At 47.7% G+C, this 71,041-nt stretch overlaps 1 protein-coding gene across 1 annotated transcript; it reads right to left on the bottom strand.

Annotated features, from left to right (window-relative positions):
• Window positions 1–11,112: 11,112 nt before the first annotated feature.
• On the bottom strand, window positions 11,113–49,315 carry LOXL1 (lysyl oxidase like 1). Its single transcript, XM_055002959.1, has 7 exons — window positions 47,762–49,315; window positions 36,272–36,380; window positions 31,736–31,873; window positions 29,462–29,618; window positions 16,077–16,172; window positions 13,981–14,096; window positions 11,113–11,341 (listed from the first exon to the last, which is right to left on the bottom strand). Exons 1-7 carry the CDS (start codon window positions 48,951–48,953, stop codon window positions 11,335–11,337), a joined length of 1,815 nt encoding a protein of 604 aa, XP_054858934.1. The 5' UTR covers window positions 48,954–49,315; the 3' UTR covers window positions 11,113–11,334.
• Window positions 49,316–71,041: the final 21,726 nt, after the last annotated feature.

The raw sequence follows: 71,041 nt of genomic DNA, 5'->3' as shown, positions 1-71,041 counted from the left end.
AATGGATTTCAGACCCTGACTTCGTTTGCCATCCGAAATTGAGACTTTTGCTGAGATTGGACCAGTCTGGTCATTGGCGTCTGCCTCGCCAGGGGCAGTAGCTGGGCATTCTTCCCTTGCGGCTGAACTGCTTCCAGTTGGCAGCTTACCACTGCTGAGAATAAGGCAGTGCCCTTTATCTTTCCTGGCTGCTGCTCCAACGGTTGAGAGCTTTCCTTCCTTTCTGCTGCCTTGACTGAGGCTAGAGGAAGAAAAGGCGGCAGCTGGACATCCTTCCCAGACAGGTGGAAATAAAAGTGTGGTGGGCTTGCCACTTCCAAGCAGCAAAGAGTTCTGGGGGCAGTCTGTTAGAGGAAGGAGAAAATGCTGTAAACTTGTGTTTAAAAAATTGCCTTGGAAATTTGTCAACAATAAAGAGCACAATCAAAGGCAGAGATCCACTACAGGAGATCTTTCCATGGTTATAGATCCAGAGGAGTTAGCCGTATTAGTCTGTAGTCGCCAAATAGTAAAGAGTCCAGTAGCACCTTTAAGACTAACCAACTTTATTGTAGCATAAGCCTTCGAGAACCACAGCTCTCTTTGTCAGATGCGTGGAGGCATCTGACAAAGAGTGCTGTGGCTCTCGAAAGCTTATGCTACAATAAAGTTGGTTAGTCTTAAAGGTGCTACTGGACTCTTTACTATATAGCAGATCTGCTTCTCCCCCCCCCCTCAAACGTCCAGAGAGATCTCCAAGCTCTGAGGGCTTTTAATGAATCTCCCTGCCTCGCTAATTGAGGAAACCTTGGCAGTACTTAAGGAATATTATCTTTCTTTTGTTATGGGGCCTGGTTCCTGTCCCCTGAGGCCAAACCCATCACAATGGTTTAACTCTGGTGAAATTTGTATTGGGCTATTGCTGGGAGCAGTTGGTTGGAAGGGGAAGCCTACCTTTGCTGTTGGAAAGCAGGGTCAAAATGTATGAGCCGGCCTAGAGTTTTATGGGGGGGGGGGCTTTGTGCCCTGGCATATATATGCAGTTCAGATGGTAAACGAGGCCTTTACAGGCCTGAAGCCAGGTAATACTGTTAAGTGAATTGCAAATCTCCACTTGCATTAAATGCAGGGCTGTTTCTTTTAACCTCCTTATCTTTCCACCTCTCCCCTTTTTAAAGAGACTTTTGAATCATCATAGACAGAGAAATGATGACATCGGTCCAGAGCCTATTGTTGTACTTATTTTTAATTTATTTACTTTGCCATCTATCTCCCTTCTTGGGACTCAGGGCAGGTTGCAAAAAAAGTAATAAAGACCAAGATAGCACATACGATGAACAATGCAAAAAGAAACAAACAAAAAGAGCAGAATACATCCGATAAACTGGATTGCACAATTAGAGAAGAATGAACAACAACAACAACAACATTTGATCTATACACCGCCCTTCAGGATGATGTAACGCCCACTCAGAGCTGTTTACAAAGGATGTCGACAATATAATGTCACTATTATCCCCACAACAAAACACCCTGTGAGGTGGGTAGGGCTGAGAGAGCTCTGAGATAGCTGTGACTGATCCAAGGTGGCTTCAAGCTAGGGTTGCCAGCTCCAAGTTGGGAAATTCCTGGTGATCGGGGGGGGGGGGTGAAACCTGGAGAAAGTGGGGTTTGGGGAGGGAAAGGACCTTGGAATGGCATAATTCCATAGTGTCCACCCCCCAAAGTAGCCATTTTCTCCAGGTGAACTGATCTCTGTGGCCTGGAGACCAGTTGTAATTCCGGGAGATCTCCAGCCACTACCTGGAGGCTGGCAACCCTACTTCAAGTGGAGGAGTAGGGAATGAAACCTGGTTCTCCAGATTAGAGTCCCACGCTCTTAACCGCTACACCAAACCGACAGCATAGCGTTCCCCATAAACACTGTGGTGTTTGTCTTCTCCAAGATGCTCAAACAGTGTATGTAGTTCTCCTCTGACATAAGATCTCCCAATGCCCTAGCACTATGTAAAAGAATAGTTCAGGAAGACTCTTGATTAAAAAGAAAGGGACTGTGGATTATAGCACTGCACCTAGGACATGCCATCCGTTTGGTGTATGTGTTAGCCTGTTGTTGATGCACCCTTTTCGACTGACGTGCTGCCATTTTTCTTCATTATATCCACACTGCATCACGCCTAGTCGGCTATGTTCATTCAGTTGTCTCACCAGAGGTATCCTTGTACTGATTGTAGATCTATGTTGGGCTTATTATTCCATTTTTTAATGGAACGCTGCCTGCTTACACTGGAGTAGGGGGACAAGAAATAGGGTCAATAAGAAATTAGTTTTGTGGCAGTGCAGGGATTTGAACTTAGGCTTTCCAAGTCCAACACACTAACATCTACCTGGACTCTTGTACCGCTGAACGTGACTGCCTGCAACTGGAGGAGAGGACCGATTAGTCTGTTGCAGTGCAAATAAACAGGACCATGTGAGAGAAGCAGTAGCAGCAGCCTTTATTGGCATTACATCCATGTTAACAAAAACACTCGACGCAACCTGAACTCAGTCTACAAATACACAACTCGCCTCATAGATGCAAGATACAAAAATTTAGCTGCAGTTTCGATAACTTTTGATTCTGAGTAGCCAATAGGAAGAGAACTTTACATTTATCAAAATCAAAAAGAGTCCAGTAGCACCTTTAAGACTAACCAACTTTATTGTAGCATAAGCTTTCGAGAATCACAGTTCTCTTTGTCAGATGCATTCTGACGCATTACATTTATCAGATTTTCCAATTTGCTCTCTCAACAGCGGGTCAATGAGTGTGGGATGTATAAGTACAATACAAAAAAACATGTTCCAGGGTTTCTATGTCTCGCTGAGCACAAGTGCATAACCTGTTAGCACATGGCGTTTTATACAAGACCATGTGAAAACTAACACTTTATTCTAGCACTGGTTTTTGTGAACTGCAGCTCAGATAGAAGGGGGCTCGAGTCCATGCAAGCTTTAAGATAGCCCAGGGCTTCTTTGTTTCCAGTTTCTTCTCCCAGATGTCCCTTTAAGCTGTCCTTGGTCCTCTTCTGTACTGTTATCTACTGCTGAAGAGAACATTTCCACCAGCAGCGTTTAAGCCAAGAAGCAGCTTAAGAGACCAACAAGATTTTCAAGGAATAAACTTTCGAGAGTCACAGCTCCCTTCTTCAGATTATCTTGTTGGTCTCTAAAGTACCACTGGACTCAAATCCTGTTTGCTGTTCCTCCGCAAACCAGCACAGCTGCCCACTTAAAATTGTTCCCACTGGCAGAGCTCCTTAAAACGGATGTTTTGTGGTTGCTTGTTCTCTACTGCCACCTCGTGGTAACAATGTGTTTCAGATGGCTCGCTGCTGGTTTAGGAGTTCAGATTTCTGAAAGGCAATTTACCTTTAAAAATGAATGCCTCTTTTAAGAAAAGGCCGCTTCCGACAGGATAATTTGAAATGGATGGTGCTATTAGCAGAGTCTCATTATTTGCACTGAATGAGTAGGATCGCTGGTCAAACTTCATTAAGGCGCTTTCCCTTAAAACTGATGCTTTGCGATGGCTTGTTCACTACTGCCGCCTAGTGGTAACAATGTGTTCAACAAGTTCAGAATGAAATGCAATTAGTTTACCATTAAAAAATTGATGCTCCTTTTAAAAAGTGCTACTTTCAACAGGAGAATAAGACACTGGGAAGGGTGTGTGTGTGTCAGCAGAGATTCTAATTATTTGCCGGGAGTGAATTGCTCCTGTAAAAGCCACTATTGCGATGTCTTTTCCAAATCTTATAGCATTTTTTTAAAAAACAAATGAAACCTCTGGAGATTAAATAACTTGAGAGAGATATTGATGGTTGCAATCCTAGCTTTTAAAGATTAGGTAAATTCAGGATGGTAGGTCTATGTAGCCCTGACCTGGATAATATAGGTAATCCTGATCTTGTTGGATCTCAGCAGGGTCGGCCTTGGTTAGGAACGAGATGGGAGACCTCCAATGAAGGCCAGGGCTTCTACGCAGAGGCAGGCAATGGCAAACCACCTCTGTTAGTCTCTTGCCTGGAAAACCTTAGCAGGGTTCACCGTAAGCCTGCTATGACTTGAAAGCACTTTCTACCACTACAAGGTCTATCAATGACTATTAGCCAAGCTAGTTAGTGGAGCCTCCAGATTCAGAGGCAGTATATCTTGAGATGCTATAGGAGAAAAAAAGCCTATCAAGTGCCCCCTTTTGAATCCCTCCTTTCCTCCAAGGAGTTCAGGGTGGTGTATGTTGTTCTCCCTTCCCCTTTTTAGTCCTCGCAATAACCCTATTAGGTAGACTAGACTGGGTGTTACTGGCCCAAGGGCAGCCGACAAGTTTCAAGGCACAATGGAGTTTATGAGGATCTCCCATGTCCTGTTGGGAGCAGCCCCTGTGGGAGACAATGGGATGGTCTATTCCTTCCAAATACCTCTTCCACCAGCCAGGAGAAGGGGCCCCCAGAAAAGGAGGGTAAGCAATCTTTAACAATTAAAGAGCCAAACATCAGAATTCAGAGGCAGAGATCAACAAAAAACCAATATAACAAAGTTGATTGGCGCGACTGACTGTGTCCAAGTTGGCATTACTGATCATTGTCATGCTGATTAATACATGCATAAAGTTTTGGCAACCTAAAGGCTGGTTGTTGTAAGTTTTTTATTGGGAAGCAGCGCACCTGAGGTCTCCCAATACCTTTACGCAGGAGCACTCCATGTGCACGTGCTGGTTTTAGTGCTCTGAAATGAATTTGTGCATGATTTGCACCTGGATTACGGGCAACAGGGCAACTTTAACATTACCCTTTCTGTAAAGAAGTCATCTGGACCCGTACAAATCTTTGCTTGCTATGCCTTTCACGTACCAGTTATTCTAACATCCCTAAAGCAAGGCTTGCTCTTCTTCTTTGTCATCTTCCCCACCCACCCCTTTCTCCTGCAAGAATCAACTGTGTTTTTAGTGAGTATTTCTTCGGGCAAACTTGGAGTCTGGACCTAAGGGCTAGAGTGCTGCTGACTGCAATGCAAGGTACGTGCAAAACCGGAGCTGTGAGTTATGGACTGACCCACAACTCGACGGAAAGGAATTGGTATGTAGGTTGCGATGTGCAGGAAGAGACTCATAATTTTTCCAAGGTCTGCGCAACTCACACCTGGTGCTTTGAGGCTCCGTAGGGGAAACTGTTCTGTTTGCCGTTGCCAAAGGTGCTTTGCCTTGCTTTTGATCTGCCTGGACGCTCTTTCCACAGTCATTTCCGCCGAGGTTTTTCGCTCTCCTTTGCTTCCCCTGTGGCTTCGATGCCCTTTCATGTTCAGCGAAGTGGAATTTCAACCAAAGCTCTTGGTTCAGAGGCAGGCAGAGGGGAGGCTTCCTGTGTTTTGTAGCTCATGCAGGCCAGAACCTAACCGCCTGGCCTCCTCTGTGTGGTGCTGTGAAAGCCGGGGGATCAGGGATGGTCCTAGCGGAGAGGCAAACTAGGCACTCAGCTGGAGTGCTAAAATTCAAGAGGTCCTGAAAATTCCTAGCGAGGAACTGCTGCTGTCTGGCCTTCTGGAGGAGGCGCATGTTCTCTGGATGGAACTTCTTGCATTTTTCTTCTAAGCATTTTGATAAACTACCTGAGTCTCTCTCTCTCTCTCTCTCTCTCTCTCTCTCTCTCTCTCTCTCTCTCTCTCTCTCTCTCTCTCACACACACACACACACACACACACACACACACACACACACACACACACACACCAATCACATTATCACAGGTAACAGATTTCCTTTACAGAGGCGGGGTCTGGGGGAGCCCAGTGGCACCTGGCATGGGCTTTCGGGGACCACAGTTCTCTTTGTCAGATGCATCTGATGGGGAGAGCTGTGGTTATCGAAGGCTTATACTGCATTGGAATTGGATGGTCTAGCAGTTTTGCTGCTACAAACTAACACGGCAAACTCCTTTGAAGCCTCACACAAGCCAACTGATCTCCACACCAAAAGGAGATGTTTACATTTACTAGCAAAGGAATGTTTTGGTTGCACCCTCCCCCTCCCCCCCTAATTGCATCTTCTCTCTCCTCCCCTCCTCCCCGCTCCTCTTCTATATTTGACCAGTTTCTGTACCATGCATCTGACGAAGAGAACTTGATTCTCGAAAGCTTATGCTACAATAAAATTGGTTAGTCTTAAAGGTGTTACTGGACTCTTTTTGATTTTGACACACCAAACAGTTATTGATAGTTGCATATGGGGTGGGGGAATGATTGCTCATGATGGCCTATCAATGTTTGGGGGAAACTGCTTTGCCATCCTCCTGATATACTTCTAAGGAAGGTGAGTGTGTTCTGGAGTAAGTTTGGAAACTGCTCCTGTGGAGTATGGCACAGGTTTCTTGAATCTTGTAAACTGCGGAAGGGGTAACAACAACCTCTGAAGGCACATTTCAGGCAAGGGGTGGGTCCCACTTAGAGGTGGAGCCCTGCCCAGGGACCACCCACCCAGGGGTAGGGCCAGTCAGGGTCAAGGGGTGGAGCTCAGTGAGATCAAAGGGCAGAGGTGATTTAAATTACTAAAATGAGGCAGAAAAAGCAGGCTCAGGGTTTAGGGAAGTTGCTGTTGAAGCATTAAAAAAAAACCTGGGCTGAAAATGCAAGTAGAAGTGGAACCCTAAGCTTTCCACCAAAGGTTTCATAGGCACAGCACAGCCAATTTTTTGCCTTAAAAAGCACAAGAAAAGCCAGTGTTATGTAGTGGGTAGAGCACCTGATAACTATCTGGGAAACCCAGATTTGAAACTCCACTCTGCTACAGTAGCTCAGTAGCTTTGGGCTTCTCTCTTTTCTTCTAGCCTAATCTAGCTCACAGGGTTGCTATGAAGATAAAATACAGTAAGGGAGGATGAGGCTGAAAGGGAAAAACAGGGGTGGAACTATCTAAATAAATAGATACTAAACAATTAGGATATGGACCCATTCCCTTCTTCGTATAATAAAGACCTCTCATTTGGTAACCGGACAGAAAAGAGGGGGTGGCGGGGAATCTGGTTATACCTTATGTATAAGCAGAGAATACACTTGATTTGTGTTTGAGAGCCAGTTTGGTGTAGTGGTTAAGAGCACAGGACTCTAATCTGGGGAACTGGGTTTGATCCCCCACTCCTCCACTTGAAGCCAGCTGGGTGACCTTGGGTCAATCACAGCTCTCTAGAGCTCTCTCAGCCCCACCCACCTCACAGGGTCTTTTGTTGTGGTGAGGATAATAGCATACTTTGTAAACCGCGCAGAGTGGGTGTTAAGTCATCCTGAAGGGCAGTATATAAATTGAATGTTGTAGTAGTTGTTGTTTTTATTTCTAGGCCTTTCTTTGCTAAACTTCTTCCCCTTCTGCAACTTTCTTAAAACAAGGTAAATGATTTCCTTTCCTTTCTTGTGTCTGAGGAAGTGACTGCACTCCTGAAAGCTTATACTGGAATAAATGTTTAGTCTCTAAGGTGTCATTGGACTTTTGTTTTAACATGAAATCAAGCTATATTGTAGCTTACCCTTTGACTTAGGTGGGGAATCTGTCTGAAGAAATTGCCTTTGGAATGACTGAGAACAATGTGTTTTGTTGTAGCTTGGTTATGTTTAACATCAGTGATTTTATTGGCTGTGTTGTGTTTACAAACTCTTTTTATTGTCTGGCTGTTTATTATTCCTATGGGATTTGATTTTGACTGTTTTTGTAACAGCTATCATGTATTTTCATGTATATGTTCCTTCAGGAACCTCACCTGTGAAGTGATATAAAAATGATTCGGTGAAATAGGTGCAGTTCAGTTAACAGAGAACTGTCTTTCTCTACTCAGTTCTCCTTAAAGCTTTACATGTTCATGTCCAGCTATGGGGGAAATTATATTCTAGCATAAAATAAATGCACCCTCTGTATTCGGAGAGAGTGAACCCCTTCAAAATCCTAGAACTTGCTGGCAGCCAAAGAACTGAATGGGTAGTAAATTCAGGATGGTCAAAAAGTTTTTCTTCTCCACAAGCCTATGGAACTCATAGCTTCTGGCTTTAACAGGGTGTTAAACAACAGGCCAATGCCTGTTAGCAAGAATGGTGAAATGGAACCTCCATGTTTGGAGGCAGTGTACCCTTGAATGTTCAGTTTGAGGGGGGAGGCATTGACTTCTGTGCCTCTTCCTGCACCTTTCTAGAACATCTGAGGAACTGGGATGCTGGCTTGGTCTAATGATCCATCAAGGCTGATCTTGCATCCTTGTTGGGGGGAAAAAATGTCTGGTTGATGTCCTTTGCCATGGCTATCGAAGGGTTAACTCCAAAGGGAATGTGTTGAATTGGCCCCCACATTCTGTTCATTCCTGGCTGTCTCTGCCCTGACCTGCTTTCCCAGGCCCAGAAGCTTGGGAACTTGGCTGCTCTCGATGCATCAGGATTACTGCCTAATCTTGGGAACAAGGCCTGGTGAGGCTGGGATCCCTTTCTCCGTCTGGGGTCTTTGCAGAACAGAAGGTGCCTTGAAGATGCTGTCTCCAGGCTGGGTTAAGCAAGGGTATCCTAGCGTGGCGATTGTAGACCTCTCATGGCTATGAAACAGGGAAAGCAGTCGCTGCAGTTAGCACACCTTCTGTTGATAAAAGAGGGTGCCTGGTTTCAGCGATAGTGAAGTTGCCGTCAGTCCATCCAGTTCAGATGTGGTCCAAGCCTGTGTAATGAATGCTGTTTGGTTGGGTTCTAATGAGCTTCTTTATTCATGCATGGAACATCATTGCAAGCAGTGTGTGTTCCTTGCTCTTCTTATTGGATTGCTACACAACCAGGGGGCAAGGTGGGGCAGAACGGGTGGGATGGCAGCAGCCTTCAAAACAGTGTAATCAAAATGGATCCTTTTCACCTTCTGTGTTTTGCTGAATAGTAAGGAGTCCAGTAGCACCTTAAAGACTAACCAAGTTTATTGTAGCATAAGCTTTTAAAAACCACAGCCCTCTTCATCAGATGCATCTGATGCATCTGATGAAGAGAGCTGTGATTCTCAAAAGCTTAAGCTACAATAAAATTGGTTAGTCTTCAAGGTGCTACTGGACTCTTTACTATTTGGCAACCACAGACTAACATGGCGAACTTCTCTGGATCTACGTCGTTTGCTGGTTTCCTTTGCCAGTCCTCGGGGATTAGCTATTTACTGCTGCCTGCCCAATATTGAGGGGGGAAATACCTTCCATTTACAGTTAAAATAAATTACAGCATTTCCAGTTATGTGAAAGCTGACCCAGTTCTTCCTTATAAAATAGACCACTGATTCATGAAAATTAGACATAGAGTTTTGGCATACACCCTTGTTGGATTGCTGTTTGAGAAGGGGCCGTGGCTCAGCAGAACGGCACATGCTCCATGCACAAAAAGACCCAGGAGCAATTCCAGGAGCAATTAAGCATTTCTATTTAACAGGGGTCATTTCGTAGAAAAAGAGCTGGAGGAACTCATTAGCATAACTCATTAGCACATCTCATTAGCATATGCCACGCCCCTTGACATCACTGGAAATGTCATTAGCATGACTGATTTGCATATGCCACACCCCCTGACATCACCTATCCTGGCTGTTTTGGACCCAATCCTGGCCATTCAGGGCTGAAATTAGGCCCAAAATGGCAAAAAGGGGCTGAAAATGGTCAGGATTGGGCCACTGATAAGTGGGAGAGTGATCCACCACCCATCAGAGGCCTGATCCGGGCCGTTTCGGCCTCAATCCAGGCCAAAACGGGCCCAAAACGGCCGAGAGTCAGGTGGGCGGGGCCACCTGATATGTGACCTCTTTGGGGAACTACCGGAACTGCGTTCCTGCGCGTTCCCCCTCAAAATGAGCCCTGCTACTTAATAAAGGAACACACAGAGAGCTGCTGTAGCACAGTAGTTAAATAGTTCAGCCACAAATCAGCACTCTACTGGTTTGAATCCCACTCCTGCCATGAGCTCAGTAGGTGGCCTTGGGTCAGCTGCTCCTCTTAGCTCCAGCTGTATTATGAGGATATTAATGATACTAACTTGTTCACTGCTCCGGGTGAGGCATTAATCTGTCTAGAAGGGTGGTATATAAGTGCAGTTATTATTACATTTCCTCACTTTTTTCATTATTTTCTAGTTGATATTTTCCTGCATATTCACTTAGAGCCAAGCTACAAGAGACGATTGACACGAGGAGGAGCATGTGACTGGACTCGCAATGTTAGCCAGGGAGTTGAGTTTTAAGAGATCGGAAGGCTTTGTCAATTTCCCCTCTCTCCAGAGCCAGGGAAGATCCTTGCTCAGAAGGTTTGTTAATTTCCTCTTCACCTCCTAGAAGGGGAGGTGAAACTGACAGAGCCTTTGGGAAGTGTAGAGGAAAGTAACAAACCCTCTAAGCAGCCATCTCCCTGGCTCTGTAGAGAGGGGAAATTGACAAAGTTTTCCGATCTCTTTTAAAACTCAGCTTCCCAGCTAACATTGCGGCTTCCTTCACGCGTTCATCCTCGTGTAATTTGTCTCTTGTAGTTTGGCTGTATGTCCCTTGGGTTCGCAGAGACACCTTTGTCAGTAGTCCTGTTCTACCGATAACCACTTCATCCAGTTTTCTGTTAGAAGGAACAAGGGGGACGTGTAAGGAAGCCCCTCCCCCATCAGCCTCTTGTTCCCCCTTTCCTCAGCTCAACTCTGTCTCCCACCCCTCTTCTCCTCTGTGTCCACCCAGCTGTCCATCTTCTTGACCTTCCCTCTGCTCTTTCTCTCCTTGCCCCCCACTGCTCAAAAGAGAACTTCCTTCTAACCCCAAAGGGTAGACTATGAATATAACATTGCTTGGAGTTGCCTTGGCAACCCAAAATGGCACCCGAGATCTCTGCAGATCTCCAAAACTTCCAAAAGTATTTGGAAGTGGTTAGAACTGTGATGTCTGTGAAAACTTCATAGAATATGAAGATTACGTTGCTTAGAGTCGCCTCAGCAACGCAAACTGGTGTCTTAGATCTCAGCATCAAAGTATTTGAGAGTAACAAGAATTGTGATGTCTGTGTTTGTGAAGCTCTTAATTTTTTGGTCACAATTTCCACTTGAGAAGGAAACCAAGATTAAAGACAAAGCGAGATTAAAGACAAAGTATTTATAAAAGTATTTAAAGTGACAACTCTTATTCAACTTGTGTTTTCAAACGGAAGTCATGACTTTCATCTCTTGTTGAGGTGGGATGCTGGGAAATAATTTCTTCTCCATATCCTGCCAGCTTGAAATAGTTTGGGATTTGTGGGGCCGGGATGGGGGGGTGGGTTGGTGGGGCTGGTTGCCCTCATATCAACCTAGTTGGAATCAAGATCTGTAAAATAAAACAAAAGGAAAGGAAATATTATGCTCATTTGCAAATGTTTCTTTGGGATTAATACCCCATTGAATTTAAAACCAAACTCAATGAAATGCAAGGAGATCTCTGATCCACTATCCTTGTGGATTTTCATTCGTAAAATATAGCTAAGAGGAGGGAAATCAAATTGAGGACCCAATATGGGGAGAGAAGAAGATCGAACTGTCCTCGCTCCCATACAATTTCCCCAATGCAAGAAGGCAAAGTTTTCCTCCTGATTTTTGGAGCTGATAGTTGCCCTATTTGGAGAAAATGGCTGCTTTGGAGGGTGTATTCTATGGCATTATACCCTGTCTCCCCCAGGCTCCACCATAAATCTCCAGGAATTCCCCAACCTGGAGTTGGCAACTACTTGGCTAGAGATTCCATCTTCCCAATTATAAATTAAAACCCTAAAGGAATTTGCATTGAATATTCATCTCTAGTTGGTTCTGAAAGCATTTCTTGCCTAAATCAAACCCTAAGATTTGGATGCTGAACCTTGGAAATGTTTGCTTTTGGGTTTATGGGGCCTCTTTGTTCCTGCTTGTCCATCCATTCCTAAGATTTGGAGGAGTCAGAGTTTATCTTTGCCCCTTCGGATCATATTGATCCAAGGAGATCTGCTCTGATCTCTTCTTCCTTGAAGTCTCAATATATTCCTGGATCCCACCTTTGGCAATCTTGCTTTTCTGTTTAAAACCTCTTTTTCCCCCCCCTTGCAAGAAGCAAAAAATGCAATTTTTTAAAAAATGACAGATTTTAAAAGGAGCAGCCATACGTCTAATATAATTTTAGGGGAGAACACTCCCTTTCCTCTTTCTTCCCCCCTCTCAGTTCCTTTGTCAAAATCAACAAGCGTTGCAGTGCAGTTCTGGGAAGGCCTGTGTTTATGCTGGCTGCCCACTGAATGTGGTTAAGCACTCACAGGCTCGCTATGGTCAGCCCAGGAAGCAAAAACACTCAAAAGGCTGGGGCTGGGGCTGGGGTGGGGGGGTGGGGGTTGAGGACATCAAAGCTCCAACTTGCGGTTGTAAGTGAAATATGTGGCCTCGGATCCTTGTTAGATTTTTCTCCTTCTGAGCACCTGTGGCAGCATACCACAGGACGAGAACATTCATTGCAGAGCAGAGCCAGTGGTCCACAGAGCTTGTTTTTTTAAAAAAAATCAGTTCTGACTGGCAATGACTTTCCCAGGACTCAAGCAAAGAAGGGTTTCAACACCTCCCCCTAGAGAATTTCCTCTGTGTGGGGCACAAAACCATGGGAGGGGGTGCTGTTTTCCATACCTACCCCCACCCATGAGAGATGGGATTGAAGTTCAGGGCAGAGTTTGGATTCAGAGTATGGGACTGAGCATGCAGACGGAAATACTAGAGTAACACGTCCCTTTTTTTCCATGTTGATTTGGGGAATTAATGTCTCTCTGGGAGGGTTGCCAGCTCCAAGTTGGGAAATTCCTGGAGATCTGGGGGGTGAAACCTGGAGAAACCTGGAGAAAGGGGGGTTTGGGGAGGGAAAGAACCTTGGCATGGCATAATTCCATAGAGTCCACCCCCAAAAGTAGCCATTTTCTCCAGGTGAACTGATCTCTGTGGCCTGGAGACCAGCTGTAATTCCGGGAGATCTCCAGCCACTACCTGGAGGCTGGCAATGCTACTCTCTGGCTGATCTGCCAGCTTAGTGGAGCTGGCCCTGCAGCAGTGGGGGGAGGGAAGCAGTATGACATAGTGGGTGGGGCCAGCCGTGATTGGCGCTTCACACTATAAATGTGGTGATGCCAGGGTGAAGGTACGTCAAATCAGGATCCGAAGCCATGCGTTTGAAGCTGGTTGATTAACTCTGGTTAGTTTCAGCTATAGTTTCAGATGCACATAGGATTTCTCAATGCTGCTTCGGCAAATGCTGGGAGATTTGGGGCATGGTGCCTGGGGAGGGTGGAGTTTGGGGAGGATGTGATGTTACTTTTGAGCGATGCTATAGGCTGCCTTCCCTCGTCTCTCTGGTCTTTACCATAGAGACTAGGAGAAATTCCTAGAGCGTCGCTATGTGGGTACCATTTTTCCTCCTGTTCCTCAGTTCCTCTGAGAGGGTACATTCCCTGCTCTGGATTGGGAAAATGGGAGGCCTAGATGTAGGAACACAGGTATCCTGGCTGGTTTTCTGGAGCCACCCTTGCTGCAAAACAGGCAGATATGCCTGCCTGGTCTTGGTGGGGAAATCAACGAAAACTATGTTGATTGAGACAGACCAAGGGTTGAACGATTGTCTGCCAGTAGAGTCCTGGTTTCACAAGCTAACCATGGTTAAAAAGAACCATGGGCTGGCATTATGTCTCAGCTGAGCCCTTTTTCTTGATGGTACCACAATGTTTTTTCTTTCTGTGTTTCTGCCGTAACAGACTAGCGCCATCCTAAGCAGAGTAGTATGTTTTGAAGTCCATTGAAGACACAGGGCTTAGAAGGGTCTAACTCTGTTAGGAATTGCACAGCAACACAGCATTTAAAATGCCCCCTCTTTCCAACCTAACAACATCATCTCATACCCTAGACAAGAAGCTCAGAGGCCTGGTTGTACATGAGCAACCCTGTAGTGATCTTTGCGCAAGGACTTACTGGGAGATTTTGCAGTTCGTGGTAGCCACATAGCGCCCGGTGTAGTGGATGTTACATCGCACTACGTTGTTGGTGAAGTCTGATTCCATCACGATATATTTGGGGTTCACCTGGACCTGGGAAAACAAATACTGCAAGTCAGCCTCCAGATTGGAGAGGAAAGGCAGCCTGTTGAAATTTGCTAGGGCACCCACCAGGAGATCAAGTGTCAGACTAGGCCTTGGAAACCAGGGTTCAGTTCCCCACTTGGCCATCAAATTCACACAGTTACTATAGGGCAGCTGCTCTTTTTCAGCCTGCCTTATCTGACAGGTAGGTTTGCCAATCCCATGGAGGGGGGGGGGGAGAATTCCCAGCCTCCACCTCTTACCTGGCTGGTGTGTGTAAGAGAGAAGCGGGGGGGAGTATGCCTTTATGCACTCTAGAGTGCCTGCTGGGAATTACATTATTCCAGACACAGTGCAAAAGTGATGGGTTGTTCCCAGGGCCGATTGAGTAAAAACTGGCCCCCAATTTAGTGTTTGGGGCTGATTTTTACTCAATCAGCCCCTGGCATAACCCATTACTTCCTCATTGCACCAGGAATGATGTCTGTAATGTCGTTGTATCAGCTCAGCAGGGTCGGATTGAGGGGGGGCAGGGGGGTTACCCTGCCCCCGGCACCGCCAAAAAGGGGGAGGCAAGATGGCCTTCCCGGAACACAGCGTGCCGTGGAGCTGGCAGTGGCTGCACGGGCGGCTGGATGGAGGGCTGGAAGGCTGCTGCACCATTCATCTGCCCTGCTGACCGGGCGGCTGGCAGCAGCGCAGGGTGCCCCCTGGAAGTGTGCTGCCTTCGCTACCTACTGCTGGAGGGAAGGGAGTGCATAGCAAGCCTGACGCCCCATCACCAGGGAAGGGGAACGGCGCGGGTGGCTTTCCAGCCCTTCACTCAGCCGCCTGCGCGGCCGCCACCACCTCTGCAGCGCGCCGTGTTCCGGGGCAGCTGGCTTGCCGTGCGCTCCCTTCCCTCCAGTGGCAGCGGGGTGGCATGCTTTTCCTGGCGGCCCCCGGGTGATGACGTAATGAAAGTGACGTCATCACGCAGTGCCGGGAGTGTGCTCAGGGGATCGTGGGGCTTGGGTTGACCCAGGCGCGGGCAACCCTAGATCCGGCCCTGAAGCTCAGATCACAAAAGACACTCGTGAAGTCACTCAGACGTCCCACACAGTAGATAAGTCAGATTATTGGAACCCCACAAAAGGTTCCAAACAAACTACTTCTCCCAGACTCCAACTAACAGGAGAATACGAAAACTCCAAATAACGAAGCTGAAGTTAGTTCCCAGTTCCTTATTCGCAGTTCCTAGTTTCTTATTCGCAGAGCAAAAAACAAATATTGGAGTTAATTGAAAAGCTTCGTAACCCAGCATAAAGACTGTAGGAGCACATATACACCTCCATATCCAGCGGACTCTGCCCTCTAAGTGCACGTATACTGGGTCTTCCTACAAAGTCTGGTTCTTAACAGCTTCAAAGTAGGGTGCCCCCAGAACAAATCAATAAGCAGAAGGGGGGGTAGCTGCACCCGGAAAAAAAAATCTTCAGATCACCCCAAATCATACAACTCAGCAGTCCAGAGAACGTCTCCTACCCCAAAATAAAATTCCCCCAATACTTTTGTTTTGCTTTATGAATAAAGAAATAGGAACTGCAAATAGGGAACCCGGAACCAACTTCAGCTTCGTCCCTAAATACCTTTCAGCTGTGCTAAAAAGCTGCTTTACTTAAAGAGACATTACAGCACTACGTCATTCCCAGAGCCACGTAGGGTGCTCCGGAACATGTGCGCACTGCAAGGGAGTTCTCCTCCACACAACTCCCCCCTGTGACCACCGTGCCTCACTTTCACCCCCAGGTGACCTGACAACCTTACTCAAGGGCGTGCCAAAAAGGTGAAGGGAGAAGGAAGCACATACTGCACTCTGTGGCTCATGAAAGAAGGTGGGGATAAAAATGTGCTGATGGTGTCTAATTTGGCCCTTAAGCAGGAGTGGCTTTTGCTCACTCCCTGCGCTAATCTTTCTTTCATCCTGGGGCATTAAAAAGAGCCACCGACCTTGAGGATATAATTCCCAGGCTGCACATCTGTGATATCAATCCACTGGCAGTCGATGTCCGCGTTGTAAGTGTCGTAGCATCCTGGACTCAGACCCTGTACAGAAAGGGAACACGAAGGGTGGAGATTCCTCATAGACACACACAGAATGTCCCTGGCCCCTCTCTATTTAGAAGGATCTTGGGTAGCGGAGATGAAAGAGACCTCTGCTTGAGACCCAGGAGAATGCCTGCTAGTTGGAGGGGATTGTATTGGGTGAGGTGGACCGCTGAGAATGTAAGAACTTAAGCAGGACCCTGCTGGGATCAGATCCATGGCCCATCTAGTCCAGCACCACGTTTCATACAGCAGCCAGCTTGCTGCTCTGGAAGGCCTTCCCCTGATGTTGCTTCCCAGCCCTGAGCTCCAGAGTTTTACTGCTTCTGAACATGAACGTTCCCGTGATTCGTCATGGCCCCAGATGGACCTCTCTTCCATGAATCTGTCTAACTCCCTTTTACAGCGACCTGTGCTAGTGACCCTCAATGCCTACCCTGGCAGTGAATCCCACAATGCAACAGCTCATCTACACAAGACATCTGACTCATGAAGAACACGTGTCGGGAGATGCAATGGTAGCCGGGAAAGGTAGTTTAAGAAGACAGAGCTGGCAGCAGGGAAAAGGCTTTGCTACACACTGGAGCTGTGTTAAGGGGCTGTGAAATGCCCACCAGGGAAACTTCAGCCCAATATAACCCCTCCAGATCCAAGCCCCACTTTGGAGGGCAGCTCCAGCCCATTTCCATTCCTTGCTGTCCTCTGGTTGCAATCTCACAGAGTTTTAGACTGGAGAGGTGAAATTGACAGAGCCTTCAGGGAAGCGAAGATGAAATTAACAAACTCTCTGAGGAGCCATCACTGCCGGTTATGTCTTTTTAAACTATGCTTCCTGGCTAACATTGTGTCTCCCTACTAGGGATGTGCGTTTCGGCATTCAGAATGCCGAAAGAATGCCGAAACAAAAGTGTTTCGGCATTCTTCAAGAATCCCGAAACGTTTCGGGGAATGCCGAAACGTTTCGGGATTGCCGAAAGAAAAACCCGAAACGTTTCGGGATTCTTTCGGCATTCTTTCGGCATTCGAGAATCGCCATTTTGTTTTTGCTAGCCGTTTGCCTTAGCAAGCGGCTAGCAAAATCCTGCTGGAAGCAAAGGCTTCCTGCAGGCTCTTAGAAGAGGGGAGGGGGGGAGAAGGAGTGAATCACTCACTCCTTCTGTCACCCCCCACCCCTCTTGCAAAGGAGGATAGGGAGTCCTGCTTTGCCTTGCAAATGCAAGGTGCAAGCATTGCATTGCACTTTGCATTTGCAAAGCAGCAGAGATTCCCGCCAAAACTAACAGGTAGGGGAGGGGGAGCAGGAGGAGGGTGGCTCTTGGAGTGTGGGTGGGGAAAGGCAGGGGAGTGGGGACTTTAGGAGTCACCAATCCCACTGCTGCATTCTCATGCCAGCCAATAGATTTAAATCTTTGGCTGAGGCTGCAGCAGGGGATTTAAATTTGGAGCAAGACTGTCTGGAACACTTCTGTTGCTGCTGCTGCTGAGCTGTGACCGAGAGAGGAGAAGAAGAGAGACTGCACCTGGAGCCTGGAGGACATCTGCCTGGAGGATCAACTGTGCTGGACATCCTGAGAGGACACCTGGTAGGCCTTTTTAAAATTTTTGTAAATTTTTTTGATGCTGGGCAATGTGCTGCTGTGGCCTGCCTCTGCAAAAAGGTGTTGCAGTTTATTCTTGGCATGGCCTGGGGGACAGGTTGGGCAGACAATGTTTGATGGTGGGGTGGGGGTTTCAGCATTGGTTGTTGTGCTTGCCTTCTTTAAGCTTGATCCACTGTTTTAAGATCAAAACAAGAGTGTGCCAGCTTTGGGCCTACACAGGCCAGAAGCCTTTCTTCTGGCTGGCTCTCACAGTTGTGCTTCACAATCTGGAATGGTGTGGCTTGCCTTTCTGTGTCTGGTCCCCTGCTTGCAAGGATTCCCAACAGGCTCCGTCCTGATCAACTGTGCCAGCCTGTGGGCCACACACAGGTATGGCCTGGGGGACAGGTTGGGCAGACAATGTTTGATGGTGGGGGGGGGGGTTCAGCATTGGTTGTTGTGCTTGCCTTCTTTAAGCTTGATCCACTGTTTTAAGATTAAAACAAGAGTGTGCCAGCTTTGGGCCTACACAGGCCAGAAGCCTTTCTTCTGGCTGGCTCTCACAGTTGTGCTTCACAATCTGGAATGGTGTGGCTTGCTTTTCTGTGTCTGGTCCCCTGCTTGCAAGGATTCCCAACAGGCTCCGTCCTGATCAACTGTGCCAGCCTGTGGGCCACACACAGGTATGCTGCTTTGGCCAAGGTAACCCTTTTTGGTTGCTGGCCTGGCACTCACAGTTGTGCTCCACAATCTGGAATGGTGTGGCTTGCGTTTCTGTGTCTGGTCCCCTGCTTGCAAGGATTCCCAACAGGCTCCGTCCTGATCAACTGTGCCAGCCTTCGGCCCACACACAGGCCTGCTGCTCCGGCTTTGGTAACCCTTCCCGTTTGCTGGCCTGGCACTCACTGTTTTGCTTCACATTCAGGTTGTTTATCGTTGGTGGACCTCTTCTGGACTGGACTGCACTTGGTGGACATCGGCCTGCAGATCTCTGCGTGGAGGATCAACATTGCTGGACATCTGCACTGGTGGACTGGTAGGGTTGTTGTTAAATTTGGTTTTTGAGCTTATGTCTGCTGCTGTGCCTACCTGCGAGCATATGCTTTGGCTCTGTCTTTATGGCTTGGGCCGGGGGGGGGGGGGCATTTTCTGGTTGGGCAAGAGGATATTGTTTGGGGGTTAGGGGGGCCAGCATTGATCGCAGTGCCTGCTTTCTTTCATGTTTCATTTTTCAAGTTTGAGTGTGGGGTGGGCATGAACTACTGTTTCACAGGACTAAAAAATGAGTGTGCCAGCTTTTGGCCTGCACAGGCCAGAAGCTCTGCTGGGTGGATGTGTTTTGTTTTGCTGCTGGTTGGCCCTAGCCTTTAAGGGGGGGGGGCTGACTTGGCTTGTGCAACGGGGCCTTGAATTTTGGGGGTTGCGTGTGCGGCGTGTGGTGTTGACTCTGCTAACATTTCCAATTTTCTTGACAGCATCGTGGAGGAGAGGAGGACCAGCTGCAAGACCGCCTGAACATCGCTGGACTGCAGGACTGGTGTTACTGTGAGCGAGTCCGGGTTCACATTTGGGTGGCCTTGGGGGTGGGTTCTTGCTAGCTTGGGAGGGGGGAGGCTCATCTTCAAAACACCACATCCACACCCCACACCGACATACCACAGATACATCGGTCCCGCTAAATAGTGTCTCTTAGGTAGGTAGGCCAGTTGGTAGGTGATCAGTGGATAATTGCCCTCAACATAATTATTAGGGAAACCGAGCCTAGTTTTTTTTAAAAAACTAAATAGGGACTCAGCAGGGAAAGCATTAGTGAGTGAGTGTTAGGTTTGAATTCTATATATATATATATATATATAAAAATTTGTAATAGCTGTCAATAGGCTTCCCATTAGTGCCCCCATAACTAGGGTTCCACTGCCCATCTCTGGCACCCGTGGTGGTGCCAGGCCGGCCCGGGCATACTAGTGTGTGAGTGTTTAAGGCTTTGTCACCTGTTATTGGGGTTTAGGGCCAGCTCAATTCCAGAGGAATTCAGCTGATTGGCAGGCTCAGGTTCCCTGACATAAATAGGGTTGCTTAAAAAGGCACTTGATTGTTCATCTCCAAGTCACAGAGCCACTAGAAGCACAGATTTAGAGCAGGTTAGTTAGGTCTTGAAAACAAAGTTGACCTTTGTTTTCTAAATCTTTTCTGATTAGTTAGGGTTGAATTTGGGAGGGGAAAGTATGTCGGAGAGGAAAGCAGAGAGGGGCCCCGGGGGAAAGGCTAGGGAGAAATCTAGAGGGGAGGAGGGGAGGGGGAGGGGGACTGCTGCGGCAGCCCCTCCATCTGAGCGGAGGAGGCCCTCCCCTGCGCTGCTGCCGTTCACCAGCCTGGCTTCTGGTGACAGGAAGAGGGTTCGCAAGACTCTCTTTCCTGAGGCAGCTGCTGGAGGGCCACCCCCAACCCGGGTGCGTGAGGCAGGGGCTGGCACTGGGCAGGGGCCTGCTGCTGAGGCTCCTCCTCCTCCAGTGGTTGCGAGCCAGCTGCTGGAGGAGGGGCAGCATGTGGTGTCTCCTGGGATGGGCGCGGAGCACATGACTTTCCCTGCGCTCCCGCTCACCCCAGGAACCCGGAGGATGTTGGAGGAACTGCCCGTGAGACCCCCCCTGGGGCGGTCCACCCCAGTTTCCTCTGAGGCCAGCAGCAGGCCTCTCGCGGCTGTGCAGGAGGAGAGGACGCGGGAGGAAGAGGCAGAGACTGTGGTGGAAGAGCCCACATCTCTGCCCCTTCAGCCTCGTCCATCCCCACCTGCCCGGCCGAGAGTGGGACACGGTGTGTCCGGCCAGAGCACCTCACAGGAGGTGCCACAGGGTGGTCCCGAACGCGCTTCTCCTGGGAAGCGTGGGATGCCCTTTTCCTCCGAAATCTGGAAGCACTTCCAGGCAACGGAGGATCCCCGAGCAGCCCTGTGCCTGCATTGTAGGCAGCGCGTCAGCCGTGGCAAAGATGTGTGGCATCTCTCCACGTCTGGGATGAGGTACCATATGAAGAGGCACCACCAGGCGGTGCTTCTTCGGGAGGAGGGTTCGAGTGGCGCCGCACGGCCGCCAGCTAGCCAGAAGGAGGCAGGCTCCTCTGGTGCTCTCCCCCCAAGGGTACCTGCAGGAAAGGGATGCCAAGCCTCTCTCCCGGAGATGCTTGGTATGCAGGGCGCTAGTGTGCCCAGAGAGGGGATCCGGAGGGCGAGCAGGCGCATCACGCGCCACATCGTCAACATGATAGCAGTGGATGGGCAACCGTATTCCGTAGTGGAAGACTTCGGCTTCTCAGGGCTGCTCCAAGATTGCTTTCCCTGGTACGCCGTCCCTGCTCGCACGTCGTTGAGCAGATCGGTGGTGCCCTCGTTTTACAGGGCTGCCAGGGATCATGTGAAGGCACAGCTGTCCCGGGTTGCCGGGAGAACTGTGCACTTCACATCGGACATCTGGACCTGCCCAAGTGTGCAGCAAGCGTACCTCTCGCTTACTGCTCACTGGTGGGAACCCGAGTCGGTTCTGGGTGGGGGCCGGGGGGAGGTGCCTAGCACAGCTAGACAGGGAAGGATGCGAGACCGCCAGGCCGGCTACTGCAAGGCCTTGCTTCACGCCGAGGTGCTCGACGTGTCCCACACGGCGGAGAACATCGCTGCCACCTTAAGGAGACAGTTGGACGAGTGGATAGGCCAGGGACCCGCCACCGTGGGATGCATGGTGACGGACGGTGGCAAGAACATGAGGGCAGCGGCGCATCTAGTGAGCCGAGAGAGCGTCTACTGTGCCGCTCACAAGCTTCACCTAGTGGTGAGAGATGCGCTGGGGTTGGGCTCCTCGAAGGAACCCGTGGATACCCGGACCCGTGAACTCCAGTTACTTGTCCAGAAATGTCGGAGGCTCACGGGTCACTTCTCGCGCAGCGTGAAGGCCACGCACGAACTGCGCCAGACACAGGTCAGGACAGGTGTGCCAGAGCACGCTCTGATCACTGACGTCAGCACTCGCTGGAACTCCACCTGCGCCATGCTTGAGCGCTTGGTGGAGCAGCAGGCCGCACTCCACGCGTGGCTCTCCGAGCACCGCGGTGCGAGTCAGGTGGGTGAGTTCAACCGGGAGGATTGGCTCACCATCACCCAGACAGTGGAGGTCCTGAAGCCCTTCAAGGACTTCACTGTGGCGGTCTCGTCAGACACGGCGACCCTCGGTCTGGTCATTCCCCTGGTGCACACGCTCCAGAGGAATCTGGCCACCCTTGCAGACCGGGTCGCGCCCCGTGCTGACCTTGTTCCAGCGGTGCGCGCATTAGTGAGAAGGCTGCAGCAGGGCATAGCTGCCAGGCTAACTCCTCTCACTAAGGAAGAGTCATACATGTTGGCGACCATGTGTGACCCGCGCATAAAGGGCACTTTCGCCGAGCGGGACGGGAACCTCACCCAAGCCAGAGACGGGCTCTGCTCTTGGGTGAGGCGCAGGCAGGCCAAGAGGGGACGCCTGTCGACAGGGGGGACGCAAGAGGGGCCCTGCCGTGCGGGTCCCTCTGACGCCCCCTCTGCGCAGGCCCCCCCCGAGGCCACCACCGGAGTGCCGATGGAGATGGAGATGCTCCGGTGGGCCCTCGTCCCCTCTGGGGTCGTGAGGACCGTGAGAGAGGATCCGGCGGAGGCGATGGTCAGGGACTACCTCGCGGAGCCCTGCGAGTCGCTCTCCACCGATCCGCTCAGCTACTGGGCCAGGAAGGAGTCGGTCTGGCCGGACCTCTCCCTCGAGGCGCAGCGGCTGCTCTCATGCCCTCCGACGAGCGTGGAGAGCGAGCGCGTCTTTTCACATGCGGGCGACATTGTCGGCCCACATCGCACTCGCCTTCTCCCATGGAGAGTCGAGCAGTTGACCTTCCTGAAGGTCAACTCTCGCCTCTTCGATTTCTCAGGACTGGACTTCCAGAGTGACTGAGGTGAGCCCAACTTGTGGCCTGCATCCTCTATGAGTCCAATCCTTTGGAATCGCGCTCTCCCCTGTATAAAACCCTGTATATACAGTTAAAACCGGCCAGTAGAGGGAGGGTGGTTAGGAACCAGTGGCAAAGGGAAAACACCCAGCAATTTGAAAGCCCCCCCCCCCAGGGTATTCAAAACATCTCCCATCACTGAGACATACCCTGTGGGACCAAATTTATTATGAAAAATAATGCCCCAGAAACATGGATTGCTACTGGAGGGAGAAACAGGTTAGATAGGGATTGCTTAGGTGTTTTTATCAGATGAAATCCTTGTAAAAAAAATTGTAGAAGAATTGTTGTACTGTTTTTTGAAAGTTGATGTTCCGTTCATGTAAAAAAAAGGAAAAAAAACCAAAAAAAAATGTTGTGATTATGTTTTTTAAAAGTTGATTGAATGTTCATGTAAAAAAAAAAAAAACCAAAAAAAAATGTTGTGATTATGTTTTTTAAAAGTTGATTGAATGTTCATGTTTAAAAAAAAAAAATTTGATGTTAATGTTGGGTTTGCATGGTTGGGGGATGCGGGTAGAGTGGTGGATGGGCACCGGCCAATGATGATCTCTCACAGATGTTCCCAGGTAAATTCTGAGGCTGGTGTGGGGGTGGGGGGAGACCTCTGCAGAACTGCTCCAGAAATACCATTGTCCAGTGCCTTGGAAGTGCCCAGTTCAGCTTTGTGTGTCTGAACTGAAAGCACAGCCACAGGAAATGACATAGGTTCTGCTGGACCCTGTTGCAGTGGTTCCCCCCCATTTAGTCATGTTATGGAGGGAGAGTTGTATTAGGCTGGTAGTTATGATCATCTTCTGTTTCCATGCCCTGTTGTGCCCGCTCACTATGTAACCTGCTGTAATGTTCAAAACTTTACTGTTTGTCCATTTCAAAAGAAAAATTGTGTTTAAGATTCTCTGATGTGTAGTTAATTGTGTTGTGTTGTGCTATGAGGGACAATAAGTGTAATATGTTGTGATTTGTTGACCACTTGTAATTTGAAAATGAGAAAATAAAGGTTTTTTAAACTTAATGATTGTGTGTCTGTGTTCCCTTCTTTGATGGGAGGTTGGTTCCCAGCATAGGGAACAATGGGGCAGGCTGGCCAGCCTGTTCCTGGGGTACTGGGTGTGGGGCAGCTGAGGGTGGTTTTGGTTCTGAGAGGGGCTGAGTGGAGGATTTGGGTCTGTGTGTGGCAGCTGGGGTGGGGGAACTGGGTTTGTGTGGGGCTGTAAGGAGTGGACTATGGGGGATGAGAGCACTGGTTGTCCCTTGTGCCCAAGTAGGCCCCTGCTACTGTCCTGGTGTGGGCTTCCATGCCTCTATCAGTTGCTGGCCCTCCTTTGCCATCTTTTTCTGAAATTTTCCTAGGGCTGCCAAACTCCTGGTTGGGCTTGAGTTCAGGTTAGAGAGAGTAGTTCCCTACAGAGAAACTGGCTGCTTCCAAGGGCAATCTCTTTAGAGGGCAAATGCGGACCATGGATTCTGGGGGAGATCCCTACTCAGATTTTCCTTTCCACAAGTCCCACCCCCAAATTGCCAGTAACTTCCAAGGCCAGAGTTTGCCACCCCAGAGAGATCCCGTTCCCACCCTCTTAGCCTTGGCATGAAAGTTGTAGCCCCCATGGAACGCTTCCAGGTTCCTGATTCCAAGCCCAATGACACCAATGTAAGACAATCCAGACCTCCATCAAAAATGGATTTTAAGTAGCAGTGGGATTGGGCTGCATTTCAGTCATTCACATATCTGGTTGTGTTCCCAAACATTTAGCTTATGTTTTTTTAAATCAGCGTATGGCACTTAAGGACACTTTTAAATGGTTCTAAAAACATATTTTTATTATGAAGTATTTAATGTGGCATTGATCAAGGGCAGGCCTTTTGGCCAAATGAGCAGTATCAGTACAGTAAAATTTAGACAAAGCTCATAGGAGGAAAAAGCATTCACACTGTGAAGTGGGAAGAAAGTTTCAATTTACATGTACCATGGACTCCGAAAAAGACATGTAAGTGGCATCCAGACCAAATCAGGCCTGCTTTCTCCCTTGAAGATATCAATTGATGATAGTGCTTATGTCACATCATGAGAAGACAAGGTTCACTAGAAAAGACAATAATGCTAAGAAAAATTGAAGGCAGTAGGGAAAAGAAGAATACCCTAGATGTGGTAGATTGACTTCGGTTTGCAATACATGGACAAGGTTTTTGGGATACTGTGGAGCTCAATATAATTCTAAAGTACACCACAAGTGATTTGAATGCATAAAACATACAGACACATACACATAAAATGTATATACCCCCTCCCCACCAAATTAAAGGTTTATCTTATGCCCCGGTTTTCTCCCCCATGGGAACCTAGAGTGGTTTACACATTGCTGTTCTCCCTTGATTTGTTTCACCCTCATCACAACCAGGCTAACAATAGACAGCTGCTCCATGCCTCACATTGGAGTGACTCCACCGATGGCCTTCTTAGTTGTATGAGGGGGTGGAGGGGGGGGAGGAAGGAAACAACGCACTCCTGCCCACTCTATCTGGGGCCTAGGTGACCAAATTGCTTGGCCTTGGCAAGGAGCCAGTGGTGGGGCGGCACTGGTTCTGGGGCCCCGTCCAGAACATTTGTCCAGGGCCCCAAAATCACCTAGACTGCCTCTGGAAAACACAACACAATTGTTTACTTAGGCTGAGCCAAGAACATCCATCAAGCCTACAAGGCACAGAATCAGAGTCTGCCAGATTCTAGACCAACTCTCTAGCCATTGCACTACAGTGGATATCTAAAAATTGTTCATACCCCCACCAGCAACTTGAACATTTTTCTCCAAAAGGCACACAACTTGGCTGGGTCTCAAAAAGGACTATGATGCATGGGCCTGTCAATGCATACTGGTACTAAGGCTCTGGCCGGGGGGAGGGGGGCATTGTGCCAATGCCACCCTGGCTTTGGAAGGGGACAGTAAAATAGAAGAAATAATCTAGTTTCAGTGCCTCCCCCCCTTCTCTGTCTCTCTCTCTCTCTATAATGTGAGTGAAAACATTACTATACCATCACTGAAGCCTACAGGATACTTAGGGTCTGTTCACACACGCATGATCATTTAATGGCAATGCTCTGGCATGATGATGTCTGTTCTAGGAAGTGATGTGATCATCACACAAGGCTGGGGAGCACGCACAATTCACAGCAGGCAGATTTGGGCCACAAGGGATCCTGCTTTGGCCTGTAGGGCCCAAATCAGCCCACTGCAAAGCACAGGCATACTCTCAGGGCAGCCAGATGACATCAGTGACATCACGGCAGCAGCCCCTGGAGCGTACCTTGAAGGCTCATTCACTGACTTTCCCCCTTCGGGGTGATAGGTGAGAGTGGGGGATCCCCCACCAAGGGGAAACGGATCCCTAATTGTGTCTGAGGTTGTGGAAATCAAATGGGTCATTACCTCCATATTGCTTCTGTCTTTGAGGGACTTACATGCACATCATATTTAACTCCAGATTTCTTGATTGTCAAGGAATGCATGTGGTGGGGGGTGGGGGGAAGGGTGGGAGAAGGGCACCTGAGGGTGAGGGTGGCATTTGGCATGCAAAATGCCACCCCTGGCAAGACAAGCCTCTCCCAGCTGTCAGTGGTAGAGATGAGAGCAGAGCACCCACTTGGGGAGGCCATGAAATGGCCCCCCCAAGTGGGAGCAGGCTGAGCCTTGGTGGGGGGATGGGAGGAAGGGTGGGAGAAGGGCCCCAGAGGGTTGGGGGGGGATTTTGTTGCAGTGGTTCCCCCCCATTAAGTCATGTTATGGAGGGAGAGTTGTATTAGGCTGGTAGTTATTATGATCATCTTCTGTTTCCATGCCCTGTTGTGCCCGCTCACTATGTGACCTGTTGTAATGTTCAAAACTTTACTGTTTGTCCATTTCAAAAAAAAAATTGTGTTTAAGATTCTCTGATGTGTAGTTAATTGTGTTGTGTTGTGCTATGAGGGACAATAAGTGTAATATGTTGTGATTTGTTGACCACTTGTAATTTGAAAATGAGAAAATAAAGGTTTTTTAAACTTAATGATTGTGTGTCTGTGTTCCCTTCTTTGATGGGAGGTTGGTTCCCAGCATAGGGAACAATGGGGCAGGCTGGCCAGCCTTCTCTGCGGGTGGTGGGGGGGTCAGGGGGGTGGTTGTCTGTGTGCCAGGGCAGGTGCTCTTTCCCAGGGACGATTTGGCACTGCCACCATTGTGGCACCCCTTGTCTGTGCAGAACTGCCCTGGGAAAGAGAGTTTAGGGGTTCCCAAAAGGGGAGGGCAGGCCAGCCTGTTCCTGGGGTTATGGTGGGTGTGGGGCAGGTGGGGGTTGATTTGGGTCTGTGAGGGGCTACTGGGGGGATTTGGGTCTGTGTGTGGCAGCTGGGGGGGAATTGGGTTTGTGTGGGGCTGTGAGGGGTGGACTTTAGGGGCTGAGAGCACCTACTTGGGGAGGCCATGAAACGGCCCCCCCAAGTGGGAGCAGGCTGAGCCTTGGTGGGGGGTGGGAGGAGGGGTGGGAGAAGGGCCCCAGAGGGTTGGGGGGCATTTTGCATGCAAAATGCCACCCCTGGCAACACAAGCCTCCCCCAGCTGTCAGTGGTAGAGATTAGAGCACCTACTTGGGGAGGCCATGAAATGCCCCCCCCAAGTGGGAGCAGGCTGAGCCTTGGTGGGGGGTGGGAGGAGGGGTGGGAGAAGGGCCCCTGAGGGCTGGGGGGCATTTTGCATGCAAAATGCCACCCCTGGCAAAGGAAGCCTGCCTCTTCATTTTTTCCCCATAGGAAATAATGAAGAAAGATCAGCAGCAGCATGCTAACAATATGCTGCTCCTTTGCTTTCTTATGGGGAGGATGGGGGGACCTGCTTTGGGGGGCCATAACATGGCCCCCCAAAGTCCAATCTGTCTGAAACTTGGGTAGTTGTTAGAGAAGGGTTAGAGGAAGGTCCCCACCAATTTTGGGCTTATTTGGTGGGAAAATGCCTCCTCCAGGCGTCCTGAAAGACGGAGGCATTTTCCCAACAAAAAAACCCGAAAGAATCCCGAAAGAATGCCGAAATAATGCCGAATCCCGAATCCCGAAAGAGATTCTTGTTTCGGCTTTCGGCTAATGACGGTAGAGAATCTTGTTTCGGGTAATCCCGAAACAAGAAAGCCGAAAGTTTTTTCCTTGCACACCCCTACTCCCTACCCTTGACGAATACGCACTGAGGCGTCTCATGTAGAGAGACTCATTGAGTAAAGCACAAAGGAAGAAGCCTCATGTGTTCCTACGGGACTTCTCTGAGGAGGTTCCAGTTACTATTGAACCTCTCTGCCTTTATTTATGTGACCCTGTTTGATTGTTGCTATTGTGGGAGAGGAAGAGACATGGGCAAGACGAGGAGAACTGTAATGCTGTCTCTTTTTCGAGTTTCAGAGGGGGACAATCAAAGAGGCAGTGAGATAAAAAGGTCAGGGATTTGTTTTTCCTTGCTTTCTACTATCCCGCTGCCGTCCTTTGAAGTGTAGATTGTATTCTCTGGGACTTCCTTTTCATGACAGCTCATATCACACACCTCTCCATCTTGCTACTAAGGATACCAAACGTGCCATCCTGATATCCACCCGCATCATCTTTAGACTAGACAGCTTGAAAAATATCTTTCTCTTCCCTTTCTTATCCTATATGGAGTTGCAACAATAAATGAACGCATATTTCTTTTCTAAAATTTAACCAAGGCTCAGAGCTTAAGTTTGATTCTCAGTCCATGCACGCACTCTCTGTAGTGCAGGCTCATTTGCACGTGCTTCATTACATACCAGGCAACTCTGCTAACTGTGTTTGTAATGCTCGTAAACATGTTGGCCAGCGTAGGGTTGACGTTTGCATAGTGCAGCCATTTAACCACCCTAAGAGGACCCAAACACACACAGGCTTGCTTTCCAAAAGTTCCTTCTCAGAAGACTATATCCCTGAAAAAACCTAGGGCTGTACAGCCAAACAGAAGGTGGAAGTTGGGAAATTAAGCCCATGGTTCAAATCCCGGCTCAGCCACAGCTGGTAGCATTAGGTCATTCTCTAGTTCTCAAGACCAAAGCGATGGATCATCTCTTGATAAGGTTGCCAATTTCCAGGTGGGGCCCAGAGTTCTCCTGGAATTACAGCTGATCTCCAGACTTCAGAGATCAGTTCCCCTGGAAGAAAAGGCAACTTCAGAGCACGGACTCTATGGTAGCACACCCCTCCAGGCACACCCCCAGATTTCCAGGAATTTCCCAAACTGGAGTAGGCAGCCTATCATTTTTTTTGTTGGTTCACACTTTGCTGGTTGGGGTAATCTAAATCTGATCAGGAAATCAACTCAGTAGCTAGAAGCATTGATGTCTTTCCCTCTTGCCCTTTTCCTGATCTTAATTGCCTCCCTCATCAAACTCCAATTTGGGGTGGGGGAGATACAGGAGCTTGCATGGAATGAAAGGCTTGCCCACTAGTTAAGATCTTCACCTCAAGGTCTGCTCTGTGTGTCCACATCTGTGGAGCTGAGATTATCAGTTGCCAGAAAACAGGGACTTTTGGGTGGTGGCTCCCTGTCTGTGGCACACTTCCTCCCCGGAAGTTTACCAGCTGCCAGGGGAAAAAGATTCTATTTGCTTTGAGTTGAGTCCTTAAACTAGATAGATTCTTCCCTCCAGCTCTCTTGTGGCCCTCACCTGTGTGTGCGACGTGCAGGCGTAGCGTTTGAGGTTCCCGAAATCACAGGTAGTGTCCTCTAGGCAGAAGCTTGCCTTGTGGCCTTCCGCCACCTTTTTGCCTGTGGCGGCATCGAGCAAGTCGTAGTGGCTGAACTCATCCATGCTGTGGTAATGCCTGTGGGAGGGAGAGCAGGGCATGAGGAATGCACAAGGACGCCTGGGCTGCGCTTATGTGCGCTATGGTGCCAGGAGACTCTTGCTTGCTCTGGTGGCATGGTGGGATGAACAAGAAGGCCAGCCCAACATGCTGCCAAGGAGTGCAATAGGTATGTAGACTGGTGCTCTGATGCTACTAGACAGCTTCATAAGGCATTTGTAGGGCTGATTCACATGATGTTGCGAGCATTCGGACACATCCCTGAGTAGAGGAGGGCAGTCTTAGCCAATGGACCACAGGGGCAGCTGCTCCGAGCCTCATGCTGTGTGAAGACCCGACAACTTGGGCTACTAGGTCCCATAGCCTTCCAGTATGGGGGGAACCTGGTACTTACCCGGGAGTCTCCTTCTTGTGCATGGTGTGCTTGCGCTCCTGGTGCAAATGTGCCGACGTCATTTCCGGAAGTGATCTCATCGTGCCTTCCAAAACTGGCTCCAAGCAAAATGTGTGGGAAGACTCCCGTGGCCGGTGCGATGATGTCACTTCTGGATGTCGTTGTGTCTCCTGGGAGCGTGCGCACAGCATGTGTTGCCAGGGTGCTGGCCAGTTGTGGGCGATTGCAGGGTAGCCAGTGACGAGCACCTGGGATCCCTAGTTGGCTATCCGTTCCCCCCAATGAAGGGAGTTAAAAATGAAAAAAAAACCAGCAGGCTGTCCCTGCTTCTACACTTGCACCGTCCCATCCATGGCTCGGGCAGCTGGCTTCTTCTGACAACCGCTCACACTGGATGAGGGCTGCCTTGGCTTGGACCCAGTAGGGAGGCCAGGCAGTGGCCCTAGTGAGAGTTGGCAATGATTTTTTTTGGGGGGGGGCATCCTGGACTTGTTCCCAGGGCCCCAGAATCACTGCCCTTGCGGTCCCCAAGATCAGAAACCCCGGCCACGTGTCACCTTTTATTAGGACTAACCCAAGGACTTTTTAACAGTGCGCAGGCTTTTGAATTCTCCAGAAAGGGCAGCTGATACAAACGTTAAAACAGAGAAGAAAACAGATATTTCAGGTCAATGTGATTTTAAGATCCCTCTCATGTCAGGATACGCCGAAACTTGTGACATGCAAAGAAGACTGGATTTCAATTGCTGCTGGCAGGGGCCATAAAGTCTAGCAAAAACAATACCGTGAAGCCTAGCTAAGACAGAATTCAAACTGTCAAGGTCTATAATAAAGTATATTTAATACAAGTTTGTGTGCAATCATTCCAAAGGTATTTCACTGCATAGCCATCTACAGCCAGTTATAGTCTATAAAGTGCATGTACCTACAAAGAGCTTTAAGCTCACATATACCAATCCTATAACGCACTGAAGTGCTAATGCTATTAAATATTCCATATACACTCCAAGTGGTGCAGAGTGGTAGGCTGCAGTACTGCAGCCTAAGTTCTGTTCACAACCTGAGTTCGATCCTGGCCGAAGCCGGGTTCAGGTAGCCAGCTCAAGGTTGACTCAGCCTTCCATCTTTCTGAGGTTGGTAAAATGAGTACCCAGTTTCCTCAGGGCGGGGGGGGGGGAGGGTAAAACACCCCATAACAAACAAACAAAAAAAAGTCTGTCAAGAAAACATTGTGATGCGACGTCCCCCCATGGGTCAGTAATGACTCGGTGCTTGCACAGGGAACTACCTTTACCTTTTTTATCTACTCCAAATGTACACTCCAAGTATAGGATATAGGAATTGCTATATGTAATATCTGAACGATTTTGAATTATTACACACAAACTTGCATTCAATATACTTTATTATAGACCTTGATAGTTTAAATTCTGTCTTAGGTTTCACGGTATTGTTTTTGCTAGACTTTCCTACTCATGATACTCTCATATTCTGGCTGGCAGGGGCCATAAAAGCAAGAAGCAATATATAGCGGTCATAATCAAGGTATTATGTGGATGGTGCTTCGGGGATTTTCCTTTGGGAGCAACACTGCTGTAAACAGCTTGTCCCCAAGGGCATCCAGCAAGTTTTCATGGCAGAGTGGGGATTCGAACCTGGGGCTCCCATATCTTAGTCTGGCACTTGCCCCTTTCCAGCCGTAACCCCTGTGAGGCAGAGATTCCCCCGGACCCCCACTCACTGATGGCAACTGTGCCACTCCCAGGTGTGCCGAGCCCGGTTGGGCAGGAAATCCGCAGTGCCTTGGTTCTTCACTCGCTGGGGGAAGCGCAGCAGAACTCGGACATCATAGTCTGTAGCTTCAGGGGTATAAGCGGTGCTGGAAGACAGGAGAAGAGTAAGGGAGGAGCTTTGTGGAAATGCACCAGTCCTGAGTGCAAATGCTGGCAACTTTGGAGCTGGCACCTGGAGCTTTTCAATAGCAGTGAACTGCAAGCAATTTTTATTCCACACCTGAAAAAGCTTCGACAGCCGATTCCTACAAATATCAACCCTCTGTTTATTTGACTCATCTCCTCTCTTTTTCCTGCTGCTTTAGTTCTCTTGGCCTTCTAGGGTTTTGAAATGAAATAATTTGTGGGAAACTAAGCTCCCGTGTTGAAAATACGGCTGCCTGTCTTGAGTTGCTTTCTAATGGATGATATTGTATTTGTTTTACTTTGAGTGCCCATTGAGGCAGAAAGGGGGCAATTAATAATAATAACAGCAATACAGGAAGTGAAGTAGCCAGGCTGGGTTTTGGATGCGTGGGTAGGGCAGTTGGCAACCTTAACTAGGAGGCCAGGGAATGTGGCCTGGATGAACTCCCACCAAGGGAAGAAACAGACATTCAGAGCGCTTTTGGAATACAGGTAAAGTTGTCACCTCTGCTCTAAACTGAAAATGGCAGGAGAGGTGACGGTTTGGATTGGTTTTGCACAGGGGTCATTTCGTAGAAAAAGAGCTGGAGGAACTCATTAGCATAACTTATTAGCATATGCCACACCTCTTGCCATCACTGGAAGTGTGTCGTTAATATAACCGATTTGCATATGCCACACCCCCTGACTGGCTGTTTTGGACCCAATCCTGGCCATTCAGGGCCGAAATTAGGCCCAAAATGGCAAAAAGGGGCTGAAAATGGCTGAAAAGGGGCCCCAAATGGTCAGGATCAGGCCGCTGCTGAGCGGGAGAGTGATCCACCACCCGTCAGAGGCCTGATCCAGGCCATTTCGGCCCCAGTCTAGGCCGAAATGGGCCCAAAATGGCCAGGAGTCAGGTGGGTGGGGCCACCTTACATGTGACCTCTTTGGGGAATTGCTGGAACTGTGTTCCTGTGCGTTCCCGCTCGAAATGAGCCCTGGTTTTGCATACTGAAGTTCCCAGATTCAAATCCCAGCATCCCCAGAGATCCCAGGTCATGAGAGAGACTTATCTAAGACTGGCACAGTAGACTGGCACAGAATGGTATCTCAAGATTTGGGTCCTTGGCAGGGCAATTAAAAGATCTTGGGCTACTGATGCTGGAGTGGCTTATTTTGGGTGGTAACGCTGGCAGTGCAAGAGCATTGCTTGTGCTCTTATGAAGTTCTGTGTTTCGCTGTGTAATATTTTGCAGGGGCGGCTTGGATGCAACATTACATGATGGTAGATTTTGGTGTCTGTCTCCCCCTTTCCATTCAAGCAAATGGCACTCAAGATAAATGTAGCCACTTCACCTGTATTTGCATAATTGACTCAGTTTTGCATAATTGCATCTTTATGGATGGCTCTGAATTTACAATTATTTGAAATCGGTGATTTTCTTCTTTTTTAAAAGCAAGGAAACAGTGACAAGATAGAGATATGGGGATGTGGGTGGATATAGAGAGATGGTGCGAAGATTTCCAAGTGTTTCTCCTTAACCACGAAAGCTAGCAAGCTTGCCTTTAAATAAAACCGAAAACTCAATTCTCTCAAGCTAGCAAAACCTGCGCTCACAGAATAAATTAGTTTATGTGCTTAGAACCGATCTTATCGGAGGAAGTACCTGCGTAGGGCTACATCTTCTCTTAAAAATACCATTTCCTGTATTTTGATGACCTGCGCTTGGCCTTGTAGCTGGGGGATAGAATACTGAGAAGCAAGATATATATTAATACCATAACTGCTTTGCTTATCCTGGGGCCATTGGCCATAAAACTGCCATAATAAATCATCAGTTAATCAATCTTATATTGCTCAACATCTGTAGAGGAGAAGAGAGCAGTAAATAAAAGAGGGATTCATAGTGAATAGGGTCACCAGCCTCCAGGTGAGGTCTGGCATTTACCTGGTATTGCAACTGAACTCCCGGCTATCGAGGTCAGTTCTCCTGGAGAGCAAGATTTGAGGCCAGTAGTTCCTTAAAGAATGTAGCAACAAGATTTTCAGGGTATAAGTTTCGAGAGTCATAGCTCCCTTCGTTAGATGAGGGGAGCTTTGACTCTCAAATGCTTATTCCCTGGAAATTGTGTTGGTCTTTAAAGTGCTACTGGATTCGAATCCTGCTCTTCTGGAGAGCCAGTTTGGTGTAGTGGTTAAGAGCGATGGGACTCTAATCTGGAGAACTGGGTTTGATTCTCCATTCCTCCACTTGAAGGCAGCTGGGTGACCTTGGGTCAGTCACAGCTCTCTCAGCCCCACCCACCTCACAGGGTGATTGTTGTGGGGATAATAATAACATACTTTGGAAACCACTCTGAGTGGGCATTAAGTTGTCTTGAAGGGTGGTACATAAATTGAATGTTATTATTATTCTATTATTATTATTCTACTGCAGACCACATTTCTACTCAACTAAAACTATCTTTGTGTAAGTTCCCTGAGAGAAAATGGCAGCTTTGGAGGGTGGACTCTATGGCATCACTAGGGTTGCCAATCTCCTGATGGACACTAAACACAAGAAATCTCCTGCTGGAGGCAGGGGACCCCCCACTCCCTATGGAGTGTGGGAGCGCTCTCAGGGCAGCACATGGCCTGCATGATGATGTCACTTCCCGGAAGTGACATCATTATGCAGGCTGGAAGCACACATGAAAAAGGGACACCTAAAGGTTGGTGCCGGGGGGTGGGATATCTGCCCTCCAACTCCACCCCCTCCAGGCTCCACCCCCATACCTCCAGGAATTTCTCAAGCTGGAGTTGGCAACTCTAACATTAAGCACGGTGAGGCCATCTTGGGGACTCTTTACCTATGCTGAATATTTATTTGCTGCCTGTCTCTGTTCATATTCAAAAAAGCACACCTGCACATTAATAAAAAGCATTAAAATCATAACTAAAACCAATTGAAAAAAATTAAGAACAGAAGCAAAGTTTTTTAAAAAGTCAGAAAAGACTGGCCTGCAAAACAGTAGTGCTGAGGGGCAGGCAATCAAAAGCAGGACCAGCTCATCAATCAAAGTGTTTGAAAATAAAATAGTCTTAGCCTAATGACTAAAGAGGGTGAGTGACAGATTAAGGAGAAGAACGAGGAGAACAGCATTCCAAGGAGGGCGGAGCCACCCCTTAGTAGTCCCTATCCTTTGTGGCCGCCTGCCTGCTTCTAAAAGTGTGTTTGTGGTGGGGAGAGTCACAAAGCAGAGTCTATGAGGAAGAGGGCATATTTACAACAACTGGCCTGTCTGCCCACATTTTTGCAACCAGGCTGCGTTGAATTCCCACAAATCAGCTTTGTTTTCTCCCATCATTGCCACATCCAAGATACAGTGTGATGATCAAGGACTATTATTTTATTTTATTCAACTCACTATGAGTTCCGCAACTGTGGGAGGAGGAGCTGAGAACTGTTGTGTTTGAATTGTCGTGCCCATGAGTTGTGGGGATAATAGCATACTTTGTAAACTGCTCTGAGTGGGCATTAAGTTGTTCTGAATACATATATTGAATATATAAATCAAATATTATTATTATTATTATTATACATGGATATTGTCTGTTACACACTAAAGGACGTAAAGTCAAGAGCTGTCGACTATCTGGGGTCCCTTTCCCTCACTTTCCACTTGTTTTAGCCTCTGATTACCCTCTTTGTCATAAAGAGTCCAGTAGCACCTTTAAGACTAACCAATTTTATTGTAGCATAAGCTTTCGAGAATCAAGTTCTCTTCGTCAGATGCATGGTACAAACTGGTCAAATACAGAAGAGGAGGAGGGAGAGGGGAGAGAAGGGGACATATATCAGAAGGGGACAAGATGCAATTAGCGGGGAGGCAACCAAAACATTCCTTTGCATCTTGTCCCCTTCTGATATATGTCCCCTTCTCTCCCCTCTCCCTCCTCCTCTTCTGTATTTGACCAGTTTCTGTACTATGCATCTGACGAAGAGAACTTGATTCTCGAAAGCTTATGCTACAATAAAATTGGTTAGTCTTAAAGGTGCTACTGGACTCTTTTTGATTTTGCTACTACAGACTAACACGGCTAACTCCTCTGCCTCTTTGTCATGGAAGGAAATCTGAGGCAGAAGCAAGTGGGCACTCCGGGGGACCTAAAGAGAAAAGAACACTCTTAGACATGTACAGAGAATACCACTTGCAGCGGAAGGGAAACCAAAAAGGGCAGGCATGGGTGGGCTTGCAAGCGTTCTAGAGGCATGCGGTTTGTTTGCCACCAGGGGAAAGAATATTGGGGAAACCTGCTTTGGGTTGTCATGAAGTGTGTGTGGGGGGAGGAGGTTTCAGGAATCAGCTGGGATGCAAAAATAGAGGAGACCTACCTTGCGAGGCATTTCTCCTCGGCGGCACAGCGGAGGGAGTAGAGGTGAGCTCTCTGGACGTAAGTCGAAGCCTGGACGTAGTTTGGATCTGGTACAAGATCAGGCAGGCCTGGTGAGAGGAGGGGGGTGAGGATGTGTTAAGGGAGAGACAGCAGCTAGGGTTGCCAAATTCCAGGTGGGTCCAGGAGCGTTCCTGGAATTGCAACTGATTTCCAGACGATCAGTTCCCCTGAAGAAAATGGTAGCTTTGGAGGGTGGACATCTCCACTGAGTTCCCTCCCCTGGCACCATCCCCAAATCTCCAGGAATCTCCCAAGCTAGAGTTGGCAGCCTGAACAGCAGCCTCAGGTGCAAACACTACCAATCCGACAGAGGGTGCAAATCCAAGCATGAGACCTGAAGTTCTCCCGAAATTACAATTCATCTCCAGATGAGCGAGATCAGTTCTCCTGGAGGAAACAGCAACTCTGGAGGGTGGACTCTATCGTACCACATCCTTGGGGGACTCCCTCTTCTCCACAGACTCTGCCTCCGACCCACAAGTCTTCAACCCAGGGTTGGCAACCGTAACACAACCACACACTCCCAAGCCAGATAACGATTTACGGTGCCATGGTAATCAAGGGATGCTGCAACACAGGGTGCAAATGCAACCAATGAAATTTGGCCATTGAAGCCTCAAGACAATCGGGGCAGCTAAGTGATACACCTGGAAAGGGCTGTTGTTGCCCTCACACCTGATGTGTTTTAGAGATTCTTCTTTTGGGGGGATAGATCCAGAGGAGTTAGCCGTGTTAGTCTGTAGTAGCAAAACAGAAAAGAGTCCAGTAGCACCTTTAAGACTAACCAACTTTACTGTAGCATAAGCTTTCGAGAACCACAGTTCTCAGTGCATCCGACGAAGAGAGCTGTGGTTCTCGAAAGCTTATGCTACAGTAAAGTTGGTTAGTCTTGAAGGTGCTACTGCACTCTTTTCTTTTGGGGAGAATGTTTGTTTAAAACAACCGGATACAACCTCTCCTTCTGGCGAAACGGGGTCGCTGTGTCACGTATGGCATTTTAATCCTTTTAACGGCACCTCTTGGGTTCCTTTGCTGCTTATGACCGCTAATGTTGTGTGACTGATGTGCGGCATTCCTTTTAGGGCAAAGCAGACAAACTCGTATATTTTCCAAGCCTGCCTGCCTGTTCTGGAGAGGATTAAATTGGCGATTTCATTAGCTGAGATGCCTGTTCACTGTGCACATGGTTCTTTTCTTCCCCCTCTGCAGCACGGATGGGCCATCCTCATGCCACTATTTGCAGGCAGTGTGGTGTAGCAGTTAGAGTGTTAGTCTCACATCGGGGAGACCCTCCTTCAAAACCCCTCTCAGCTCGAAAGCTCACTGTAACTATTCCTGTGCATCTGGCTGCAAAAGCTGTCATAAAACATACTGTTGAAAAATGTGGAAATAGAACAGAAATGGTAAACTACTGCTGGGACATCAGGCAATTTCCAGGGTCCTGCGAAATTAAGGTTGCGACTCTTGGGAAGGAAATTCCTAGAGCTTTGGGGGTGGAGCCTTGGAAGGGCGGAGTTTGGGGAGGAGACAGAGTTCAGCTGGGCTGCGATGCGGTTAATAGGGTTGCCAGCAGGAGCCTGGGAGGAGTACAGAGTCAGGTTGCCAGGTCCAGGATGAGATTTCCTGGAGATTTGGGGGGTGAAGCCTGGAGAGAGCAGGGTTTGGGGAGGGGACGGGCCATAGAGTTCAACCTTCAAAGCAGCCATTTTTTCCTGGGGAACTGGTCACTGAGGCCTGGAGGTCAACTGTAATTCTGGGAGATCTCCAGCTACCACCTGGAGGCTGGCAACCCTAGAACATAGGGGGGTGGCTGTCAGCAACAGGAAGAAATCACTTCCAGGGAGATAGTTTCAGGAGGGTAGTCCTGTTGGTCTGCAGTAGAAGAGCAAGGTTCAGGACCAGTAGCAGCTTAAAGTCCAACTAGATGTCCAGGGATGTCCATGGACTTTCAAGAGTCCGCGCTCCCTTCATCAGATCCGAATCGACGAAGGAAGCTCTGACTCTCGAAAGCTCATAACCTGGAAATCTAGTTGAGATTTAAGCTGCTACTGGACCCAAATCACTTTCAGAAACATCCTGGAAGTGATGTCATGACTCTCTGGAAGTGATGTCATCATGACTCTCTAGGAATTGCCAGAAACTCGCAATTCATAGAGAGGACTAATGCCCCTTCCAAGTTCTGCCCAGAAGTGATGTAACCCCTTAGGCCCGGCAGGCATTTTTTATTTTATTTTAGAGCATTGATGAGAAATGTGAGGTTGGGGGATCTTTTGTTCCCACCGGGTAACTGGCAGCAACCCTAGGTGCCATAAAGTGTGTCCTCCATAACTGCCACTTTCTCCATGGGAACTGATCGCTGTAGTCTGGAGAGTGTGCGTAATTCTGGGAGAACTCCCTGTCCCACCTGGAGGTTGGCAACCTTATGCCTAATTCTCGCTGGTTGCTTGAATGGTTGCAAAGAATGATGAGATAAGGGGACTTGCCCAGCAACATATGTTCTTAAGGCAGGCCCAGGGGACTGCTAAGCTCAGATTAGTTATGAATATGCTAGTCTCACTTGGTGAGTTTCAAACTCACAGACAAGCCACAGGGATTCTAGTAAAAATAGTACACAGACCCTGCACGACCAAACCTCGTAACCCCCCTTGCCCCCTTGACTGAGCCTGCCTTCTGCAGATTTCAGAGGAAGTACCCCTGGCCCCTTGTTTGTGTTTCCAAGGACAAAACAGAACAATGTCTTCTTGTTTCTTGGGCTGTTGTCCCCGGAGGGAATCACGTCACCGGGCTGGCTCTCCTTTCCCGCCTCTATGCTTGGTCACTCTTGATGATGTAATCCACTGGGGATCTTTGTGGAATGGGAAGTGTGTGTGTGTTGGGGGGGAGGGTGGATGTGGAAACTTTCTTTAACTGAGCGATTCTCTTAAACAAATCATACTGAGCTCCCACCCAGTTCCCCCCAGTCTCAGCATCACAGTCTTAAGGGAGCAACTCTTCATGACAAAGTGGTTTGATTCATGCGTTTTTTTAAAAAAGGAGATTTTGTTCTGGTTCATTAAAATGAAGCAAACAACCCTCGGTGCGTATAATAATTTGCTGTTTCATCAAGACAGGAATGGTTTCCCCTGCCGTGTGGCTAACCCTTGGCACAATTTGGCACAATTTTCCCCCTTTTACTGCAGGTAGTTTGAAATGAGTGCCAGGCTATGCTCGTATCGCTATTGCGGAATAATTTTTGGATACTGCTCAGGTTGCAGAGCCAATGGGGTATAGATGCAAGATTCACGTCCAGTAGCACCTTAAAGACCAGCTAAATTTCCGGGGGCCCTGACCTGGGGGCCCTGACCTGGATAGCCCAGGTGAGCCTGATCTCGTCAGAAGCTAAGCAGGGTTGGCCTTGGTTAGTAATTGGATGGGAGACTTCCAACACAGACCAGGGTTGCAGAGGCAGCCAATGGCAAACCATCTCTTTTATTGCCTTGAAACCCCCAGCAGGGGGCATTGTAAATCAGCTATGACTTGAGGGCACCACACACACACAGATTTCCAGTATAGGAGCTTTCAAGGGTCAAAGCTCCCTTCTTCAGACAGAAGAGCAAGATTTGGGTCCAGCAGCACCTTAAAGATCAACTAGATTTCCAGGGTATGAGCCTTCAAGGGTAAGAGCTCCCTCTGTCAAATGTGTGGTTATAGTAGTGCTTATTGGGTCAGGCTGAAAGATTTGGCTTCAGATGTCGCATCTGCCATGAAGGTTGCCCATCAGCCCCTCAGCCTCATCCACCTCACAGGCGTGTTGTGAATATAAACTAGGGAGGGAAGAGCCACATATGTTGCCCCGGCTCCTTGGAGGAGATTGGGATACAAAAGTACAGAAGAATAGCTCTCCCTGCCCCAAATCTCCAGTCCTGGTTCACCACCTTGAATGGAGCAGAGAAACATTTGAAACCAAAATCAAAAAGAGTCCAGTAGTACCTTTAAGACTAACCAACTTTATTATATTGCCAGCTTTCGAGAAACACAGCTCTCTTTGTCAGAGGCATCTGACGAAGAGAACTGTGATTCTCAAGAGCTTATGCTACAATAAAGTTGGTTAGTCTTAAAGGTGCTACTGGACTCTTTTTGATTTTGCTACTACAGACTAACATGGCTAACTCCGCTGCATTTGAAACCAAGAAAGGGACAGCCGGCAGGGGTGAGGTTAGCGCCTTCTGGAGTTAGGGACCACAAATGTTGCTCGCAGCAATCTGCAAACATTGTTTATAGGCGGAGCAGGGTTTCAGTAATTGAAGCTGCACAGGGAATTTCCGATAAGCCAGCAGTGAATTACTCAGATGGGAAAGCAGCCAAGAGACAGTTTCCCGCCTCCTCCTCCTGTGAAAACTGTCAAGGAATTTTTCAGGCCATGCAAGGTCAAGACCCCGGCGTTACCTCCCCCTTCCCTCCAAGACTATAAGTGAGCACCTTCCTTAGACAGGGGACAGAGGGAAAGGGACCTGGAGGTCAGAGGGTTTTGTTAGCATCTGGTGGTTAGGATGCAAACTATCTTATAAAAGGAAAAGTGGGGCGGGGGGGGGGATCGTCCCAACGCCTACTCAGTGCATCAAAATCCCGGTGGGAATCCAAGACAAATATGCTCGGCTGAGCTGTTGCTAAGTGACCATTGTACATATACGGAAATACAATGAAAATAAATCTAATCAGAGACATGTGGAGGCAGAGAAAACAGAGGGGAGCCAGCACAGAGAAAGACTTTCTGCTGGCAGTTGGGCAGGCAAAGCCTTTTCTTTTTGAAACTCTCCTAACGCCCCGGTTTGGATCTCTGCTAAATAGAATCTTTCCCACAATCCCGTCATCTCATTTGACATGGATCGTTTTCACGAAGGATGTAAAATGTCCAGAGCTTCGGTGGTGGAATTGTCAGTTCGGAACTGCGAGTATATTGTATATTGATTTTAGTTTTTGTTTTTATCGATTTTAACTGTTCACCGCCCAGATATAAATTGAATAAATAAATAAATAAATAAATAAATAAATAAATAAATAAATAAATAAGCTTTGCAAGAGGTAACCTGCTGGATCCATCTTTGCAAGAGCTCAGCGGTTATTAGCTTCAGGTCAAGTCTGGCATAAACAAGCAGAGTGGAGCCAAAGCAAGGGGCTGTCAATTGGTGCTGAACAGTCATAATACTGCTAACATTCAAAAACCAGTGAGGGAATATTTTAACCTTCCAGGACATTCAGCTGCTGACCTAAAAGTTGCAGTTCGCATGCAGAGGCATTTCAAAGGAAGGTTAGAAAGAGAGACTGCTGAATTGCACTGAAAACGAAGCTCAAGACAATGCATCCACCTGGACTGAATTGAGACATAGGTTTCCTGTCTCATTGCCAAAGCTGATTTCTCCACACCTATTACCCCTCTGTATACCCTACCCTATTCAATCATGCCTGCCATTGTCCTTCACCAGATATTATCATTTGGGTTCTGTAATCATACCACTCTCCAAGATATAAGGACAGACGGACTCATATTCTAGCTGTATCTGAAGAAATGAGCTGTGGCTCATGAAAACTCATACCCTGCCACTAATTTTGTTAGTCTTATAGGTGCTACTGGATTCTCGCTCATTTCCACTGCTACAGACAGATTAATGGCTACCCATTTTGATCTATCTGCTGATATCAGTAAGCTTTTAGGAATATGGTCGTAGTGGATGTAAACATATTTATCTCTCTAATCATTTTTAGCACGCTGTTGCTCCATAGAGCTTAGGGGGGTATACATGGTTCTCCTAGGCTGTTTTCACGCTGCTTACTGGCCACGGAACATTGCGCCGAGCTCCCGGGACGACAGCATCTTCCTGGCACGATTTCACACGAGAATGGTAGTTTTTGTGTGAAATCGCGCCAGGAAGATGCTATCGTTCCGGGACCTCGGGATGATGTTCCGTGGCCGGTAAGCAATGTGAAAACAGCCCTAGTTCCCCATTTGATTCCCACACCAACCCCATGAGGTAGGTTAAATTGAGAGAGAGTGGACAGCTCAGCCATGAGATTCAGGATACTGTAGATTTGAAGTTGCATTTTCCAGATCCTAATCCCACACACTGACAGCCAGGGCTTTTTTTCAGCTGGGACGCGGTGGGACGGAGTTCCGGAACCTCTTGAAAATGGTCACATGGCTGGTGGCCCCGCCCCTTGATCTCCAGACAGAGGGGAGTTGAGATTGCCTTCCGTGCCGCACAGTGGCACGGAGGGCAATTTAAACTCCCCTCTGTCTGGAGATCAGGGGGCGGGGCCTCTAGCCATGTGACCATTTTCTCCAAGGGCAACCCACTGAGTTCCACCACCTCTTTTCCCAGAAAAAAAGCCCTGCTGACAGCTATGCCACACTGGCTGTGGAAGGAAAGAAAGAGCCCAACCATGCTTCCTTTGGTTTCTGCGTTTATAAGCAGTGTTGCCAGTACATTTTCAATATATATTTTTCTTCATTGTGGTCAACAAAACTGTGTTTTAGCCAAAGAAAAATCTTCCCCAGCCCGCATTCTGTACTAAGGTCCCTACAGTGCCAAACACGATCGCACTGGCAGAAAATTCACATTGGATGTAACTTGATGAATGAAGAATACATTTATTCTCAGTGCCAGAAGGCCTTTAACCATTTCCTGAATTGCCTCCCAGAATAATTTATTGGCACCAAGGTAAATCAGGTTAAAGAGAACTGGAATAACTATGGAATGAAATGTTTGAATCGGAGGCCTTGTTCATGGCCTAACATAGGACCAGAAAGAATTTTTTCCCTCTGAGTTTTGGGAGTTTTCTTAAAGTTTGGCTATAGCCATTGAGAGAAGGCATGTTTCCGATTCCTCTGCAGTGTGGTAGTTCCTTAACTTCTTTTCGGTATGCTCCATTTGGGGGAAATGTCCCACATTCAGACTTTTGTGGTAATTTAAGGAGTCTTGGATAAATGTAGGGCTGGGTGGCTGGAGGTCTCTCGAAATTACAACTGATCTCCAGGCCATAGAGATCAGTTCCCCTGGAGAAAATAACTGCTTTGGAGGGTGGACTGAATGGCCTTATACCCTGCGGAGGTCGTCCCCTCCCCAAACCCCGCCCTTTCCAGGCTCCATCTCCCAAATCTCCAGGAGTTTCCCAACCTGAAGCTGACAGCCCTGCTTGGACAATTTGTGCACTAAATGTCAACTTTCTAGTAAACGTTGATCTCATTGATTTTGGAGCATACTTTAAGCTCTTTCTGTTTTGGAGACAAATCTCCAGATGCCTGATTTATTTTCCCCCCTCCAAATTTTGTAGAAATCTTTTGCCACATATGCACTCATTTTCAGCTTTTGGGGTCACATGGAATTCCTCTTAACTTTGAAAACTGCGATTGCAGTACTTCTGAGCGCAAGAGGATTAACGTTTGGACAAGACACTGAGTTTGCTTTGACAGATTTCAAAAAAGAAACAATTTAAGGGACTTCTCTGAAATCCACTGTGGTGATGTTGAAAACTGAGTGACGTGTCTTGAAACTTTTATCAACTGTTCCTCGTGCACTGCATTAATTGCAAGCATGCTCTGAAATAAACATAGCATTTCACAGATGAACAAAGGTGCATGCTGGAACATCCCAGTTTTTATACCCAGATCTCTGCTTGAGCCCCTTCTAATATTTAGTAAACACAGTGATGAAGGTTTTATTCTGTCTGCTGTTTATTCCTTACTGGCCTGGTCATCACTAGTTTAAAAGCTGAGAGAGTGATGGTTCTTTTGGTCAATGTTATGCCAGGAAAAAAAATGCGGTTGTGCAGGGTTAACTGTAAGAGATACCTCGGCAGCTACCATATGTGAAATGTTGCATTAGAGGTCATGCTGTAACACTGATCTATATGTGCTCATGTGAAAAGTTGCATGCCAGTTCCTTTGAAAATTCTATTTCTCGTTCAGTGCACAAATACTGATTACACAGAAGTTGTTAAAAAGTAGACTGGAATATTAAGAAGGGAGATGGAACTTCTGAGGAGCTTGAAGAGGGAACTGAAGAACGTCTGCATTGGCAAAACTGAGACTAATTAACTTTGTGCAAGGCATTCTCCCCCCTCCCTGTGACAATAAGGAAGGCGATTTACCACTGGGTAAATGTGAACCAGAAGAACAAGGACTGACTTTTGTAAATAGATACCATCAGAGTTTATACAGTCTGCTGTGGCATTTTAAAGGGGGATCATAACCTGGGTAGCCCAGGTGAGCCTAATCTCGTCAGATCTCAGAAGCTAAGCAGGGTTGGCCTTGGTTAGTAGTTGGGTGGGAGGCCTCCAGTGAAGACCAGGGTTGCAGAGGCAGGCGATGGCAAACCACCTCCATTAGTCTCTTGCCAGGAAAATCCTGCCAGGGGTTGCCATATGTTAGCTATGACTCAAGGGCACTCTCCACCACCACTGCCAATAACGGGCAATCTTGTCTTCAGTGCAGCTGGTCTCATCTCCTCCAACGTGTTCCAGTTTGAATTTGTTTAATGCATATAGGATATTGGTTCACTTACTGAGGATCACTGACCCCCCCCCCCATAACCTGGCACTCAGGGCTCTGGCCTTCCTCCTGTATGGTGCATCCATGTATTGTGCAATAGCTGGGTCATTCATTGACTTAAAAGCCAGAAAGGACTGTGTTCATTAGAGGTACTTTTAACCCACTGTTCTCTTTAAAAAATAACTTTTCAAAATATACTTCTGCAGCAGCAGGGCGCGAAGCAACAGGCTGCGTGTTACACGGTGCCTTAGCGTTCATGCACACATGTTTACGTGGAAAATGTTGGAATGTCTGCTGTCCGTTGTACCTGACTGACTCCAGTTGGGCATCCCAGGAATTCTAGATTCCTTAGGAATTAAGTTTGAAAAACAATACCTTAAAGGATCTAACAGACTCTTTAAACCGAATATCCACCTTTCCTCCAAGCTGGAGGAAGCCTGTTACTGGTAGCTTTTCTCCCCAACCCAGGAAGCCTAACACATCTGCATCATCTAACACGAAGGAGAAAAGTGCCACTGAGGGTCTTTCAATACAGGAGCTCTTCCCAGATATTTGCAATGCCAGCCAGAACCTGGGAAAGGCATCAAATCTACCCTCTCCCCACTGTTGGTTTGACATTCACCTTGCGGGTCAATTTAAGTGTGAAAGTAAAGAACGAGACGAGCTTCCTTGTACGACCTGATTTTTTTTTTAAAAACAAACCACCTAAGTTCACTGCCTGAAATGTTGCATTCTTTGTTTACTCTGTGGCTCCTAAAGTCTTATGTAAGAACTGGGCTTGTCCGATTCTGAACTTCACTCTAAACTGTTTAAAGTGGGAGAAGCTGATTTGTTTCTGTCTAAAGGGCTAGGGAGAGGTGTAGGGTTGCCAACCTCTGGGTGAGGCCTGGAGTTTGCCTGGAATTAAAAATGATCTCCAGACTTCAGAGATCAGTTCCCCTGGAGAAAATGGCAGCTTTAGAGGGCAAACTCTATAGTATATCACAGATTCTAGGGGGAATTTCTCTCCAAATTCCCCCCTTCCAATAAGCATCTCCCCCCAAACTCCAGAAATTTCCCAGGCTGGAGTTGGCAACCCTAGAGGGGGGTGGTTTCTCTCTCCGGATCAATCAGCAATTGTTCCAAGGGCCAGTCCAAGAACTGTGTACTGACTCAGGTTTTCTGTCTTAATCTGAATTGTTTGGAACAGCTGGATTCTCTCATAAGCTTTGAAACTTGAGAACTTCTGTATCCTCCTTAATGGAGTTAAGCTAAAACAGGGAGGAGACTGCAAACTGATGGTACGCAGCAAAGGGAGCCGATTTTGTTTCTAGAAAGCTAGTGCATGTCAGATAAAGGTGACAAGAAGGTTCACACTCCCTTTGGCCTCTAGAGACCCTTGAGACAGGCCAAAAGGAAATGAAGTCGAGCTCGTTTTGTTTTACCATTTGTCTGGAACTTGGATGGAACTTGGAAGGGGGGGTCCTAATTTCAAGGACAAACTCAGGTGTCTTCTACTAGGATCTTCTTGGATTGGTGGGATTTCTCACAATTCCAAGTGTCCACTTGTCATCAGAGGCCTTTAGGGAAGAGGGAGAGAACCAAGTACCAGCCGAACACGGTTCTCACATTTTTAGGGGTAAGAAGCATTAGCCGATGTGTCTACACTTTACAAAGAAAACCAGGGACCCGTACCTGGAAAAATGTGGGAATTAAAATTGTGCATTTTACCCTGGATGGGGTAGTACCCTTGGGCCCGATAAGGTTTCTGGTCCTCTGTATAATCCTCACCCTGGGTGGAAAGTAGGGTTGCCAGCCCCAAGTTGGGAAATTCCTGGAGATCTGGGCGGTGAAACCTGGAGAAACCTGGAGAAAGTGGGGAGGGCCTGGGGAGGGCAAGGTTTGGAAAGGGGAGGGACTTCCGCAGGGTATAATGCCATAGAGTCCACCCTGCAAAGCAGCCGTTTTCTCCAGGGGAACTGATCTCTGTCGTCTGGAGATCAGTAGCAATTCTGGGAGATCTCCAGGCCCCACTTGATGGTGGGCAGCACAAGCTGGCAGGCTCCCGGTTTGTGTAAATAGAGCAGAATGGAGTGTGTGCAGAGGCCTAGTTTGTGAAGTTTCATTTGCCTTCTGTTGGGCCTTGCAGTCTTCTGCCAGTTCACATGTCCAGGACTTGAGAGGGTCTCTTTACTGTTAAATATGGTACAGAAGCAAGAATTATTCCATACAGAGATTTTCTTGTCCTAATGCTACAATGATAACAGAATTGCTGGCTGGTCCCTTCTAGACTTCTCTTAATTGGCGGTGTGTTGCCTACAATTGTGGGCAACAAAGCCTGAAGTTTGTCTAAAATGAAAAAACTGCTTTTCGCTAAGAACAACAACCGTGTACGCATTGTTTCGTTTTGCCCATTTTCATGGCCAGTTTTTCTGATATGTTCACAGCGTTTTAATGCCAGTTATAAGCAATTGAGGCAAAGCCAACATGAAAGAAATGAGTGCTTTTCCTGGGGAAATTTTGGTGCAGGGTAATAGCGAGAAAATTGATGCCCGGGTTTGATCGGTGTAAGGAAAAAGCAAAAAAAGAAAGAAGCGTATGTGTGTGCGGTGGTTGAAATAGGGTCTGTGAAATTCAGTCAGACAGCTTGGTTGAAATGAGGGTGGGGTATGGAATTCAGTAGCACCCCTGATAAGTATTTATAATCTTCAGACAGAAGGTATGATTCTATGAATCTGATGAAAAGGGGTTTCGTTCCTGAATGTTTGCGCTGCAAGAAACCTGCTTAATTGTTTAGGTACTACAACACCCTTGGAAGTTTTCCCTCATCCTTCCTTGCCGAGGGACCTAAGCGAAAGGGCTGTCCCAGAATGCACTGTGCCCTCCCCTCCCCGATGCCCCTCCCACAAGCCGCCAGTGACTCACCCCGTCCATTCTGATTGGGTCTGTAGATGCTGCCCACGCTGACCCGTGCTTGGTTAACACCTTGGTTGTCTGGAATCAGCTGGGGAGGTTCAGCATTCCTGATAGGAAGGTAGGGTTCAGGCCTAGGGACCCCATTGGAGTCTAAGGACCGGAAAGGTGGCTGTGATTCCACGCGAGGAGGAATGTAGGACTCCGCTTGCGTTTCTCCAAAAGGAGGATATTGCCCTGGCCACGGCTCATTCCCGTATCTAGTGCCGGTACTCACAGGAGATCCAGAGTTGATATGCAAGTTATCTGCCACGGGGACCCCTTGTCCCGCCGCCTGTTGGTTCTGGGTGGAGGAATAAGGGTCCTGTTGGACGCTTTGGTCATAGCTAGTTCCAGTGTTGTGATAGAGGCTGTGGGAGAACCTTCTGTCTAGGCCATCAGAGGGCTGAAGCTGCTGCGGTACCTGCACGTAGGATCTCTCCTGGGTGGGGTAGTACCCTTGGGCCCGATAAGGATTCTGGTCCTCTGTATAATCCTCATACCTCACCCTGGGCTGGAAAGGGTATACAACTCCTGCACTGGCTGCGGCTGCGGCCACGGCACCCCCTCCCGCTCCTGTGCTCTGATAGTAGGTGTAGCTCTCGTCATATGTACGGGGCACCTGGGGGTCGTATGTCTCGTACTGATTGACAAATGGTGGCTGAGGGTAGGAGGCCTGGGGGTAGAGCTGTCCAAAAGAGGAGAAAGAGGCAGAAGAGGAAGAAGCGGCCCCAACCTGTCGCTGTCGAGTGGTGGGTGAGCGGGGTCGTTGGGAATTGGCACTGCTATCCCCGGTGGGCCCGTCCCTCCAGTTGTCCGGGACTTGTCCAAAGCCAAACGGATGTCGTGTGTGTCCCCGGATGGTGTCGGAACTTGACCTGACAGGCAAACTGGGCGCCTGTCGCCTGGTGTTCCCTTGTGGCCTTCTCCCTTGGCTTGCGGCGGTGTCTGCCAGCAAGACTCTTGCGCTGCTATCTGCTCGCACATGACTTGCAGGCACGTACTCTGAGCCTGTGTTCAGGAGGCTGTATACTCTGCCGTTGTTTTCCCACTGAATCATTTGCCTCCAGTGTCCGTTGTCTCCCTGGGAATGTTGCCCGTGGACAAGCAGGAAAAGTCCACAGCCAGCCAAAGCCCACAGGTCCCAAAAGCCAGGAGATGTCATTGTGGCCAAGATCAAAGCAGCTGAACCTGGTGGATGGATTTGGGGGAAGAAAGTGCAGCCCAGTCGCCTGGATGCTCAGTAGCAGTCGTTCTTGCGTCCTTTCTCTCCAGAGCGTCCCCTTCTTTTTTCAGTGAATAAATCTCAACTCTGTCCATTCCTGGCTTGTTTTAAGCTGCAGAGGTGTCCCACAAGCTTCATGATGAGCTTGTGAAGGAGGAGAGACGGCAAGGAAAGAGGTTTTTGAGATCTCAAAAGGGTCTGAAAAGTTTTTTCCCTTGTCTTTTTTCACATTGCTGCTGTGCCTCTGCAAGGATGTTGGTTTATCCCGCTCACTCTTTCCCTGTTGGCTGGACGGGGTTTTGCTCCTGATCTGAATGAATAAGCAACAGGCTCTAAAAAATGTTGGGAAGTTTCAGGACTGTTTGTGAGTGCCTGCTTCTCAGGGTCCTAAAAACCATCCAGTTTTACTCTGTCAGATTCCCAGTTGTTTTTAGCTGGGAAAATAGGATCCAGTAGATTCTTTTAGAGCAATGCCTTCCTGTGCATGGACAACTAAAAACATTTTAAAAATGTTTTTAACTTCAGTGTTATATTAGCTGTTATACCTTTGTGTTTACCAGCAAGTGGAACTACATTGATAGTCTTTGTAAGGGTTTCCCATGTTTTAATCGCTTTGATTGATATAGCTACCACGTATATAGCGAGAGAGTGCATTGTGTGTGTGAACCTCTCAATAACCCATTCACCATTTTGTGCGAATCGGGCACTGCACATATTTTTCCACCTTTGGCACATGCAACTAGAAACCCAGATTTTGGAGGGTCCAACTATGACAGTTCTAAGTAGAGTTACTCTAGTCTAAGCCCATTGAAATCAGTGGGCTTAGACTGGAGTAACCCTGTTTAGGATTGCATTGTGAGAGTACTGAATCTGAAAACACATGTGTTACCCTGTTCATGCTGTATGCGCACTATGTGGAAAGGACTCCTAGGTAGTAGCAGTGGTATATAAATCAGGACAGTAGGAGTATGGAGCCTTGACTTGGATAGCCCAGGCAAACCCGATCTCATCCAATCTTGGAAGCCAAGCAGGGTTAGCCTTGGTTAGTAATTGGTTGGGAGACCTCCAAAGAAGACAATGGCAAACCACCTCTGTTAGTCTCTTGCCTTGAAAATCCCAGCAGGGGCCACCATGAACAACAACAACATTCAATTTATATACCGCCCTTCAGGATGACTTAGCACCCACTCAGAGCGGTTTACAAAGTATGTCATTATTATCCCCACAACATCAAACACCCTGTGAGATGGGTGGGGCTGAGAGAGCTCTGAGAGGGCTGTGAGTGACCCAAGGTCACCCAGCTGGCTTCAAGCAGAAGAGTGGGGAATCAAACCTGGCTCTCCAGATTAGAGTCCTGCCGCTCCTAATAACCACGACACCAAACTGGCTCTCATGTACCAGCTATGACTTGACTGCCCTCTCCACCACCACACACTAGTGTGGAGGTACCGTTTCCGTGTCAGACTAGAAACTTGGCAGACCAGGGTTCAAATCCCAAGCCTGGCATGAAGCACTTGGGATGACCTTGGGCCAGCCACTCACTCCCTCTCTCTCGGCCTAACCTACCTCAAAGCGTCGTTGTGAGGATTGTGTTTCATATGTTGCAGGGTGGGGGACCTCAGGAATCTCAAGCCGCGGGGACAAATGTTGGTTTAAGGCTGCTTCATGTGTCACAGCTGAGAGGAAAAGATCAATGGAACTGGTTCAAACGTCCACATCCTGTTGGCTTGCCAGCTCTGACTTGGGAAATACCTGGAGATTTTGGGGGAGGGGGGTGGAGCCTTGGGGAGGGCAAGGTTAGGAAAGGGGACAGATCTCAGCCGGGTATAATGCCATAGAGTCCACTCTTCAAAGCCGCTGTTTTCTTCAGGGGAACTGATCTCTGTAGTCATTTCAGGAGATCGCCAGCCCCCACCTGGAAGTTGGCATCACAACACTAGGCAAAGACCTCCAGGCCAGTGTGGCCGCCATGTCTCTACGGTGCTCACAGCTGGAGAGGCTGCATTCTTGGGTTCATGCCAGCTTAGAAGGTAGTCTGCTTGGTAGTTGCGCTGCTTTGAAGCCACTTGAGATTCACCGTATATATTGCAACCAGGTGCACTGCATGTTTATTTATTGAAGAGAATTCAGAGTTTGTGCCTCAGGAGTCAAGGAAAGCAGGAAAACTAGTCGTTGGGGGTTGGGGGAGGTAAAAAACATGCATGAATTCAGCTTTCATCAGCAGGCTACTGCACCCTGAGGAGAATTTCAGGAACTGACATAACCGGCTATTTCTGGAAAATTCTCTGTGTTTTTGCATCCGACAAGAGGTTCCTAGACATTGTCAGTAGAGCCCCAGATCCGATCCCTGAGGTTTCCCGTTCCTTTGCAGACAGACTCACCCAAGTTTTTAATAACCTACATGGCCTGGGGAAAGTCTATCGCATCCACAGGGTCCTGTATCTGGGCGGCAAGTAGGGTTGCCAGCCTCCAGGTAGTGGCTGGAGATCTCCTGGAATTACAACTGGTCTCCAGGCCGCAGAGATCAGTTCACCTGGAGAAAATGGCTTCTTTGGGGGGTGGAATTCTATGGAATTATGCCATGCCAAGATCCTTTCCCTCCCCAAACCCCACTTTCTCCAGGTTTCTCCAGGTTTCACCCCTCAGATCTCCAGGAATTTCCCAACTTGAAGTTGGCAACCCTAATAGCAAGGGAAGGCTGGACCTGTTGGATCCTGGACCCCATCATGAAGTCCTAGGAGCTTCTGTCATGAAGGAAGTTGGCAGCTTGAACCGACTTCCCCTAGTCTATCCAGAAAGGAACGCCTACTTGCTGCCAGATGCAGTGAATTTGGCCCCCTTGTCTGGGACCAATTCTGCCTTTCGTGGATGAGTGTGCCAGCAGGCCTGAACTGCTCGTTTTGTTGTACTAGTTTATCTTCAGCTAGAATTCCCCTCTCTGTCAAATGCCCCACTCTGAAAAATCCTGCCATCCTAGGAATGCCGACCTCCAGGTGGGGCTGGAGTTTACCTGGAATTATGTCTGACCTCCAGACCATGAAATCAATCCTCCTGGAAGATATGGCAGCACCACATCTTTGCTCCCTTCCCTCCCCAAACTCTGCCCTCCCAATGCTCTGCCTCCTAATCTCCAGGAATTTCCGGATTCGGAGTTGGCAGCCCTAGAATGCTGGTGACTTGGAGGTAATTCACGAACATTTCAGCTTATCTCTCAATGAAGGGGAGTCAAGTTGGACTCAGACTGTACCATTTCAGACTGCTGAGGGAGGGGCAGGTGTGCAGAAAGCTCCTCCACAAAAAAAGCATTTGAGCAGCGGAAAGTAGCACCATAGGGAGAAAGGGGAGCTTAGCACTCTTCTTTCCTCGACATCTATTTTTGTAATGGAGTCGTCTGGTGATGCTGGAGGAAAGAGAGCATAAGAGAATTGCCATCTGCCAGAAGGTGCGCAAGTGAGTCCCAAATGCACAGCCATTTCCTAGCACTCCTCCTAGTAGGAAATGGGGTGGGTGGGTGTCACCTTTTGCAGTATCACAGAGGCTTGGGGGCGGTGGGAGTCTGCAGCTGCAAAAGATGTCTTGATACTTTCTAGTTTGTTTCAGACACGCTGGCACTGTTAGGGCTAATCCTTCTGCGTGGCCATAATGAGGGCGATAGAAAGGGAAAAGGTTGTTTAAGTATGGCTTGGGAAATTCCTGGAGGTTTGGTGCTGATGCCCGGAGATGGCAGAGTTTGGGGAAAGGGAGGCATTTCAGCAAGAACACGATACCATAAAGCTCTGATCTGTGTAGTCTGGGTGTCAGCTGTAATTCTTGGAGATCCCCAGGTTCGCCCTGGAGGTTGGCACCCAACCTGTGGACACCCGATTCCAGAGGCCACATAAAAGCCTCCAGCCAGCCTGTCGTTTGTGATCCACCACTCTGCAACAGAGATAGGAATGTCCCCACACTTACTTGGCAGAGCGTCAAGCAAGTAAGTTGCAAGAGGCTTTTTTTTTTGGTCTCTGTCAACTCTGACCACATTTTAACTTATTTTCCCTCTGCTGCGTTCCAGCACTCGGCTCTCATGCTGGGGAATGGGTCCAGCTCCAGCAAAGAGGAGAGAATCCAGGGCCAAACCAGGCCCGGCCAGGTTGCCAGTTTTCCCGCACCCTAGACCGAGCTGAGCCGGCAACAGAATCTTTCTGTGTAACGGCTCAACATTTAGGACCCTGCAGAAATTTATACCATGGTGTGCTATTTTCCTGTTTATTCTCTCTCCCTCTCCCCCCTCCTTTCCCTCAGGGACTGGAAATACCAGAGCTGATGTCACAACCAGGCAGTGCTTGCCAGAAATAAAATCTTGGATAAACTCACAGGCTCCAGTCAGTCCCCCTGCCCCAATCCACCCCCCAGCCTTTCTGTTCACCATCTCCCCTCCCTGCAAGGTCCAAGGTGGAGCCAGATTGGACTTTTCTTAGACCTCTCTTGCTAGGACTTTTACAGGGCTGCCCAACCCACAGACATATTCAAGCAGAGGACTTTTGGAGTGGGGCCAGTTCAGACCCCTTGCGACTTTATGCCCAGGATTAAGTTTGCCAACCTCCAGGTGGGGTCTGGAGATCTTCTAGAATTACAACTGGTCCCCGACTGTACAGGGCTTTAAAGGTAATCACCAACATTGTTGAATTGGGCCCAGAAGCAAACTGAGAGCTGGTGTCCGTGGGGAACAAGACTGAAGTAATATGGTCCCTGCAGCTCACTCCAGCCTGAATTCTGGCCGCAGCATTCTGCATCAGTTGTGGCAGTCCCATGCAGAGCGCATTGCAGTAGTCTAATCTAGAGGTTGGCAAACCAAGCACTGCAGGGGCAAGGACTTTTAATGTATACAAAGCGTGAATAGGGTCTCAGGTTCAGCCCTTGCCATCTCCCAGTTTTAAAAGATGTCAGGTAGCAGGTACTGGGAAAGACTTTTCTCTGCCTGAAACCCCAAACAGCTCCTTCCAGTCAGAGGAGACAATATGGAGTGAGATGGGCTTGTGGTTTGACTTTATGAGGTAATTTTGTATGAGAAGCCCATGAGGGCGTTACTCTGCCATCTTAAACAGAGTTATACTTTTATTTATTTCCTTCATTTATACCTTACTTTTCTCCCCACAAGAGACCCAAAGCAGCTTACATTGTTCTCTCTACCATTTTATCTTCACAACACCCCTGTGAGGTAGGTTCGGCTGAGTGTATGTGATGGGCTCAAGGGCACCCAGCAAGCAGAGTGGGGATTCAAACTGGGGTCTCCCAGGTCCTAGTTCGACACTCTAACCGCTACAGAGTCAAAGCAGAGAAGAAAAATGACGGTGGAGTGGGGAAAAAATTATTTTATTGTATTTCACACAAAAATGTGTTTCTTGCACTGCTTAGTCAGGGGATCAACCAAGTAATCTTCTCTCAGGATGTTAAAATGTAATAAGTTTACTGACAATCCTGGGTCATTCTCTGGTCCCCATGTTTCTCTCTGGAGTTGTGAACCTACCCCAGCCACCAGCTCCAAGACTTTGAGCTAAACTACAAGAGACAAATTACACGTGGACGCTCACATGAAGGGAGTTGCAATGTTAGCTGAGAAGCCGAGTTTTAAAGGACAGATCGGAAGGCTTTGTCAATTCCCCCTCTCTACAGAGCAGCAAAGATGGCTCCTCAGAGGGTTTGTTAATTTCCTTTCCTCCTGGAAAGCTCGGTCAGTTTCACCTCCCCTTCTAGGAGGCGAAGAGGAAATAAACAAACCCTCTGAGGAGTGATCTTTGCCAGCTCTGTAGAGAGGGGAATTGACAAAGCCTTCCAATCTTGACTTCCCAGCTAACATTGCGACTCCCTTCATGTGAGCGTCCTCGTGTAATTTGTCTCTTGTAGTTTAGCTCTGTGTTTACATGAGATAACTTGTCCCTGGATGGAAGAGAAGCAGAGCTCAGAGACTGATCTTATTAGGCCTTGGAATCCACTCCTAAGCAGGCGAACAAATTGGAGTTTGATGATTATTATCACCGGACCTTTGTGGCTTGTAAACAGCACACTCACCATTGCTTCAGGACTCTTGGGATGTGAGCTGAGTTAGGTCATGACAAACGATCCCTTTTTTTTTTAAGGGTGCTAATAGCATTTCCGGGCCGTCCTTCCCGGCTCCTCCTATGTCCAAACAGCAGAGATTCAAGATGTAGCTGCATATGACAAAGGGAAGAGAGTTCAAGCTGTTGATCTGGAGACTGCTAGGGGTGGGTGGGAAGGTTGTCCACTGAGCAAGCAGGCTATGGAGAGACAGGGGTGGGTGGGAGCGTGGATCTCTCCCAAGGAACAATAACAACAAAAGAGAGAGCTGGTTGGCCTGATTTCACTGGCAAGAAAAATTCGTTCCAAAGAGGAGGGTCCTAGGAAAGGGAATTTTGCCTCTGGAGAGCTGGAGTTTTGGTCAGAGATGTGCAGGAGGCTAATAGCTACTTTTGATCACCAAAATTGCACAGGGAAGGCTGAAAACACCCCTTTCCAACCCTGCTGCAATTCTATCCAAATCGGGTCTGCTGCCGCTGCTGCGGTTTTACCTTTAAAAATTGCTGGGAAGACCCGTCTGTGGATTTCTTGTTTGGTTCTTGGGACGTGTTAAAAACAAAACAAAGCACTCCTTGACATCCTGCCCTAGTGCACTCCAGAGTCCCTTAAAGGAACAAACTGGCTGAACTGGAAAGCGCTTTTTTCCTCTGCTGACTCATTGAAGCTCTGGAGGTGCTGTCACGCGGCCTCTGAAATGCAGTCAGATGCAACAGGCTGCATGTTATGCTGTACACGCATAGGAAGAGGGCTCACAGTTTCCATGTCAGGACGGCCAGTTTTTGAAAAAAGTTTTCCTGTCGCTGCTCAAAGTGGTTGTGGAAAACAAGAGGCAGGGGCAGGGAATCTCCCACCCTCACTGGGGGACTGGCAATCCCTTCCTGGTCCACCAAACCTCTTTTTCCTCTCCAGGTGCACCACAAACTCTTGTGAGACTTACCACACGTACCCCATCCTAAGTTTCTCATCCAAGTTCAACACCGTCAGATTTGGGACTCTGGCCCAGCAGATCTTTTCTCTCTCCGTTATGTCCATTTTTCTGTTGTGAGCTCCCAAGAAACACAACGGCCATGCCCTGGATGTGCTTAGCTTACTTTTCAAAGCAGATGTAACAATTCTGTGCGAGATAGAACACAATCCTTGCACCATTGACCCGTCTTGCTTGGCACTGTCTGTTTGTGACGGCCAGTGGCTCTCCAGCAGAGGGAGGGCTTTCCCAGCACCTGACACCACAAATCTTTTAAGTGGGAAATTGAATGGAGAGTGTTTTGCTGGCAAAGCGAGCCCCTTACCCCTGAGCCACACTCCTTTGAGATCTGGTTTGCCTACTAAAACCTCCTGGTCTTGGAGAGGAAAAGTTTACCATATTGCCAAGGAGATACATAGATGGTGCCCTGACCCAGCAGTCCAGTGATCCCAAATGTCCAGTGACTTGTGCTCTCATTTCATTAAACTGTGGCAACCTTATTCATGTAAAGCCAGGCCTGTCCACATGGAGCTCCTTTGCCCTGTTCCTTATCCAATGTGTTGGTTTCTGAAGGCAGTAATTGGATTATTTGCATTTTCTGCTGTCAAGCTACATTTGCTGCTAGAATTAATTTTAGCGTGGATCTTGGGCATTATTATATCGGTCAGGGGTACCCTTTGATTGCATTGTTCTGATTATCTTTGTTCTGCATTGCTCTTGATCATTTTAATTTTCTGGAAACCACCTCCGGAACCGTAGGCTGCTGAGGCAGGGGTATGCAAGGAACACACGTGCATGAACTTGTGAAGTTGCCATATACAGAACCAGGGCATGCGTCAGTCAAGGTCTACACAGTCAACTATAGCTGGCAGCAGTTCTCTGGGGTCTTGGGTAGAGGATTTTCCCACCACCGGATCTTTTTAATGTGGAATGCTGAGAATGGACCTTAGAGTGGCTTCATCCTCCCCCCCCCATTTTCCAATTCCTTTACTGACATTCTTAAATGCAAATGGCTACTCCAGAAATGAAATCCGAAGAGCAATCAAACCCAGGATGAATCAAACAACCAAGGAAAAACAGTCTCCTACAGGAAAAGTGTTTTTGCCATATATCAAAGGAATTACTGATCAGATGGGAAAGCTTATGAAAAAGCATAACCTTCAAGCAGTATTCAGACCCACCCGAAAAATACAACAGATGCTATGATCAGCAAAAGACAGTAGAGAGCCCCTCACCTCTGCAGGAGTATACCGTATACCCTGCAGCTGTGGACAAGTTTACATCGGGACCACAAAGCGTAGCATCCAGAAAAGAATAAAAGAACATGAAAGACACTGCAGACTTGGACAACCTGAAAAATCAGCAGTGGCTGAACATAGCCTAACTCAAACAGGGCACAGTATCTTATTCCAGGACACCAAAATACTGGACAACACTTCCAACTACTTTGTCAGACTGCACAGGGAAGCCATTGAAATTCACAAGCATAAGCAAAATTTCAACAGGAAAGAAGAAACCTTAAGAATGAACAGAGCATGGTTTCCAGTTCTGAAAAACACCAGGCTAACAAAACACTCTATACTCAACAATAGCCCTGCAGAGAAGATTAGCACATCAAGTACCAATCCATATGCAAAAGAACCTCCTCAGGATACAGTGAAGCCTCCCGCCATTAGCATTCCACACCCTGGGAAACTCTTACAGGATGACTCAGCTCAACCCCACCCCTCCTGAGTAGATACAAATGACCTGCCAACATCTTTTCTACACTGTGACACTGAGAGATCTCTGTCTTTTGGTGCTACACCTCTGAAGATGCCAGCCACAGCTGCTGGCGAAACGTCAGGAACTACAATGCCAAGACCACGGCAATACAGCCCGGAAAACCCACAACAACCATCATTCTCCGGCCGTGAAAGCCTTCGACAATACATCGACAATACATTCTTTAAAAGTTCATAATACAGAGATTGCAATAGATAATTCAATTTACAAGAATATCAATGCAATATAATAATTGAACATCACAGTGTGCTAGAAGAAACGGACTTTGGAGATAGAATACGTTACAAAAACATCAGAAGAGTTTCGCTTACCAGTCATATGTAAGATCCCAACATATTTTAGAAGGAGGTAAGAGCCTGAGGGACATAGGAAGGTCGTAAAATGCCATGTTTGCTGAGGTAAGTCAGCAGTGGGAACCGATTTTGCGTGAATTTGGCATGGGAGTCCTCTGTATCAGATTCAGACCTTGTAACATTTTCTCATATGTAAAAAAACTCCCGTATTTTTTGTGCCATGTTTGAATGATGGGAGAACAATCATCTTCCCGTTTAGCTGCAATGACCGTTTTTGCTGCTCCTATTAGATTAGCTGTGAGTTCTCTCCGTGATGACAAATCAGGCCTGTTCTCCCAGACATTTAGCAGCAATGAGAGTGGCTTCGTGGTAGGCATCTGTTTTGTGTGCCGAAAGGCTGATATCCAGTCCTTGGTAGGTCAGTAGTGCAATCCTAAGCAGAGTTATCCCCTTCTAGGTTGTGACTAGACATGGGCAAGAACTGCAAAAACTGTGTGGTTCGTGGTTTGTGGCATTTTCATGAACCAGGAACCACGAACTGAGGCAAGTTCACAAACCAGTTCGTGGTTTGTGGTTTGTTGGGTTTAAATGCCCCTTTCCGGCTGCTTAGCAGCTGCAGGGAAAGGGGCATTTAAACCTCTGGATCAGCTGTTTGTTGGGGAGATCCCCGACAAGCAGCTGATCATTTAAACAGGGGCTGTTTAAATGGCCGCTCCCAGCAGTGGGGAAATGGCCATTTAAAGAGTGGGTGGGGTTTGGCCGGCCAGCCAGGAACTCCTGGCCGGGCAGCCAAGCCCCGCTGTTTAAATGATCAGCTGCTTGTCGGGGATCTCCCCGACAAGCAGCTGATCCATGGGTTTAAATGCCCCTTTCCCTGCTGCTTTGCAGTGGCAGGGAAAGGGGCAGTGCTGGTTTAAAATGAACCACACAAACCAGTAGACCAGTTTGTGGAAGTTCGTGGAAACGAGCTTCCACGAACCACTGGTTCACGAACCACAAACCAGGCTGGTTCGTGGGTTTTTTGGGTTCGTATTCAGGTTCGTGCCCATCTCTAGTTGTGACTCAGTCGTAGACCATTGCATGCAGAGATCCAGAGGAGTTAGCCATGTTAGTCTGTAGTAGCAAAATCAAAAAGAGTCCAGTAGCACCTTTAAGACTAACCAATTTTATTGCAGCATAAGCTGTATTTGACCAGTTTGTATCATGCATCTGATGAAGAGAACTTGATTATCGAAAGCTTATATTGCATGCAGAGTCTCACATTCCATCTTTGACAGACCAATAGTTTGATTTTAAGCAGTCACACCATTTGATGTTGTAGTACACCAGTGGTAGACCATCTGCTTTGCATGTAGAAGGTCTCTGTTTCAATTCTTGAGAGACCAACAGGGCATTCCTAAACTGAACTGAACTCTTCTAAGCCCATTGAGTTCAATGCGAAGGGTGTAGCTCTACTCGTGTTTGGATCTGATTCCGTATAACGGAGATTCTCATGGGACGATGGGCCCTTTCTGTACCCTTCCCTTTTCAAATAGCTGGCTTCCCCATAGGTAGGGGAAATAATAACTTGGTTAAGTAAAAAAATAGATTAATTATGTCTCTTGTTTCTTTTGTGAAATAGCACGGAAGCTAGCAATCTACACGCTAGCCAGGGGACGCTGCTAAATGATTACCTTTCAACCAACTCCAAGCAAGGTATTTATTATCAGTTGTTTACTTTGAGGAGAAACAATAGCCCCCTTTTTCCCATACAGGGTTGCCCGCCGGAATTCTCCAGGGAGGGCTGCCAACTCTCTGCAAGGCCTCTGAACCTACTAAATGATACCTTTGGCTTGGTTTGCTGTCATTCTGGGAACAAGTCCCTCACGTTGCCGTAGAGCTAAGGTGTTTTCAGTGTGGACGGGCCCATTTCCAAACAAAGTGGGGGGAAGAGAATGACACTCCACAATGAATTCTGTAAATAAATATCCCTATGTTTCGGCCTCAGTTGTAATTTCAGTTGTCCACCTGATCCTTAATGCATTCTACGTTGCCAAACGTCTTGGCATGTGGGAGCAGACTCTCCGAATTAGGGATAGGTAAATATGTTCTTTGTTTCTGTTCGGTTTTTGTATGCTGCTGTTGTCTGTTTTCGTTGATGGTTCCAACCTGACGATGGCATTTTGTACCCTGTTTTCATGCCATGTACGCATTAGAAGCCGTTTAGAGGCAATTATAGCAAAAATAATGGGAACGGTTGCATTCATTTAACAGTGTGGCGGGAGGGAATTCAGTATGAGGAAATGGAAAATGCTGGAAAAATGAAAGTTCTGCGGGTTTGATTGGCACAAAGGAGACATTAAAAATAGGGATTTTGGAGCCAAAACAGCAGGGCGGCAAAATCCTGTAACAATGTGATGTAGTGGGTAACATGTAATACTAAGGCTGGGGAGATGCCATGAAGAACAGCCCAAGTGCAGCTATAGATGTTACTTCTATTATTTTCTGGAGGGCTGGGGGAGTCACCCCTCATGTAATTTCTCCCTTCGGTTTCAGCTCTTTCTGTAAACCTGAGTCTTCCCTCGGGTTTGTAGAACAAATCTTTCCTGTCTGTCCCTGGCCCCATTGCATGGATTTTTTGATTCTTGCTCCAGGTGCACATTCATAATGAGATGTGATACGAATAATGAAAAACCATGCACTCTGAAACCACTATGGAAATGATGAGTTATACCAATATTGGATAACTTCAGGGTGGGTTGAGGTTATAGAACAGGAAGGGCACGTTGTCTTAGTTATGATGTTGACCTGTCTGTGGCCCACTCCGTCTGCCTACTTGCTGGGTCTAATGGAGTTTCTCCCTGGGGGGACGAGAAACCAAATGAATTCTAGTGGAGGTGAACATCAGTGTAAGCAGCGATGGGAGCAGAGAGGCTTTGCTTTGGCATGCTTTCCTTAATGGCTTTCCCCTTATATAGCCACCTTTTATAAAATGCAATTAAACTGGGTAATGAATTGAAACAAGGATGGCAGGACCCTGTTCCTCCACCCTGCCGTCTCTCAACTTGACTAGCAACACACAAGATTGCTAATGATTACAGATGGGGTTAGCACAACCCCAAAGACGTAGTTTTCATGGTTGAACACTCCAACCGCTAAGAAAACTCTCTGTGGTTCTCCTTCAGAACACAAAATGAGCTTTCAGTCATTTGCTTTTTAAAAAATGGACATTTCTATTCATTTTTAAAAATAATCAATAGATAATCCACTCTGTGGTTTTAAATTGCCTTTTGGTACATGGTGCTGATTTTTGCGTGAGACAAAGCGTTGCTCCTGTTTTCTCCCTCTGATTTTTGGCATTCCATCTCAAAAATGTTCGTTAAGGAAGGGATCAATCAGCAACAAGCCATATATGCCTTGTTCTTCAGATGCAACTAGACTTTGAGAAGCAGTGCAGAGCTATTGGTCATAAATTTGTTCCGTGCCTAGGGTTTCCTGCTCTGGATTGGGAAATTCCTGAAGATTTGGGGGTAAAACCTGGGGTAGAGCGAGGTCTGGGGAGGGGAATGACCTCGGTGGGGTATAATGCCATAGAGTCCACCCTCCAAAGCAGCCATTTTCTCCAGAACAGCAGGATCTAAGTCCAGAGGCACCTTAAGAAACCAGTAAGATTTTCAGTGTACAACTTTTTGATAGTCAAAGTTCCCTTCTTCAGATATCAATGTTCTCCAGAGGAACGGATCTCTGTAATCTGGAGATCAGTTGTAATTCCAGGAAAACTCCACACCCCACCTGGAGCTTTCAAACAAGGCGAATACACACGAGTAGGAAGAAATAATCACAAATAGTATCAAAAATAATATAATGGGGTATAAACTCTCTAGAGCCAATTAAGGGAATGAAAAAGAATCAATAACAAATGCAACAATAACAGGTGCATCGTAACGATAAACCCATGTGCACCTATGTACAACCAGTTCAATAAGGAAGACGTTCGTAAAGTAAGTCCAGGGAGTCCATAATGAAAAAGACCCCTGATCGGTCAAAATAGTCAATAGAGTCAATGACACTGTGCCCTTCTTCCAGGTGGAGCTGTAACCAGTGGGCTGTAAAGACGTGGGCGTCGTGGGCTGCACCAGTTAAAGGTCTTTTTCTTTTAGAGGTCTATACATAGGTGCATGTGGGTTTATTGTTACGGTGCACCTGTTATTGCTGTATTTGTTATTGATTCTTGTTAATTCCCTTAATTGGCTCTGGAGAGTTTATACTCCATTATTATTTTTGATACTATTTGTGATTATTTCTTCCTACTCGTGTGCATTCACCTTGTTTGTTATCTTTTCGAGTAGGTTCCTCTTTTGTGCTTTACGCACCTGGAGCTTGGCATCCATAGTCCCCGTGCACAGGGTTTTTGAAGGCTGCACAATGATGAGCAGAGAGGCCAATGCCTACTTATTGCCCTAAGACAGTCTCCTGGAGCTACCATGACAATCCTTCCAAAGGGGGTAGCTGTTTTAGTCTGTTGTTGCAAAAAGGTGTCTTGTGGCATTTTAAAGACTCACAAAACTTGATTCCACCACCCAGTTTTTGTAGGCTAGATTCCACTTCTTCACATGCAGTGAGTGGATCTTCACTCAGCAGGCATTTTATGGAGGAGAATTAAAATAATAAGCAGCAGGGTTAAGGGGTAATGGAATCCTGAAAACATGGGGTGAAATGTAATTACGCGCGATCCAAATCCAATCATGAAAAATACAGAGACCGTTCGCCACTTATGTTATTCTGGCTAACACCTGTTATAAGTGGTCATGGAATGGTCACTGTATATTTTGTGATTAGTTTTGAAATTTATGTAATTACATTTCATTATGTGCTTCCAGGGTTCATAGGTCTTTAACCCTACCGATTCCACCCCCTGCACCATACCCTGACATAAAAAGACCATTTTGTGAGGGATCCTCTCATTGCATTTGACGGAGTAGTCTCTGGAAAGGAGGCATATAACTTCTGCAAATACAATTTAAATAAATAGACTCTAGTCCATAAAAGCTTATGCTGGAATAAAATGTGTTAATCTTGGAAGGCGTCCGGAATCTGTTCTTGAACTAGTGATCTTAAGTTTGACAAACTGTAATAAAGTTATTTTGTAATGTAATCAGGGCTTTTTTTCAGTGGGAACGTGGTGGAACGGAGTTCCAGCACCTCTTAAAAATGGTCACATCATGGCTGGTGGCCCCACCCCCTGATGTCCAGACAGAGGGGAGTTGAGATTGCCCTCCGTTCCATGCCGCTGCATGGAGGGCAATCTAAACTCCCCTCTGTCTGGAGATCAGGGGGTGGGGCCACCAGCCATGTGACCATTTTCTCCGAGGGCAACCCACTGAGTCCCACCACCTGTTTTCCCAGGGAAAAAAGCCCTGAATGTAATGCATACCTTATGAAATAAATGTGATTATTTTTATGGTTTGTTTGGGCCCTTAGTATTTCAGAGGCAGAAAAGTATGTGTAGCATTGCGTTGCTGGCTTTTGTGACTGATTTCTTGGTTACTGTAGCAGTGCCCCCTGTCAAGTTGCAAGGCTTAGACCGGATTGGTGCCCTTTGAAAGCCACATGCATGCAGCTTGTTGAAGTGAGCTCTGGGTCATGAAAGCCGAGGCTGCAATGAACCAAAGAAATGTTTTTAAAGTGCTACAAGCTCCATCTCGGTTTTTGCGGTGAGGGTCTTGCGTGGCTACCCCTCTCGAATGTATGCGATGAGCTGATCCCTGGTTACCTTGCAGAGTTTTAGACCTCAGGGAGATGAAAAATGTTTCTGGAGCTTGCCATGTGAGATGTTTTTAAGATCCCGAGACAGCACCTTGTCTTTTCATCTGGTTTTCATAAATACCGCACAAAGACAAAAATGTTATTTATTGATCCATGACTGGATGATGCAAACAGAGAGTAGAATGGGGCACCTTTTCCTTCCCCCAGCATGTCAGGAGGAGGCAGCTTGGAACAATTCAGCAATATCTAAACGGTTTTTCCTTGCTGGTGCCATCTGGTGAATCTTGGACCGTTCCGACTGTGGTGCTACCATAATTCCGGTCTTGTCGAGTGACTTAGAAGATGAGAGCTGTGCCCTTTTGGAGGGATCTCTTCGGGAGTCCTCACTGTCTTGAGTTGGTTGAGAAGATAATGCATGTCAGTCGGACAGGGTTAGAGAGATCAACAGCTGTTTGCAGTAACTGAGCTCCTAGGGTGGAGGCTGGCTGTCTTGACAGCTGTTCCATCACCGGGCTTTTACTAAAACTGGAAGGAGGACAGAAACAAAAAGGGAGGGATGAAAAAAAACCACTCATACATCCACCCCTAATTAATTTCCGCACTTGTATTCCCACGATCTCTGTCCCCATCGTGGGACTTTTTGTCCTGGTCAAGATAATGGTATGTAGATATCGGTATACACAGGACAAGTAAGTCCTACTGTAAAGCTTGTTACGGGGGAATGAAGACTGCTCAATATTCAGTGGTCTTCAACATTTTCAGAGCATGGGGCCCACTGAGCATGTGACAGGAAGTCACGTGACAGGAAGCAGAGTTGTGAATCACCTCAGGTATGTCCAGGCCATGTGGTCAACAGACCAAGAAAACGGGGACCAGGATACACAAGCGGAGCGTTGGGAGGTGTATCTTGGTGGACAAAAATCCAAAGATCAGAGCCACTGAATCTTACTAGAATTTCTGCTTGGTTATTTTTTAGCAACAGATCCAATTTGCTAGGACTGGAGACAGGTAGATGTTTATAAAGTTGCATGTACTATATTATTAAATATTAAATAGCCTCAGCAACATGTTACAATTCCTACAGTGTTTGTTTTAAGCGACTTTGTTTCCTTTGCAAATTTAACAACCAGGATTGCGTCATCAAGGGCAAGAATGGTGTGAGGATCACGCAAAACTTTAGCTATTTCCTCCCTACAGGATAAAGCTACCCCTGAGTTAATTGATTGGGGCATGGGGTGGAGGTGGTGGTGGATATGGCTAACTTGCAAGTTTCTTCCAGCAATTGTAAACAGGGCTTGAAGGTGAGAACTTTGCAGAGGAGGAAAGGATTCAAGCCCCCTCCCTATTCTCCTCCTTAATAAAGCACCCCCCAAAATGGCATTTGCAAAAAGTTATTTAAAACAACTATGCATTGTTGAGCCCCAAGATGGATTATTGGGGTGCTTTTATATTTCATCCTTCCCTATGACCACTGGAATGCGGTGATTTTCCTCAGGACCATGGGATAGCATTCAAACCAAGGGAATTCATTTCAAACAATGTGATCTTTTAGTATGCCCTATCACAAAAACCTGCAAAGCATCTTTGCCCATAGTGTAAACTCTTTGTACATTATTATTAGTCAAGATTCCTCTAACATGAGACCTTCAGCACTGAATAGTGTAGTCTGGAGATCCATCATAATTCTGGGAGGACTTTGGGCCCCACCTAGAGGTTGGCAACCCTAGGAGATGTCCTTGCCCTTTCGCCCTACCTCCATAGCCATTTCTCCGCAGAGGTCAGGAAACCACGAGAATGTTTTTTCCCAGTATCAGAAGGGGCTGCTGGAAGAGAGAGGGACACAGGGAAATCTCCACATTGTGCTTTGAACGGCAGGATGTGTATGTGTGTACATGCCGTCAAGTTGCAACTGACTTATGGCAATTGACTTAAAGCAAGGGGCTGTCAAGGCAAGTGAGAAGCAGAGGAGATTTGTCAGTGCCTTCCTCTGCAGAGTCTTCTTTGGGGGTTGCCCATCCAAGTACAGACCCTGCTTAGCTTCTGAGATCTGATGAGATCGGGCTATGCCATGCTGCCTTTCCTCCCGAGTGGCAGGATACTGCTCTGTATTAACTAGTAAGTAGAGGCACCCATGGGACAGTCTCACCACTTTCATAAGAATTAGGCCCTTCCCAGCCCTACCAGTCTTCCTGTGTCTGACCTGAGGGCGCGGCCTCATTCCCTGGCGCCCGAATGGGCCTTTCTTCGTCTTCGGAGACCAGCGTGTGCCCAGCCAAAGATCTTGGTGTGCTTTTCGACCGAGCAGTGGGAAAGGGAGCAGCTGCCTGAACTGCCACGCCAGGCCCCACAGCAGGTACCGGCGCTTCACCATACTCCCTCGGCACGTGGTCCAAGGCATTGGCCCCCAACTGCCCCTTCCTCTCTCCTTTCTTGCCCCCCTTCTCTTCTTGAGGGCTCCTACTCTCGCTTCATAAAACTGAGGCAGGAGAGAATCGGTGGCAGTTGGTTCAGAATGTTTGGCTCAGAGTAGAGTTGCCAACTTCCAGGTGGGGACTGGAGATCTGGAATGATAACTGAGTTCCAGATCACAGAGATCAGTTGCCCTGGAAAAAAATGGCTGCTTTGGAGGGTGGGATCTCTGACATTATACCCAGCTAGGGTTGCCAGCTCCAAGTTGGGAAATTCCTGGAGATTTGGAGGCTGAAACCTGGAGAAACCTGGAGAAAGTGGGGTTTGGAGAGGGAAAGGACCTTGGCATGGCATAATTCAATAGAGGCCACCCCCCAAAGTAGCCATTTTCTCCAGGTGAACTGATCTCTGTGGCCTGGAGACCAGTTGTAATTCCAGGAGATCTCCAGCCACTACCTGGAGGCTGCAGAAACAAAGAAAACGCAGGGACCACGACAACCAAATCCAGCTTTTATGTTCCAAATTGTAGAACAATACACTTGCAAAACAAACCTTCAATCCTTTCTTTTTTCTGAAGTCAATCTGTTCCGAACTCTTTTTTCGAGCGTTTGAAGGTTTATTTTGCAAGTGTATTGTTCTACAATTTGGAACATAAAAGCTGGATTTGGTTGTCGTGGTCCCTGCGTTTTCTTTGTTACTACCTGGAGGCTGGCAACCCTATACCCAGCGGGGGTCCTTCTCCTCCTCAACCCCTGGGGAGAGCAGCATTTGGTGAAGGGAGGGATCTCAGCAGACATGTAGTTTAGGATTCCCAGGTTCGCCCTGGTGGTGGGCAAACTCCTAGGGATTTGCTCTGTCGTCCACTGATCAACCAGCGATCGTCAGGAGGGGGCAAGCTCCCGGATCATGCCCGCCACTGGCAAGCACCTCAGGAGTGCGTGCTGTGCCAGGTACTCCAACCTCCCCACAGGAGGTGAGGGGGTACCTGGCAACCTTAATGTAGCTCCATGGAGTCCACCCTCTGAAGCTTCTATTGTCTCCAGGGCAACTGGTTTAGAAAACCATTTGTCATTCCAAAACTCCAGGCCCCACCTGGAAGCTGTCACCCCTAAACGACCCTTCCTTTTCCACAAGTGGAAGAACGGGTTGGATCCAACCCATCGGGTAGGAATTTGATAGCGTTATTATCTAATTGCTCACCTGACTTGTTATTTTAAATTACTTCAGAATGCTTGGGCAGCTTAACGTGCTAAGTCGTGGAATTGCTTCAGATGTCGAGGAATGCAAGAAACACCCGCAAATTATTTTAATTTATCAGCGGCTGTCAGTGAATAGTACCGACTGTTTGATCACCACGTTATCTCACGCTGTGCACCTGGAAAAATATCTTCAGGGTTTCTCTCTTAAAGAAACGCAGGTGTCACATACAGGTGTCACTTCACATACCTATACACCGGTACGAACTCATGACTTAATTCATAACTTTTTGCTTTAATAAGATTTTTTTTTAAAAAAACCCAGTCCTTCAAATGATCATAAAGAACTGGATAGCCCTGGCAAATTATGCCACTGTTTGATTATTTTTAAATCCTTGGAACTTGCAGGGAAAAGGGTGTGCATGTCTGCATTATAAACAGGCCTAATATCTCTGTTGGAAGTACCTGTAATGGCTGGCCCCAGTGGATGAAATCATATGTGGATGTTTTTGTGGTAGTAAATAGTTCTGCAAGATGGTTGTTGTGGGTTTTCCGGGCTGTATTGCCGTGGTCTTGCCGTGTATTGCCGTGGCAATGCCAAGACCACGGCAATACAGCCCGGAAAACGCACAACAACCATCGTTCTCCGGCCGTGAAAGCCTTCGACAATACATCAGTTCTGCAAGACTTTCCCCAACTAATGTATGAGAAGGACTTGGAAGAGACAGTGGTTTAGAGCAGGGGTCCCCAACCCCCAGGCCGTGGACCAGTCCCGGTCCGTGGCCTGTTAGCAACCGGGCTGCACAGGAGGTGAGTGGCAGGCAGGGTGAGGCTGGGTTTTCTGCAGTGACGGCAACCAAAACAAAATTATGGTCTGGACATAAGCAACATACTTCGGGTGTCACTGTCTCCTACCATACCCAGATGGGACCGTCTAGTTGCAGGAAAACAAGCTCAGGGCTCCCACTGATTCTGCATTGTGGTGAGTTGTATAATTATTTCATTATATATTATAATGTAATCATAGAAATAAAGCGCACAATTGTATCATCCCCAAACCACCACCCCCTGGTCTGTGGAAAAATTGTCTTCCACAAAACCAGTCCCTGGTGCCAAAAAAGGTTGGGGTCTGCTGGTTTAGACGGCTGGTCATAAATCAAGAAGCTCTGGATTCATACCCTTGCAACTCATTGGGTGACTCTGGCCCAGTGACTCTCTCCTCGACTTGACCTACCCAACAAGGTTGTTGTGAGCCTTTTGGAGGAAGCTGACTCTAGAGCTCTTTTGCACCACATATCTGTATCTGATCCTTTTACCTGGAGATGCTGGGGATTGAATCTGGGACTTTCCATGGAGCCACATTCCTCCACTTTCTTCCTCAGCCATCTATTGGTAGAATTTGATCAGAGATTGTCATTGAGGAATTACAAAATGTAGTTTATTATCAATTACACTTTTAGCCTATCTTTCTTTCATTTTGGAATTCAAAGTGGCCAAGACAGGAGATTCCCAAGAGGAAAGTCCATGTGATGTAGTGGTTGAGAGAGATGGGAGACCTGGCTTTAAATCTCCTCTCTACTGTGTAACTCGTTGGCTGACCTGGGGCCTGTCGCGTTATTCAGGGCCAAGCTACACATGACGAATGACACTTGAACGGCAAGTGGATTGAGTGGAGGGCAAGTGAACAGGGAGAAATACACTTGCTGTTCAAGTGTCATTCGTCATGTGTAGCTTGGCCCTCAGTCTCATCTACCTCTCAGGGCTGTTGTGAGGCTTGAACAGGGAAAGGAGAACCCCGTCCCAACTTGTTAAAATCCCAAATGTGCAGTTTGGCCCTAAGAGATGTGGAGACGTGTCGTCTCTGGCAATTTGCAGGGGGAAAGGTAAGACTGAATTGTTCAAACAGGCCCATAGTTTGAATTGGTTGTTAGTGTCTTAATATGATATTCTGTTTATCTGGAAACCGCTTTGAACGCCTATCAGAAAAGGGGCATGAAATGATTTTAAGTAAATGTGTAAAAGTATGTGTCTTTAAATGCTTGGTGTGGTGTAGATGAAATGTGGGGGTGAAAGAGAGGGATGAGAGAGTGAGATGACCGGTTGATGACTGAGAGTGTGGGTGGAGTGAATGCAGTTTTAGACTGAGAGTGGAGAGAAAAGATTCAGAGCCAAGCTACAAGTGATGCCTGACACAGGTTGGACACTTGTCAGCTTCCTTCAAGTTTTGATGGGAAATGTTGGCATCCTGGTCTTGCAGCTGTAATGGAGAGCCAAGCTGTAAAACCAGGACGCCTACATTTCCCATCAAAACTTGAGGGAAGCTGACAAGTGTCCAACCTGTGTCAGGTATCACTTGTAGCTTAGCTCTCAGTCAAGGCAAGAGAGGCAAGCTGTGTGAAGCCTTAGCATGTTTAAGCATTTCTGAGAAAAATACTTAGTCTGGTATTAGCAAGCAAGCTGTGTGCAGCCTGAACTTGTGTATGTTGTCCGAGATAAATATAACTTATGTGGAAGCCTGAACTGTGTGTTTGTGAAAGAACATTCAGTCAGGGAAAAGCAGGCAAACTGTGTGGGCTCCTGAGAAAAGGTCTCACTTGTAATTGAGAGAGAAAATAATATCAAAAGCAGGCAATCTGTGTGTGAAGCCTGAGAGAAGGTCCATATGACTGGTTTTAAGTAAAGTAACTTTTAAGAATTGAGAACTACTCTTTTGAAACCATCAAGTTTTAGAAATAATATGAAACCGATACGCTGCTTATAAAAATAAAAAATTACTTTCCCCCCCTAATATCCCAGAGTATCTGTCCAGCCCCGGAGCTAGGGTTTCTGGCACCGGAGGCCAGCCTTGTGCGTGCGCGTGCGCAGCGTGTGCACGCCCCGGACTGCATGCTGACATCATCATGTGATGATGTCATCACGCAGTGCCGCCAGCAGGGAGCTGGAACGGCGTGAGGAGGCCGCCTGTGCGCCGCATGCTGCCCCGCCCGCCTGTCGTCCCTGGCCCGTGGCTGCTGTGCCCGCCTGGGGGCATGCGGTGGTGGCGGTGGTGACAGTGCGGGGCTGGCCGGCGGGGGCACGGGATGGCACCCCCTCCAGTGCCCCCTCCGGCCCCGTGGTGCCCGTGGCCCCCACCTCACCGCCTCAACGGTGGCACCGGCCCTGTATCTGTCATTCCATTCCTTTCCTCAGGGCCACATAGTACCACGAAAAAGCCTGACCCTTGAGCACGTTACTAAAAGGAGAAATTTAAGTTATTCTGGAATTTAATTCCTGGTGGCAGCAGTCTACTAAGAGGGGCAAGAATAAAAGGCTTAAAGACCAAATCTACCCAAGAGAAAGAAAAGGGGTCGTAACAGGGCATGTAAAGATTTTTATATAAACGAATGAATGTTGGGATCAATAGCTGAAGTCTCTTCCCCTGCTCCCCATGCATTGCCTCCTTTCTGGAGAGATTGGTCTCTAAGCTTCTGCCTTGATGGTCCCTGCCCAGCCTTACCTCCCATTAGTCATTTCTATTGGAAAGATCAATGATAAATAGGGCTTCTTAAAGAGCCCCCCCCC

Source organism: Eublepharis macularius, chromosome 18 (genome assembly GCF_028583425.1).
Source record: "Eublepharis macularius isolate TG4126 chromosome 18, MPM_Emac_v1.0, whole genome shotgun sequence".
Lineage (NCBI taxonomy): Eukaryota > Metazoa > Chordata > Lepidosauria > Squamata > Eublepharidae > Eublepharis > Eublepharis macularius.
The sequence above is the reverse complement of the archived record's forward strand: the minus strand, read 5'-3'. Positions and strand labels throughout refer to the sequence as shown.

Excerpts from the sequence above, each read along its gene's own strand:
- LOXL1 (XM_055002959.1), bottom strand. The coding sequence starts at position 48,953 with ATGACATCTCCTGGCTTTTGGGACCTGTGGGCTTTGGCTGGCTGTGGA. Across the intron at positions 31,874-36,271 it reads GAGGAGAAATGCCTCGCAAG|CACCGCTTATACCCCTGAAG; the intron begins GTAGGTCTCCTC and ends CCTGTCTTCCAG. Across the intron at positions 29,619-31,735 it reads GAGTGGCACAGTTGCCATCA|GCATTACCACAGCATGGATG; the intron begins GTGAGTGGGGGT and ends TCCCTCCCACAG.